The sequence below is a fragment of the Acipenser ruthenus genome, chromosome 7 (assembly GCF_902713425.1).
Source record: "Acipenser ruthenus chromosome 7, fAciRut3.2 maternal haplotype, whole genome shotgun sequence".
Taxonomy (NCBI): domain Eukaryota; kingdom Metazoa; phylum Chordata; class Actinopteri; order Acipenseriformes; family Acipenseridae; genus Acipenser; species Acipenser ruthenus.
The window spans coordinates 30,467,122-30,539,210 of record NC_081195.1 but is presented as its reverse complement, the minus strand read 5'-3'; the positions used below and the strand labels follow the sequence as shown (position 1 = coordinate 30,539,210).

The 72,089-nt window shown below is 43.6% G+C and overlaps 1 protein-coding gene and 2 long non-coding RNA genes across 3 annotated transcripts; all 3 read right to left on the bottom strand.

Moving 5' to 3' along the window:
- Positions 1-18,953: 18,953 nt before the first annotated feature.
- Positions 18,954-21,796, bottom strand: LOC131737636 (uncharacterized). The gene is made up of 4 exons (XR_009329282.1): positions 21,384-21,796; positions 20,946-20,999; positions 20,604-20,741; positions 18,954-20,034 (listed from the first exon to the last, which is right to left on the bottom strand). It is a non-coding gene; the product is annotated as an uncharacterized LOC131737636 (long non-coding RNA).
- A 2,165-nt stretch (positions 21,797-23,961) lies between these two features.
- LOC131737492 (uncharacterized) lies at positions 23,962-26,323 on the bottom strand. Its single transcript, XR_009329131.1, has 3 exons — positions 26,143-26,323; positions 25,502-25,638; positions 23,962-25,175 (listed from the first exon to the last, which is right to left on the bottom strand). It is a non-coding gene; the product is annotated as an uncharacterized LOC131737492 (long non-coding RNA).
- Positions 26,324-27,725: 1,402 nt separating this feature from the next.
- On the bottom strand, positions 27,726-68,407 carry LOC131737606 (leucine-rich repeat and calponin homology domain-containing protein 1-like). The gene is given in 5 exon segments (XM_059027853.1): positions 27,726-27,830; positions 36,067-36,102; positions 36,104-36,145; positions 36,335-36,458; positions 68,241-68,407. Coding segments are annotated over 5 exon segments (474 nt in total).
- Positions 68,408-72,089: the final 3,682 nt, after the last annotated feature.

Sequence of the window (72,089 nt, the reverse complement as noted above, 5' to 3'; positions counted from 1 at the left end):
CGCTGGATTTTAATTATAACAGACATCATGATGAACCCAATCCCCAATCTGCGAGAGAGCTGGTTGAGTGCTGACAAAATTTGATTTAGTTGTCTGGAGAAATTTGCATAATCGATCTAAACAATATACTTGGATTAAATTAAATAATGGTCAATTGTCTGGAGCACAGTTAGATAGATTTTACACCCAAAAGCACCACCTTAATAGAATTATTGGCAGCAGTATTCATCCCACTAAACAGCACTCCAAATCCTGTTGGCACTTTAACATTAAATTATTACAAGACACACAGTTTAAAGAAATATTCAAACTATTTGGAGTAAGTGGAGAAAAGAAAAGGGTTGCTATTCTAATTTGAGACAGCGGTGGGATGTGGGGAAAATTAAAATTAAAATATTCTGTCAGCAATTCACCCAGAACATCACTAGTGAGTTGAATGCAGTGGCCAGCCAGCTAGAGAATGACATTTTAGAGCTTGAGAGAGAGCTGGGCGGTCGGAGCATGGAGGGGGCTTATTGTATCTTAAAAGAGCAGCAGTGTGGAGTAGTGGTTAGGGCTCTAGACTCTTGACCGGAGGGTCATGGGTTCAATCCCCGGTGGGGACACTGCTGCTGTACCCTTGAGCAAGGTACTTTACCTAGATTGCTCCAGTAAAAACCCAACTGTATAAATGGGTAATTGTATGTAAAAATAATGTGATATCTTGTAAGTCGCCCTGGATAAGGGCGTCTGCTAAGAAATAAATTATTTAAAAGAGAGGAAACAGCACCTGGGCAGCCTGCTGGAGGAGAAGGTCAAGGGGTCCCTGGTAAGAGCAAGATTTGTGGAATTAAGAGACATGGACGCCCCCACGACCTTCTTCTTCAGCTTGGAGAAGAAAGAAGCTGAAAGAAAACAAATGCTTACACTGAGGCTGCCCGGGGGGAGAGAGGGCGCTTACACTGAGGCTGCCCGGGGGGAGAGAGGTCTCCAGCCCTGCGGAACTTCGTCAGGCCACGGTGACATTTTATTCAGATCCGTACCAGGCTGAGGGCTGCGACCAGCAGGAGACGGAGCGGCTGTTGGAAGGTCTCCCTCACCTGGGTGAGGAGGAAAGCCGCGGCCTGGACACCGTCATCACACTGGAGGAGCTCACAACCGCCGTCACACAGCTCTCCAATGGAACAGCACCTGGGCTGGATGGGCTGCCTGCTGAATTCTATAAACATTTCTGGAGTTGCATTGGAAATGATCTATACCAGGTGCTGAATGAATGTGTGGCGGAGGGAGAGCTGCCTCTGAGCTGCCGCAGGGCAGTACTGACTTTACTACCCAAAAAAGGAGACCTCTGTGAGCTGAAGAACTGGCGTCCTGTGTCGTTGCTGTGCTGCGATTATAAGGTCTTTTCGAAGCTCTGGCCAACCGTCTTAGGGAGTGTATGGGTACTGTGGTGCACAGTGACCGGACATACTGTGTACCAAAACGCTCAATTTTTGATAATTTGTTTTTAATCAGAGATCTTTTTAATGTATTTAAGCTTTTTAACTTAGATTTTGGGCTGATGTCGCTTGACCAGGAGAAGGCTTTTGACAGGGTAGACCATGGCTTTTTATTTCGCACCCTAGAGGCATTTGGTTTTGGTCCTGTTTTTATTTCTTATATTAAAATTTTATATTCTAATATTTTTAGCCTTGTCAAGATTAGTAATTGTCTGAGCCAGCCCTTCCCAGTGCAGAGAGGGATTAGACAGGGCTGCTCTCTGTGGGGGATGCTTTATGCCATCTCCATTGAACCGCTGCAACACTAGCTGAGGGAGCCTCTCGCTGGCCTGGCCATACCTGCCCTCCCCTCCACCCAGCCCATCCGTCTCTCAGCGTAGGCTGATGACCTGAATGTGTTTGTAACCAGTGATAAAGATGTGGCGGTGCTGGAGTCATGCATGAGGGGCTTTGAAAGAGCCTCCTTAGCGCGGGTGAATTGGGCCAAAAGTGGAGCGTTCCTGGCAGGGAGCTGGCTGAGAAAGTCTCCTCCTTCCCTGCCACAGATGCTGGAGTGGAACAGAACTGGACTAAAAGTGCTGGGGGTGTACTTAGGAACTGAGGCATTCATGCAGCGAAACTCGGAGGGGGTGCTGGAGAAGGTAGCAGGAAGGCTACAGAGCTGGCAGTTGCTGCTAAACCGCCTCTCCTTCAGGGGGAGGGTCTTTGTGATTAACAACTTGGTAGCGTCCATGCTGTGGCACAGATTAATGTGTCTGGACCCTCCCCCAGGGCTGCTGGAGCAGGTCCAGAAAAAACTAGTTAATTTTTTTTAGGATGGAAACCACGGGCTGAAACCAACAGTACTGTACCTGCCCCGAGATGAAGGAGGGCAGGGACTGATTGACATCCCCTCCCGAGTCACTGCGTTCAGATTGCAGGCAGCCCAGAGACTGCTGTACACCCCTGAGCTGAGCTGGAGAGGCATGGCTTAGACAGACAGCTGTTTTTAATGACCCAATAAAGTTATTAGAACTGAGCTGGAAAGCTTTTACAGTAACATGTTAAATGCCTGGGGGTTAATTAAGATTTTAAGGACAGATGAAAGCCTCTGTACATGTTTTATTTTTGAGGAGCCTTTGTTTTTTAATAGAATTTTTAACATTGATGCTTTTAATTCTAAACAGCTTTTTTTTAGTGTTTTTACAGGCCGGAGTCACCACCCTGGGTCACCTGGTAGATTGGACTGAGTGGTGATGGAAGAGTGGGGCCGAGTTAACTGCAGTGTTGGGCCTGCACTCGGTGCGCTTCATAGAGAGGGTGTTGGGAGAGATCCGAGCCTTCCTGAACCCAGCAGCATTGGAGTTCGTGGCGTGGTGCTTCTCAGAGAGGCAGGCCCCGGAGCGTGAGCCTGATTTTCCCTCAGTGCTGCTCTCCCCTGCGCTGCCGGAGGAGGAGGAGGGGGGAGCGACATGGGATGCTGTTATCCCTGGATGAAAAGACCAACCTGCAGAGAAGAGGCAGCTGTACAGCACTGTGGTTAAGACCTGGCATGATCTCAGACTTAACGACCTGAATGACACCAAGTGGAGGGCTCACCTGGCGATGGAGGAGTCTGTGCGGCCGTCCGGGAGGGTGCTGTACAAGCTGCCTCTGCCCAAGCGCTCCGGGGACCTGCAGTGGCGAGTGTTGCATGGTATTGTTGCCACGAACCGCTGGCTGAGCCGAGTTGACCCAGGTGTGGTGGAGCAGTGCCCCTTCTGCCCCGCCGTGGAAACTGTGTTTCACCTTTTTACAGACTGCCCACGACTCCGGCCTTTTTTTATTTTTCTAGAAGGCCTGCTGATGAACCTCGGGGTGCATTTTACTAAAGAGTTATTAATTTTAAGTATTAAGTATTCTTTTAAATATCGTCATCGGTGTGCCCTGATTAATTTTCTCCTGGGTCAAGCGAAGCTGGCGATTTTAAAATCCCGTAAAACAGACTATCTAGCACTGGTATAGATGATGCCCTGTGTGTCTTTAGAGTTCTGGTTGTAACCAGGGTAAAAGTTGATTTTTCTTATTACAGCATGATGAATGACATGGATAATTTTATGATGAGGTGGTGTATTGAGGATGGGGTGTGTGCAGTGGGTGAAGATGGCATGCTAATTTTTAATTTTTTTAAATGTTTGTGTGTTTTTAGTTTTTTTTGCTATTTTTAGAATGTTTCAGTTATTTATCTGTGGTTTATTCTTGTTCTATTATGACCAGTGCTGGAATTTACTAGTTTTATTTATGTTACTTTAATGACTTGTTGTTTTTCTTTTGTGTTGTTCAATAAATGGATTTAAATTCAATTCTCTCTCTCTCTATGAGCATTGTGGGAGGTGCAAGCAGGGTTTGTGAGCTGTGTGAGATTGGTAGTGGTGATCTTATCGCCATTTACTTCTATATTTATTTATTATATATTTATTAAACGTTTTTTAAAAAGTTTTGTTTGTAATCTTAGTACTTTTTAAATGTTTTAGCCTGTGTGTGCTCAAAGATGGGCTCCCACTCCGGTGGGTTGGGGGGGCTTACTAGGCGCCACGGTTTTGAAAAGATCAAATCCGCCTCACGGATGAACAAAGCTATAGTCATTTTCCATAACCAAGAAAATCTGGTTAACAAAATTGTGGAAGATGGATTTATGTTGAATGATTCTTTGGTAACTGTAACACCATTATCTACGCCTCTTACCAAAGTAATATTGTCAAATATTCCCCCTTTTATTAATAATTCATTGACTGAAAGAAAACTTTCCAGATACGGTAAAATAATGTCACCGATCAAAATGATTCCCCTTGGATGTAAAAATCCAGAGATTAAACATGTCATGTCTTTTAGGAGACAAGTATTTGTACTGCTTGATAACCCGGAAAAAAGTTTAAATGTAGCTTGGCGTTTTAATGTAGAGGGCAGGGATTATGTTGTTTTTGCCAGCACTGAGATTTTTAAATGTTTTTCTTGCGGAGAACAGGGGCACCTTAAACGGACCTGCCCCAAGCTACAAACTGAAGCAGGACAAGTAGTCGTAGTGGTGACAGGGAGGTGGCCGGGGTTGTTCAGAGAGCGGAGGTGGAGGAGCCGCCGAGACCTGAGCCGCAGCCCCGGAGGAAGAGAGCGGAGGAGCCGGGTACCAGCGCGGCTGCAGCCGAACTGGGGGCTGCAGCGCCAGCCGACGCAGACAAGGAGGGGGTGTACACTGCAGTCATAAAAAAAGAAAACTTAAAAAAAGAACATCTCCTGCTGCTGCCTACCTAGCGACAGGTGAGGACGAGTCTGTGTGGGGGCCCCTTATGGACTCTCACGACAGCGGCGTAGGGTCTCAACCCTCCGCTGTGGTGGAGCCGAGTGCCGGGTCTGAAGGACAAGAGAAACGCGTCTCTCATCCCGCGGATCTCGTGTCTGAGGACCCGGTGCTGGAAGGGAGCGGTGTTGGGGGGGATAGCCTCGGGGCTCAGGCAGGCCCTGTTGGCGTTCCCCCCAGTGATGAGACTCCTCAGCCTGCTGGGTCGGTAGTGGAGATGCCGGCGGCTGATGGTGATTCTGCGGGCGAGGAGGAGGACGGATCGACGGGATCGGACGAGGATGGATGGGAGGACGGGCTCTCTGACACCTCGCAGCTCTCTGACATCACAGCCAGCCAAAGGGGGAAACTGTATTCACTGAAAGATATCAGAGACTTTCTTGAAAGACTTTCTTGGGCAGCAGTGTGGAGTAGTGGTTAGGGCTCTGGACTCCTGACCGGAGGGTTGTCGGTTCAATCCCCAGTGGGGGACACTGCTGCTGTACCCTTGAGCAAGGTACTTTACCTAGATTGCCCCAGTAAAAACCCAACTGTATAAATGGGTAATTGTATGTAAAAATAATGTGATTTCTGTATAATGTGAAATAATGTATAATGTGATATCTTGTTACAATTGTAAGTCGCCCTGGATAAGGGCGTCTGCTAAGAAATAAATAATAATAATAATAACAAAAGGTAAGAGGCGAGTAGACATTAAATCCATCTTCCCAGACCAGAAACTGTTTTTGTGTTCTGCAGACTTAATATTAGGGAAATCGTCTATAAATGAGTTTGAACAGAAAAAGAGGTTCAGGCTTAAAATATATGTCAGCTTAGTTTGGAAAACGTTAGCCGCATCTAAACATTTTTTATGGCTAATTTTATTAAGAACATTTTTATTTTAACGTGTTTGTTATTTTTGAATAATCTATTTTTATCAATGGAGAAAATTATTTTAGGCTCTTTTAACGTGAACGAGTACAGGGATTTTAATAAAAAAAAACACAATTAATTGATTTTTTAAACAGCAAGCGTTCAAACGTGATTTTATTGCAGGAGACACACTCGGACAGCAGTAATCAGTCTCACTGGCAGTCTGAGTGGAGGGGAGACTGTATTTGAAGCCACAGTTCTAATTTTAGTGCTGGGGTTGCTGTTTTATTTTCTCCAGGATTTGGGGCAGATATTTTATCTATTGAGGAGATTATTCAAGGTCAACTTTTAAAAGTACAGATAAAACACGTGCGCCAAATGTTGGGGAGGAGAAGATTTTATTTTTTAAAAAGCTCAGTCAGGTACTCAGGGGTTGCAGTATGGATACTTTCCTCGTGGTGGGGAGAGATTTTAATTGTACTATGGATATCAATAAAGATTGAAACCACGGGGAACCCCATCCCCAATCTGTCAGGGAGCTGGCCACTCTATTAAAAACTTTTGACCTGGTGGACATTTGGAGGATTTTTCAACCCACAAGTAGACAATATACCTGGATCAAATGTAATCAAAATCAGCTGTCAGGGGCACGCCTGGATAGGTTCTATACTCCACAACAGCATATTAACAAATTCACTAGTAGTAGCATACAGTAGCTTTTCTGGTCATCACTTTGTTTCCGTCACTGTTTTACTACCAATCAAATCACATTCAAATTCATATTGGCACTTTAACAACAATCTGCTACAGGACAAAAACTTCACTGATTACTTTGAATTGTTTTGGAAAAATTGGCAAAATGAAAAAACAAATTATAGTAGTTTAAGACAGTGGTGGGATATAGGGAAAATTCAAATAAAACTTTTCTGTCAACAATACACACAAAATGTCACCAGGTCAGTGGATGCAGTGGTCAGTGAGCTGGAGAGAGAGATTGTTGAGTTTGCGAGCCAGCTGGCCAGCGAGAGCGATGAGGGGGCATATCGGGGCCTGCAGCAGAGGAGGCAGCTCCTGGGCAGCCTGTTAGAGAAGAAGGTGAAGGGCTTTCTGCTCAGAGCCCGCTTTACTGAACTCAAAGATATGGACGCCCCCACAGCCTTCTTCTTCGGCCTAGAGAGGAAGACAGCAGAGAGGAAGACAATGTGCTGTCTGAGGCTGCCCGGGGGGAGAGAGGTCTCCAGCCCTGCGGAGCTCAGGCATGCTGCAGTGAGCTTTTATTCTGATCTCTACAAGGCTGAGGGCTGCGACCCGGGAGAGATGGAGTGGCTTCTCCAGGGTCTCTCCAGCCTGGACAAGGAGGAGAGCAGCAGACTGGACACTCCACTGGCATTCCCAGAGCTCACTGCGGCCGTGGCGCAGCTCTCCAAAGGGAAGGCTCCCGGACTGGATGGACTGCCTGCTGAATTCTATCAGAAGTTCTGGAGCTCTGTTTGGTGAGGACCCGTACCAGGTCCTGTAGGAATGTGTTCGGGATGGGGAGCTGCCGCTGAGCTGCCGCAGGGCAGTGATAACACTGCTACCCAAGAAAGGAGACCTCTGTAACATCAAGAACTGACGCCCTGTCTCCTTGCTGTGCTCCGATTACAAGCTGCTTTCCAAGGCTCTTGCTAATCGCCTAAAGACCAACATAGGATCAGTGGTGCACACAGACCAGTCACATTGTGTGCCCGAGAGATCGATTTTTGATAATTTGTTTTTATTAAGAGATGTTTTTAATGTGTCCAAATTTTATGTTGATTTTGGTTTAATTTCGCTTGATCAGGAAAAAGCTTTTGATAGAGTTGACCATGAGTATCTGTTTCATGTTTTAAAAGCTTTTGGTTTTGGCACTGTTTTTACATCTTTTATAAGACTCCTTTATCACAATTTTTTTAGTGCTGTGAAAATTAATAACGGTCTGACTGTCCCCTGTGCAGAGAGGGATACGGCAGGGCTGCTCCCTCTCAGGGGTGCTCTATGCCCTCTCTATAGAGCCCCTGTTACATCAGCTGAGGGAGAAACTAGCTGGATTGGCAGCTGGGAGGATACACCCTCCCCCCCCCTCCATTACAGCCTTCAGTTTTAAGCTGGAATAAAACTGGGGTCAAACTTTTAGGTATTTATTTTGGGAATGAACAGTTCATGCAGCAGAACTGGGAGGGGCTGCTGGACAGGGTGAAGGGTAGGCTGCAGAGCTGGCAGTGGCTCCTCTCTCGGCTCTCCTTCAGGAGCAGGGTCCTCATCATTAATAATCTTGTCGCCTCCACGCTTTGGCATTAGCTGGTGTGCCTGGATCCTCCCCTGGTTTTTTAAATGAGATACAGAAATGCCTGGTGCAGTTTTTTTGGAACGGGCATCACTGGCTGCACCCCGCTGTTTAGTATCTCCCCCTTGAGGAGGGAGGACAGGGGCTCATTGATATCCCTAGCAGGATGGCAGCGTTTAGGCTGCAGGCTGCTCAGAGACTGTTGTACACCCCACAGCTGAGCTGGAGAGACCTGGCATTTTGTTTATTGCAAAAGACAGGGAGGCTGGATTTTGACAGACATTTGTTTTTAATATCTCTTGATTGTTTTAGTGATGCAGGGTTGGAGGATTTTTATAAGAATCTGTTAAATGCTTGGAGACTTTTAAAGATCACAAGGTCAGAAGAATCACAGAGCACACAGTGGGTTTTTGAAGAGCCCCTGTTTTTTAACCCCATTTTTAAATGCAAGGTTTTTAGCTCTGTTTTTTTATCCACTTTGTTTTTTAAAGCCGGTTTTTACTAAACTGGGGCATTTAATTGATTTTAACCTTTTTAGTTGGAAAGCCAGCAGGGTTTTAACCCCTGCACTGAATATTAGATCAGAGTGTTTCCTGGAGAAGGTGCTGAGTGATCTCCGGGCATCCCTCTGTCCAGCACTCTCCCAGTTTCTGAGCAGGTTTCTGGAGGAGCGCGTGGGCCCAGAGCAGGAACTCCTGTTCCCCGCAGTGCTGGTCTCCCCATCAGTGACAGAGAGGGGAGGGAGGAGAGTAGATAGTCGAGTTCATCGAGAAAGTGAGCGAGAGGTCCAGGGGGGCGGTGCAGTACAATTAGCAGGAGTTGACAGCGAGAGGTTAGTTGGACGGCATGAAATTCAAAGGTATTAACAAAGAATGCGGAGAGGTCGGAGGGGACAGAAAAGAGTAAGGAGGGAGAGAGAAGAAGGCCAGTCCCACTTCCCCATCTAGTGAGATGCGGGGTATGGGACAGGACGTAGAGAGAGGACAGGGTGGCAGGAGTTACAGTGCTTTCAGGGGACAGCCAGGTTTCAGTGAGAGCAAGGAAATCGAGAGAGGTGGGAGGCAAAGGCAGAGATGAAATCAGCTTTGTTAGCAGAAGAGTGACATTTCCAGAGTGCACCAGAGAGTGTGCGGGAGCAGAGGGATGAGGTTAGAGGGGTTGGGGGAGCAGAGGCAGAGAGAGGGCAGAGGACGAGGGTGAGAGGACAGAACAGGAATGTGAGAGACAGTCATAGCAGGACAGGCAAGCCAAATAGGCACAAAGGGAGTGGTGGGGTGGAGGGTACAGACCTGACTAGTAGATGGCATCTTCCAGAGCGCCGTTAGGTTCGGATCTATTCCAACAGTGTCTTGGCGCAGGCCTCCCCTCGCTGGACTCCCACAGCTAGACTCCCACAGCTAGACTCCCGGCTCTCTTGTTGAGGCCCTTCGGTTAGCTGGTGCTTCGTGCTGGCGTGGAAATAGCCTGCCTGATTAATATAACAGCTGGGTGGGAAAAGAACAGCTAAACTGTGTGGAAACCAATCAAATAGCAAATCAACTTCTATTCAATTTAACCACTCTCACTTGGTACTAATCACACACTACCTAACCTAATTCAAACACCACCTTACAATGTTACTGAATGTAGTTAATTTAAAATTACTTGAAGTAGGAACTTACCTATCTGCCTCAGACCCTGGTTACCTGTAGACTGACCACTAGTAGATTCACAGGTTCCACCTCACTTTGCAAGGGAACTGGCACAGCTGCGTACTGCTCTAGAGACAATACTTTCACACACTTCAATAGGATCACACCACTACAGGAGGCTGTGTGGAGACCAATCCAATTGCAAAACAACCTCTATTCAAGTTAATTAACCACACTCCCTGGTACTAATCACAAATTGCAAATCAACCTCTATTCAAATAACCACAATACCTGGTACTAATCACACACACACACTACCTCACTAAATTGAAACACCAACTTAATAATGATACTTAAATAGTTGTTAGTGTAAAATCCTTAAATTAATAATATGGAAATATTCACTAAAATTAATCTACAAATACAGTTGTATTAAGCCAATATTAAGTAAATTGCAATATGTTAATGTAACATTATTCAGCAGTTATTAACATTATTCGACTATGAAGCAAAATTCTAGTGTATATTTCCGTATTATTAAAGTTTTTTTCATTTTTTTTATTTATTTAGTTGCAGTGTAGATAGAGGGGCAGAAGAGAGCTGTGGGTCCTTCAAGATCTCCTTCTCCTCCGTCTGCTTGCGTTTTCCGGGCCCCTGCAAAAAAACGTCTGCCTGAAAATGAAGAGGACCACGGGGAAACTGTGGGCCCTTGACCGGGGGACTGAAGGGATTCCCCTGCTTCCTTCTTGGGCATCTTGGGTATCCGCCCGGTCCCTCCCACCAACCATTGCCTGTTCTACAGGGTTCCAAAACCGATTCCTGCAAAGAAGGCACCACCGGTTTCTGAGGCTTGAGGCCGCTTGGGTTCCGAGGCAGCTAGTCTGAGAGGCTGTTCGGGTTCTAGCACTGGGGCTGAGGCTTTGTTCGAGGCAGGGGGGGCTTGGGTTTAGGCAGCTCCTTGTACTCAGGAGCTGAGATCTCAGAAGTCGAAACCCAGGGAGAGGGAGGCAGGTTGCAGTGCAGGAGAGGGTTCGAGAGTGCTTGCCCTCAGGGTTGTAGACCTGAGGCATGCTGGCTGCTCATGCTGTAAGATCTGATCTAATAGAAGCATTCCAAATACTGAAAGGTATTGACAATGTCGACCCAGGGGACTTTTTCGACCTGAAAAAAGAAACAAGGACCAGGGGTCACAAGTGGAGATTAGATAAAGGGGCATTCAGAACAGAAAATAGGAAGCACTTTTTTACACAGAGAATTGTGAGGGTCTGGAACCAACTCCCCAGTAATGTTGTTGAAGCTGACACCCTGGGATCCTTCAAGAAGCTGCATGATGAGATTCTGGGATCAATAAGCTACTAACAACCAAACGAGCAAGATGGGCCGAATGGGCTCCTCTCGTTTGGAAACTTTCTTATGTTCTTAAGATGCATGTCCTCTGTGCCTCTGTACAGTCTGCCTCCAGGGACACCCCGCTTTGGCAAGACTGCTTTGTTTTTAAAGCTTCAACCTGCGGCTTCGCAAGGCTCTGTAAGCCGTCCCTTCAATTCCTCATTATACTCCAAGCCCGCGTCCTGCAATCCCTTTTCTCCCAGTGCCTGGAATTCCACGGACTGGATCTTCAAATTCCCGGGATAGGCGACACTTGGGAGCGTGCTCCGCGAGTGCAATGCCAAAAAGGTCCCGGATCACCGCGAGGAATGTTTCTGCTTTTGTTCTCCTGATTGATCTCCTCCTTCTCTTTCTTCTTTTGCTCCCCTCCCCTGCTTTCTTCGCTGTCCTCCCCGCATTCCCCCACCAGCACAAACCTCTCCTTGCCCCGCACCTGGGTCACCCAGTTCTGGAACTCTTGTTCATCCTGTATCTCCGTCCTGAGGCATTTCCATATCTGTGTGTATGTGTGTGTGTGTGGATTGAGATCTGGTGACTGGGCAGGCCACTGCAGTAAGCTGAATTCACTGTCATGTTCGTGGAACCATTCCTGGATAATCCTAGCCTTGTGGCATGGGGCATTATCCTGCTGAAAAAATCCATTAGCAGATGGGATGCACCTGATTGGCAATGATGTTCAGATATCCTGTGGCATTCAAACGTTGCTCCACTTTTATCAAGGGGCCCAATGTGTGCCATGAAAACACACCCCACACCATCACACCACCACCACCAGCCTGCAATGTTGACACGTGGCATGATGGATGCATGTACTCATGTGGTTTTCTCCATACCCTAGTCCTCCCATCAGCGTGAAACAGCAGGAACTGGGATTAATAAGACCAGGCAATGTTTTTCCAATCCTCCAGTGTCCAGTGTTTTCTTTCCTTAGCCCACTGCAACCGCAGTTTCTTGTGTTTTGCTGAAAGAAGTGGAACTGTTAGGTCGTCGGCTGCCATACCCCATTCGTGTCAAGGTAGGACGAGTTGTGCATTCTTTTATGGGTCTTTCGGCACCAATGTTGTACTGGATTGTCAGTTGACTAACTGTAGCCCGTCTATTGCTCTGCACAATTCGTGTCAGTCTCCTTTGGCCTCTTTCATCAAGAGCCGTTTTCGACCACTGGCCTGCCGTTGGCTGGATGTCTTTTGGGTGGTGGACCATCCTTGATACACACGGGAAACTGTTGAGAGAGAAAAAGCCAGCAGCGTTGCAGTTCTTGACACACTCAAACCGGCACGCTTGGCACCTACTACCATACCCCGTTCAAAGGCACTTACTGTAAATCTTTTGTCTTGCCCATTTACCCTCTGAATAGCACACTGTGGCAAAGTGCCTGGTAAGGGTAACAGGTGTAGCGGTGATGCGGTGCAGGAGTGACAGGCCCCTGCCATTTAGCACACAGTTTTGATTCTAATGAGGGAAGTAGCAGCATTACCTTGTCCCCTGGTCGAAAGGTTCGAATCCGTGCATTTTTGTTGTAATGCTGCTGCTGTCGGTGCTGAGCCGATCTGAGGTTGTCTCGGGCCAAACGACCGACCAAATCCAGGCGATCTCTTAGTAGGAGCACATACTTCACTACATTTTTAGACGAGCCTTTGTGCTCCTCCCACCCCTCTCTCAGCAGGTCGAGAATGCCGCGAGGCTGCCGGCCGTACAGGAGCTCAAAGGGGGAGAACCCCATGAACTCTGCGGCACTTCTCTCACCGCAAAAAGGAGGTAGGGAAGAAGCGATGCCCAATGTTTCTGCTCTTGTGTTACAAATCGCCTCAGCATCGACTTTAAGGTCTGATTAAAACAACCAGACCGTCCGATTGTGGATGATAAACGGACGTCCTGATGGGACGTATTTTCAATATTTTGTACACCTGCTGTAACGTATTGGACAAAAAATTGGTCCCGTGATCGGTCAAAATCTCCTTGGGGATCCCTACTCTAGCCATAATCTGCGCTAACTCGGTGGCTATTGCAGCGGCACTAGTGGACCTCAATGGAACTGCCTCCGGGTATCGCGTTGCATAATCCACCACCACTAATATATGCATATACCCGGAGTCAGAAGGTAGCAAAGGGCCCACTATGTCGATTGCAATGCGCTCGAAAGGAGTGGAAATAATCGGCAGTGGGACCAAAGGTGCGGGGCGCACTCGACCCGGCGCTACTCGCTGGCAGTCTGGGCATGTGGCTACATATCTCGACACATCAGTATGAAGACCTACCCAATAGAATCGAGCCAATATCCGTTCCCTCGTCTTCTCGGCTCCGAGGTGCCCCGCAAAAGGGATATCATGCGCCAGCCTCATGACCTCGGTCCGACAAGACGGGGGAACCAACAATTGTGTTACAGGCTGTCCTGTGCCCGTGGCTAGATTTACCCTATACAGTAATTGCCCCTTGATACTGAAATGTGGATATACTAGCGCCCCAGCGCCGTCAACATCCTTACCTTCAATGGACCGGACCTGCCCCCAAGCGTGCACCAGTGACGGGTCATTATGTTGGCCCCACACTAGGTCCGCGCTTGAGTACCACGGGTCCGGTACATTGAGAGGGGCTGGAATAACCTCTGCTCTAGTCGGTCCAGTAACCTCGCTCTCTCGGTCACACTGCGTTTCCACTCCCTTCGACTGGCGTTTGTTACCATTGCAGCACTCTCCCACCAGACCCCAGCCTTGTCTCAAAAACGCTCCCTCCATTTCGCAGTCCGTCTCTCCTTATTTGTTTTTCTAGGACGGAAAAGAGGGGAAAACATTTCAGTGTGAAAAGGAAACACATCACCAATCCGTTCCTTTTTTTTCTGCCACGTTTACGTGTGTGGCTGAGACTGCCATTATTTGCATCAATTCTTTGAATTTTGGCCAGTCTCGACCCAGAATAACTGGGTGTGGCAACCTTTCCGCCACCCCGACTACAAGGTGATGTTTTATCGGTCCTACCGATAAATATACTTTTAATGTGGGGTATGCCGCCGTGTCTCCATGGATACAGGAGATGGCCAACTGACCTTGTGGCCGCCACGACACACCGCCCAGGAGAGCTGTCCTAATCAAGGTCTGCTCACACCCTGTGTCCACTAATGCGTGGGTTTTCACATTCCCTAACAAAACATTAATCAAACAAGGCCCCTCCCGACCATTTTCCCCACGCTTGCCAGTTTCAGGTGCCCAATTGCACGCGGCCACGTCACACTCCATGGCAGCGGGGCATGATCTGGCCAGATGTCCCGGCTGGTGGCACCTAAAACAGATAGGAGGGACAGAGGGGGCATAGGTTAGAAATCTGTCCCGCTGCTGGTATGGCAACGGGGCAGGGGCAGCACCTCTACCCCAGCTGGGGGCCAACCTTGGTCTCCATGGGGGGGAGGCAAGGGGGCCCAATGGGGTCGGTGCTCTAGGAGGTCTGGGTCCCGGAAACGAGGGGGGTGGTGGTGGTGGTGGTGTTGGAGGAGAGGGAGGGAGAGGTCGGCTGCTCCGAAGGGCAGGGGCCGACAGGATCCCGACCCGGGCAGAAGTCAGGGAGTCTTCGAAATCTTCCGCCAACTTGACCGCCACCTCCAGAGTGTCAGGGTTGTGGTGCCGTATCCACGCCTGGGTCTCGGTGCCGACCACATGGCAGAACTGCTCTACCACAATGGCTTCCCCCATCTGCTGGGCGGTCTTCTTCCCGGGGGTCAGCCAATGCACCATGTGGTCGCACAACCGCTCTGCAACCACCCTGGGGCGTGTCCCCGGGGCTCTCTGGTACTCCCTAAACCGCGCCCGGTGAATCTCTGTAGTGATGTTTAGGCGGCGGAGGATAGCCTGCTTGACCAGGTCGTACTCGGTGGCGTGATGGTCACTCATCGCTTGGTAGGCTGCCTGAGCCTCCCCAATCAGGCAGGGTCCCAACTGGCTGGCCCAGAACTCCCGCGGCCAAGCCACCGCGGTAGCCAGCCGCTCGAACGCCACCAAATATGCCTCCGGGTCATCCTCCGCCGACATCTTCATTGCCCGTGCCTTCGGGGGCGACATCAGCGGTGTTGTGGTAGGGGTCGTCACTGCGGTAACGGCCAGCCCTACCCGTTCAATGAGCGCCATGTAGCGCTCCTCCCTCTTTCTCTCCTCTGCGTCGCGTCTGCTCTCCAGCGCCTGCAGCAGCTCCGCCAGTGCGTTGCGGTCCATAATCCCAGTGCCTGGTAAGGGTAACAGGTGTAGCGGTGATGCGGTGCAGGAGTGACAGGCAGACAACGGTATTCCAGTGAAAAAGTGCTTTATTCCTTTTCCAGGTCTGGTGACCGAAAAATAACTAAATCCCCGGCGATACACAACAATGTGTAACGCACGGGGATAACAATAAACAAGGCACAGTCCTGAACAAAAACAAACAGACGGACACCAGTCCTGGGTGAGTGCAGTCGTGATGGTGCTTTAGTGCAAACACAGATAGTGCGGGGTGCAGTGGTGCTCCGGATAGTGCTGACCCTTGGCGACAGCTCCGGAGTAGTGCTTTAACTGTCTGGTGGTGAAAAACACAGACAATTACACAGACACACACAACACAACACAACACATAATTCTTTCTCTTATTCTCTATTAACAATGAGAGCTCCTCTCTCGATCCTTCTCTCTCCAAACGTTTAACCCAAACGAAGGAAAAGAACAGCGTTACCCTGGCCCCTATATGTAATCCTGCATGATATCTAGGTAAACGGTTGCAGCTGCCTTATTACTTGCAGCTGCCCCTCGTTTACCTGTCAAATCAATACGGTCTTACAACAGAGTCTCGCTTCCTTCCAGGCTGACCCACTTCCCGGTCCCGGAAACGAACTGTCAGGCCAGCCCTTCCAGATACTTCTCCTCCCGTTCTTTAGCGCCCTCACAGGTCGGGAGGAAGATTTATCACCAGAACTCATTGTATTTCTGTCACACACACATACACAATCCATGTCTCAATGGTGTGAAGGTTTAGAAATCCTTCTTTAACCTGTCTCCCCTTCATCTACATCTACATTCATCTGATTGAAGTGGATTTAACAGGTTACATCTATAAGGATTCATAGTTTTCACCAGGATTCACCTTGTCAGTCTATTTCATGGAAAGAGCAGGTGTTCCTAATGTTTTGTACACTCAGTGTATATATATACAGACATGCTCAAATTTGTTGGTACCCTTACAGCTCATTGAAATAATGCTTCATTCCTCCTGAAAAGTGATGAAATTAAAAGCTATTTTATCATGTATACTTGCATGCCTTTGGTATGTCATAGAATAAAGCAAAGAAGCTGTGAAAAGAGATGAATTATTGCTTATTCTACAAATATATTCTAAAATGGCCTGGACACATTTGTTGGTACCCCTTAGAAAAGATAATAAATAATTGGATTATAGTGATATTTCAAACGAATTAGTTTCTTTAATTAGTATCACACACGTCTCCAATCTTGTAATCAGTCATTCAGCCTATTTAAATGGAGAAAAGTAGTCACTGTGCTGTTTGGTATCATTGTGTGCACCACACTGAACATGGACCAGAGAAAGCAAAGGAGAGAGTTGTCTGAGGAGATCAGAAAGAAAATAATAGACAAGCATGGTAAAGGTAAAGGCTACAAGACCATCTCCAAGCAGCTTGATGTTCCTGTGACAACATATTATTAAGAAGTTTAAGGTCCATGGAACTGTAGCCAACCTCCCTGGGTGCGGCCGCAAGAGGAAAATCGACCCCAGATTAAACAGAAGGATAGTGTGAATGGTAGAAAAAGAACCAAGGATAACTGCCAAAGAGATACAAGCTGAACTCCAAGGTGAAGGTACGTCAGTTTCTGATCACACCATCCGTCGCTTTTTGAGCGAAAGTGGGCTCCATGGAAGAAGACCCAGGAGGACTCCACTTTTGACAGAAAAACATAAAAAAGCCAGACTGGAATTTGCTAAAATGCATATTGACATCTTTGGACAGATGAGTCAAAACTGGAGCTTTTTGGCAAGTCACATCAGCTCTATGTTCACAGACGAAAAAATGAAGCTTTCAAAGAAAAGAACACCATACCTACAGTGAAACATGCAGGAGGCTCGGTTATGTTTTGGGGCTGCTTTGCTGCGCCTGGCACAGGGTGCCTTGAATCTGTGCAGGGCACAATGAAATCTCAAGACTATCAAGGCATTCTGGAGCGAAACGTACTGCCCAGTGTCAGAAAGCTCTGTCTCAGTCGCAGGTCATGGGTCCTCCAACAGGATAATGACACAAAACACACAGCTAAAAGCACCCAAGAATGGATAAGAACAAAACATTGGACTATTCTGAAGTGGCCTTCTATGACTTCTGATCTGAATCCTATCGAACATCTATGGAAAGAGCTGAAACTTGCAGTCTGGAGAAGGCACCCATCAAACCCGAGACAGCTGAAGCAGTTTGCTCAGGAAGAGTGGGCCAAACTACCTGTTAACAGGTGCAGAAGTCTCATTGAGAGCTACAGAAAACGTTTGATTGCAGTGATTTCCTCTAAAGGTTGTGCAACAAAATATTAGGTTAGCGGTCCCATCATTTTTGTCCATGCCGTTTTCATTTGTTTTCTTATTTACAATATTATGTTGAATAAAAAATCAAAAGCAAAGTCTGATTTCTATTAAATATATATATATATATATATATATATATATATATATATATATATATATATATATATATATATATAGTAAAACGAATCGCACCCACACGGGTTCGTTGCCCCTTTAAAACCACGACCCAAGACACAGGAATGGATTTTTTTTCCCGCGCTGACGCGCTATTTTTAATACAAACAAAACAAAATAAACACCTAGCTCTTTCTGAGCACTGACTAAACTTTCGGGAACACCCTGACACCCCACCAAACACAACACCACAAACAGACCATATCACACAGGTTTACACCGCTTACGTTTCCTCCTGACTGCTCGGAAGCAGAGCACCTCTTCTGCCTCCTTCTATTCAGCAGCCATGAGCAGACTAACTGCCTCCCTTAAATACCCTGCACCTGGTCCTAATTTGACAATATTTACCAGGTGCAGGGGATAATTAATAATAAAACAATTAAAAAATTAAATTCAACGATAAAGCAAAACAATTAAACAATAAACAAAAACAAATAAACTAAACAAATGTGCATTCCGCACATGTTTTTCTTCAGGGAGGCTTTAACCCCCTCCCTGCTGTCTCACATATCCCCCCCCCTTGTCTTTTCAAGACACCGGCCATTCGTCGGCCACCTCCTCCCCTAAAACACAACCACCCACCCTCGAGTCCATCAATGTCTCTTTTCGCCCTCTTCCATGGGCGGACTTGAGGGTGGGCCGGTCCATGTTCTGGCCCCGCCAGGTAGGGACCGCGCACCTGTGACGAGGGACCCCACCGGTTTGTCAGGGGCGACCGGCGCGACAACCGGGGCACTGGAGGTCTGCAGCCGGGGCCCGGTGCAGCGACGTCCAATCACCCAGGGGGAGCAAAGTAGTGACCAGGGGGAGCTCAAGCGCCGTCTGGGAGCAGCGCAGCGACGTCTTGGTGCTTGGGAGGAGCGGAGCATGGAACCAGGTGGAGAACTGTGACCGGTTCTGCAGACTCCTGGGCTCCAGGTCTAGCGAAGGGAGGTCCAAGCAAACCGTAAGGGTGTCCAGGAGCAAGGGGCGAGGGACCGCACACAGCGGCGGTGCCGGACTGGACCGCAGGGGTGGTGGTCGGGGCTGTGGTGCCGGCGGGCTCTTCACCTCTTCCCCCTCTTGCTCGGGCGGCGGCAGCTCCACCCCCTCTGGCTCTCGGGACTGCAGCTCCACCCCCTCTGGCTCTCGGGACGGCAGCTCCACCCCCTCTGGCTCTCGGGACGGCAGCTCCACCCCCTCTGGCTCTCGGGACGGCAGCTCCACCCCCTCTGGCTCTCGGGACGGCAGCTCCACCCCCTCTGGCTCTCGGGACGGCAGCTCCACCCCCTCTGGCTCTCGGGACGGCAGCTCCACCCCCTCTGGCTCTCGGGACTGCAGCTCCACCCCCTCTGGCTCTCGGGACGGCAGCTTGTAATAGAATATGTTACAGAAAAATAGAATTGGCTCGACATAATGTACTGGCATTTTGTACTCCTATAACCTTGCTCGCATAACCTTGTATGCTTTGCCTAAGATAAAGTTTGTTACAAGGAACCGCAAGATGCCTACACTGCAGCTGTGGCTGTGAAGATAACAGGATGAGCCAGACTTGTTTCTTTGTACGTACACCCAAACCACCCATCCTGTTATCTGTTTGCTTAGCTATATGCCAGGTATGCACAGTTATAAGTTGTTTTTCCTTATATGCTAATATCTGAATCATCATTGGCTAACCCTCTGCCTTGCTGACAGTTTTAAGGTATATAAGAAACTGATCTAACTCTGTATGTTGAAACACTGCTCGATGATTATCTAGCACCCTGTGTGTTGAGAGTGTTTTCAGTTTGCAAACTTAAGAAATAAAGGCCTGTGTGTTTGGAACTCGCAGTCTCTCTTCCTTTTATTTAGAATTCCACGACATGTCGCTTTCATATTATGTTACCAAACTGTGAATTATTGGAAAATATTTTTGTTAATTTAATGAAATGTTACCAGGTATATAGCAAACAGCTGGTGTCAGTCTCATAGCCTCTAACAGGATGGCACTTGCATAAAAATGTTTTTAAAGTTTATAACACAGTGTAAGATTTTTCAATGTTAAGAAAACTCAGTTGAGCTGTTGTTTAAACTTCCTTTTCATTTATTAATTTTTATAACCAAAAACCGATTGATCTCTCTAGTTATTGTATTGGATACTGGTGTAGGTCATGTACTGCACTCAAAAAGCACCCACCCAATTATCAATATCGGAACTCATTCCAGGCCAGTAATATCTGGAGGAAATTGCCTCTCTGGTTCTGTGTTGGCCACAGTGTGCCCCTATAGCACTTGCATGAAATTCCAGGAAGAGACTGTCTGCCTCTTCAGTGCCTTTGACCACCTTCACCTTCATTGATGGCTCTGTACCCTTCTTACATATATAATAGAGCTCTCCATCTAATAAACAATAGAAAATAATAAGGAAAAAAACATGTAGACTGGGTTGTAAACACATATTCAGCTATGGCAGTGATTTTCACCCGTAGTCCTGTAGTTAGCCGTGCCTGCTTTTTTCTAAGTGAGATTGGTTACTAGGGATGAATATCTCTGAGTTTTGTTAAACGAAACGTTTGGTGAACTACAAAGTTAATATACAGCTATCCAACAATATATTATTAGGCTAATACGATTACAGTAGCATCTGTTGCTGAAAATAAGTTACGTTGGCTAATTATGTTTTCGTTGTAGTGAAGATACCTTAGACATTATTATTATTATTATTATTATTATTATTATTATTATTATTATTATTATTATTATTATTTATTTCTTAGCAGACGCCCTTACCCATTAACGAATGGTCATCAACACGGTAAAGCAACAAAAATAATATTAGCCTATTATTTATTTGGCAAATAGCGCCACCACCACCTCTCCAGGTAAGTTAGCTATACATTTTGGGGTTTTGTGAAATTTAATTTAATTTGAATTTATAGCATTTGCAACCCATCCAAGCTTTGAATTACCTTGAACCACATATTGTCCTGCACGCCTCCGGATGATGAATTTTTCCCCCTTCCTGGCCTTCTCGGGGTATTTTCCCATTGTCTTGTACAGTAATATTTCCCTGTACATTGTTGGATCCATAATCTTCGTTAAGATGACTAGATCAAAAGAGTTAAAATAGGTTTTTAATACATTTGCTACACTCATCATTATACAATCGAATATGTTGCAATGCCCTGCTGTTCATTTGATAAATTAACATAATACACTCATCTTCTCTCAGTATTTCATATGGAAATCAAACGTTACAAATCGAATCATAATTGAAACATTGTACTTCTATTTTTTTTTTTTTTACTAACCCTGTTTCTATTGTCCTCGTCACGGGCGTGACTTCACGATTTAAGAAATAATTCCTGAATAAAACAAACAAAAAGAAACTTCTCACTTAAATATTAACAGACAAAAAAACAGTACCAAGTAATATTTTAAAAGAAAAATGTGTTCTTCAATGAGAAATAAACTAAAGTATTTATGTACAAGTTTCCAGAATCTTTTCTGCTACTGCACGCTCCTCACAACACTGTCAGCAGGAATTGCTTACAAATAAATAAGTAAATAAACATTTAGAAGATTGTACTGCATTTAACTGAATTATAAAATAACTGGCTTAATTTACACGTAGTAGATTACCTCTGTAGTAATAATAATAAATAAATATAAACGAGAGTGTTTCAATGTGTTTATTGTGCTCTGTGAAACATACTGGTACAATTTGTCACAAGACTTCATTTAATTACCGTTGCGTTTTGTTTTCTTCCTCTTTTTCTTATTCATTTTCTTAGCAGACGCCCTCACTCAGGGCGACTTACAGCTCTCACAAAATATACATATTTCACAATGCAGTAAGAGCAGATAAAATATACAATAACTTCAGAGCAACGTTTACTAAAATATGTCCATGTACACAGTTCGATAATCACAATATAGTAAGAGTACATACAATACTTCCGTCCTAATAAGAGTAAGTAACTAGCTCATTTATACACATTTGAACAAACACAATATATAGTTGTTGTTGTTGTGACTGTGTTTAAACAATTTGTTCTGGATGTAGAATCGCTGAAATCACAAGCTTGCACAAACATTTTCCGTCCAGAAGCAATAAACTCGCTCCCGTTTGCAGCAGACCGCACGTTCACGTTGCAGCAGGCGCTGCTCTACAGTCTAGTGGATTGCAATGACAGGTTACGCGCTTTGCGTCGTGAGCGAGGAATCACACGCGATCCGTTGGCAGATCGCAAGGTTTGTTGCAAGCGCATGCGCACATCCGCCGAGGACACATCAATCCTAGGGGGTGTCATGGCAAATTTCGCCCCCCTGCCAAATTTGTCCCCCCCTGAGTCATGTGACATATTAGCGTACGAGTCACGTGACGATTAAGTTTCGCGATGCGAAGAGAGGATAGGGTAAAACATCTCGGCATTTTACTTACTGAAAGTTACGTTTGCTTTTTTTATTGGCATTTTTTTTTATATTTATCAATGTTTTTTGTATCATAAATGGTTGTATTTAATTTGATTGCTTTTGTTTTACTTACTGAAAATTACGTTTGCGTGTTTTTTTTACATTTATTCGTATTATTATTAGATTTATTTTTAATATTTAACAATGTTTTTTTGTATCATAAATGGTTGTATTGCATTTGATTGCTCTTCACGCGATTACATAAGAACTTTTACAGTAAATATAAAAGACATTAAATATGGTTTAATTACATATATATGCTAATAAATAATAATAATAAAGTAGAACAGCTAAATGATCACAAATGTAACGCAAACGTTATATTAAAATTGTAACTTTTCAAATAAACAAAATGTTTATAACAAACAATAAGTTAGAAGTATAGTCTGGTAATAATTTCTACACATTTGTGGGTAGTCATGTTGATGTTTAGTCTTGCTATACTTATGGATCACAATCAGGGAGTTGTCATGATTACATACAGTTGCAGACAAAATTATTGACACCCTTAACTAAAGATCATTCAAGACGCTTTTTATTTTTTTATTTTTTTATTTGAATTGTTGTCAAATGTGGTTACCATTAAGGTCGCGTATAAGCCTTTTGTGTTTAGATGACTTTGTATAGTTATTTCATACACTGCAATACCAGATGTTTCTTTAAATTCTTGGCTGTTAATGGTGGATTTTTGCGAGCTGCTCGAACAATTCTTTATGCTATAGTCGTAATTTTCCTGGAACGTCCACTTCTTTCCATCGTTTCAGTTGAATTAGTCTTCAAATACTTCTTGATTATTGTGGATTTTTGTATTACGATTTTTTTTTATCCACAACGCTCTTTATCGATTCCCCTTCTGCTGTAGTAGTCACTGTAACAAGTGGTTTTCTCACATCTAGATCCAACTCCTTTGTTTTGACCATGCTGTGCTAAGTGCACAAACTATTTTGCTTCAGTTTCTGTGCATGTTTTACAGCTAATGGGTTTTTTTTTGGTTTTTTTTAAATAATATTGCTAAATTGATAAGTAGCGGTTTCTAATTGATTAATAGTGACTAACTCAATTAAGACTAACCTTAACTTACAGACTTTAATTTAAAATGTGCCAATAAGTTTGTGATCAACAAATATTGTTATTTACTCCAATAAGGCAGTATGATTAATATAGGTTATACAGTAGCTTCAGTGTATATTGTGAGAAATATTTAGGGAATGTTAAAAATTAAAGGAATTAACAGGTCAAAAGGTTTAATATTTAGCATTATTCATGCATGGTCTTGCACTAAATCTGCAAACAAATTTCTCTTAGTTTAACCATATAACTTGTCATAAAAAAATGAAGTAATACACCCTCATTGTATGTGTTGCCACTTCCTACAGTGTTTGTCAGATCATTGGCATCATCCTGGAATGGAGCCTATCATTTCTCAAAGCAGGTCTGCAGATTGGTTGTTGTTCCTTTGTTATGAGTAATACTGTATATGCATTTGTTAAATATGTATGAAGCCAAATTATATCATATGCTATAAAATAAGAATGTTTCTTCCATAACTTCGAACACTCAAAAGTACAAATTTGGAACTAGAAGCAATGTGATTGTTAACCACTACATATTGTCCCTGACTTTAGTGTCTATAATTCAGGCTCTTAACTAATGAAGCATAGAGGATGTCAGATTTGTGTAAATGCTAGAGTAGAAGTCAATCTAGATCTGAGTTGTCCAGTCTTAGTGCTGGGGAACCCTTAACAGAGCACTGCATGGCGAGCAGAAATCTGAACTCAGTCATTTTAGTGAGTTGTGTATCAGTTGTAGTAGTCAGAACCAGAAAGACATTCACAAAAAAGGCACAACATGTTGAAAAATGTAACAAACTTTATTTTCTGTATTCTTCACAATAAAACATGATCAGTACATGATCAGATTGCATATTTCCATTGTAAAGTGCTATCCAGGACTTAATGCGTAAGCAGTGGTGAAAAAAAAGCTATACTGTAGGTCAGCTTTGGTAAAAAGCCCACTCACCACGTCAAGGTCCTGACCTATGGAGTGGGGTGTTAGGAGCAGGTTTAACAGAACTTTAAAATGCCTTCTCACATAACCCACAAAAAAAGAAAGACTTTAAAGAGGCTGTCTGTCTAAAAATGACATTTCATACTGTTAACTTGTATAGTACGTAATTGTCTAATATCATTTAATAGGAATGGAAATCGAATTTGAAATTGAAGCATTACATGTACTGTCTGTAACATGCACATGTAAAATGTGAAGTTGTTTATTACTTCAGAATTACATTTACTGTACTTTTATATCATGTTACACCCACCTTATTTGGCACAAATTCACTTCAATACAGTGAATCAACCCCTCCCCCAGCTGGTTCACAATAACTACATTAAAACAAGGTGGGTGTTAGAACTGACATCCAGTTTACTTTGGATATCTCTGCCCTGGAAATACTCAAGTCAGGCAATAATTCAGTAGCTCAGAAACTAAGACTACCATACCAATTAAAAATGAAAGTGCAAAAGCATCTGCAATATTTCTCCAAATAAAAACGTCTCAATACAGAACCAAGGTCTCCTGAAAAAAAAAGTCTTCAAAATAAGTAGTTGTGTGCTCATGAAAAATAAACACTGAAGACAATGAGCCTTATTAACAATGCCCTACTGTACATATGTAAATAGTTATAAATTATGGTAAAGTTGTTTGACAGGCATTACCAAATTTTAGTGTTAGTATAATACTAAGCTGGAATGCTTAGTATAAAATGTTCAAAAAAACATATAGTAAAAAACAAAATAATAAATCTGTTTCACCTTTACTTACATGCTTACCCATGTGTGTAACTCTGCAAATGCAGCACATATACTCCTCCATACTTATGAGGTCATCTGGCTGTAGATCTTCACACTGGCCATGGAACCATTCGCCACACCTCCCGCATTCCACCATCAGCTCCAGTCCAATCCTGTATGGTCTCCTGCATGTGCAGTAGACCTCCACATCACAGAAATGTACCTCTGGGAGGGGAGTTCTCTCACAGCTCGGGAAAGGAGTAAGAGATCCAGCTACAAAACAAGAAAAAAGATATATATATATATATATATATATATATATATATATATATATATATATATATATATATATATATATACACATATATTCTTCTTTAATACAAATTCTGTTTTCTGGTACTCACATTTCTGCTATTAGTTATATATAGAGAGATGTTTTAATCTTTTAAACCTTTTCTTTCATATATATATATATATATATTACACACACACGTTTATCATTTATTTAAATGTCTATGTACATCTTCAAAAATACAGGACGGCTTCAATAACTTATAATGTATTAATATTAATTTTCGATATTTATTTATTTTTTTTACCTTTCAAAACGAATGTACTGGCTTTCTTTCTGATACCCCTCTTCTCTTCTTTGGTGGCTTTTTCAGGATACTCACCTGTGCTGAGGTAGCGATATACCGCTCTTAAGTGATCCATATCGATTTATAAATGTAGTTTTCTGAGGGGGAAAAAACACAGTATTACAAATTTGTACTGTAAAAAGAAAAATGATTTGATTACAATTGTATGACGGCACGAACGAACTCCAACTGTCAGTGTCAAGATCTGTGGAGCAAAAGCAGTGACGCGCATAGCAACAGAACGCTGACATGTCACATGACTCAGGGGGGGACAAATTTGGCAGGGGGGCAAAATTTGCCATGACAGGGGCACTGAATTCGTCGTAACATCGGCACGTTTTTGCCAGACCGTCGAGAATTAAACAGTTTGAAGTTGATGAACCGTATGAATATATATATATATATATATATATATATATATATATATATATATATATATATATATATATATATATATATATATATCCTTTTACGCCCCTCTTGCCCCGCCGGCGGAACACGGAACTGCACGTAAATATTATATTTCATAACTCATTTTTAATATTATTACAAAAGCAAAAGAGAAAAAAGCTGACTCGATATCAAAATCGTTGTTTTCCTACCGTCAAACAGCGAAGGAATTTTTCGAATCCGTCATTTCACCGCTGAGATATCCCATTCGCAATGTGTCTAGTACCCCCATGCATTCAAAACAAAAGCAATCGACTAGCTTGCGTTTTGCTGCTGCCTTTACTGTGTTTGTAACCCAATGCATCACAGAGTAATTGATGTGCAAACAAACACGCCCACCTCTTGAATGAGATAAGGGGAAAAAAAAAAAAAAAAAAAAAAAAAAACCTTTCAAAGGCAAATGCTTGTGGCAATGGCTAGCCTGTGAGGTGCCAGAAGATAACATCCCTTTTAGAACTTAGTATATCAATTGACATAAAGATTTACACAATGTTTATTTTTGGAGAGGTTTGGGGACCCTTGGGCTTAGCTTTGTAAAAACTCCTGTAGAATTTGATCCCTTTGTTCAAACAGTTCCAAATTTTTACCCAGTATATTAGACATGTTGGTGAAGCACTGGAAAAAAAATCTGGCTCTTTTCATATGCTACAAGTTGAAAAAATGACTATAGAACATAAAAAAATGAAAAGCGTTTGTTGTTTTTTTATGTATTTTTTCTGGATATCTCCTTCCAGTGTGGTACTGAGTAAGACTTTTATCACACCTGAGGTTTTAGTCTTGATGCCCAAGGGGTTACCTTGAATTCAAGCCCTGAACCATGCCTGTGCTGTCTATACTTTGGAAGATATTGTGATTTATTTAAGGGCACAGCCTCCCAGGCGGAAATTGTCTGTGAGGGGCTGGGGTTTTGAGAGGAGATATATATATATATATATATATATATATATATATATATATATATATATATATATATATATATATATATATATATATTGTTGCAAACAATAACTGCATACCATGGGCAATAAAAACGTTTTCCTGTTCCGGCAATTGAATAACAAATGCGTTCTGTAACAATATGTTTTAGGATGAGATGTCAACGAGTAAGAAATTTGCTATTTTTTATTAAAACTGCCCAAAACTTCTGAAAAACTTCTGAATGGCAAAATAGCACCACCTTGTGGACCGCAGTGGAACTTGTGTTTTTCTTCGTTTTAACGTTCTTCATATATTACCAAATGCAAGGATGGAGCTGATTCAGCAAACAGGAGGAGAACGCTTCTGAGAGAGAGAGAGAGAGAGAGAGAGAGAGAGAGAGAGAGAGAGAGAGAGAGAGAGAGAGAGAGAGAGAGAGAGAGAGAGAGAGAGAGAGAGAGAGAGAGAGAGAGAGAGAGAGAGAGAGAGAGAGAGAGAGAGAGCCTGCAGTAATGTGGTGAGCAAGATACTCAGGATTAGAGACCATGTGGTAAAAAAAACAAAAACAAAAAACAAACAAACAAACAAAAAAAAAAAACAACGTACTGACGGACAGACTGACCCAACTTAATGACGGATATAATTAACCCCGCCCCTCGACTCAAGGCTTAAAAGTGCCAGTAAAAAAGTGATACCTGCACTGGACCAAAAATATCAATATTACTGCAGAAATGTTCGATTCGGTACCACAGAACATCTTTGACTGGACTGTGTTTGGCAAGTTTGAGTCGGGCAGCGGTAGGCAGCCCTGTCCTAGGAGCTAGAGGGGTCCTTGCGCGGCTGTCTCTGTCAGTGCCTGAACCATCCGGGCCACTTTGGTTAACCCTTCGTTTTCCAGGATGTGCTGCGGGTGACAGATGAGGTCCTGGAGAGAGAGAGAGAGAGAGAGAGAGTGAGATGAGAGGAGAGAGGAATGTTAGGAGGCTGGACTACACAGCATGGGCAGCTCTCTGTTCATTAATGAGTAGATAATGCTGACCATGCAGCTCCTCCCCAAAGCTAATCTACAATGCTTTGGTTGCAGGCAAACACCACTGCTTACTCACCCAACCATTTTTGTTTATAGTGTTTGAGGACTGTACATTGACTCTTCTATAGTGTAGGGGATCAATGCTATATATATATATATATATATATATATATATATATATATATTCAAATTAGAATGAAACCCACAACCACCAACTTGTGACAAAACTAAATAAACTCAAACCACCAGGAAACAGACAGAAGACTTTAAATCTGGGATTCAAGCTGGCCTTTTGGTGCTGATGTCCTTATAGCGGTAGGTTAGTCAGTTAGTCAGTTTTAAAAACAGATCTTTTTTTTTTTTTTTTGATTATTCTTCAAGTAATCGAGCTCTTCAGCTCTGTCTGGCTGTCGGTGAAACACACAGCTGGATACCGAAGAGCGAGTGAGCAAGTCGAAACCGCCGATAGCTGGAGTTCGTTGATTATTGATCAAAGAAGATTAGTTCACAGATTGTAGATCCCACTAGAGTTTTCGTACACTGTGTTGTATGCGCTCCGTGCGCTGCCATTGCTGGTAGAGTCACGTGAGCTGTTCAGTGTGTCGATCTGTAAATAAACCCTCTTCACCTGCGGGGGGCGTATCAACTTCAACCTCAGTCTCGATCTCCTGCCTGTCACTCAGCAGCGAATGCACGCGCCCACACGGCAGACAACTACTCTGTCACAAGCATTTATACCCTGTATCTTTCTAAACCAGGTTTTTAGGGAGCTTCCTAATAAAAGCTTAATCTCAAAACAAGAATTGGGTGACTATAGTAACAGGATTCATTTATCTGACTTTTTACATATCCGCCCTTACCCTGGTCCCACCGCAGTACAGGACAGCAGCACCATAATAACATTTTTTTTTAAATCTCACTTTCTTGTCAGCCGTTTTATTAAAACAGACTGGCTATACCTCAGAATGCCAACAAGATTTTTTTTTATAATGCAATACTGACATCTTGTGGCCATAAACAGCGTTGTACCATCATTTGAAAGATGGATTTTTCATGTTCCTCTAGGAATGTGCTCATTTCAATATTAATAAAAGCAGACTTCATTGAGGGGAGCTCTGAACCCCAGGACTGGGTGCAGCAGCAGCAGCAGGGCTAGTGTGAGTTTGTAACCATGCTCAAACTCCTGGATCCTGATCATTTCAATATTACTAATAATAACATACTTCATTGAGGGGAGCTCTGAACCCCAGGACTGGGTGCAGCAGCAGCAGGGCTAGTGTGAGTTTGTAACCCTGCTCAAACTCCTGGCTCCTGATCATTTCAATATTACTAATAATAACAGACTTCATTGAGGGGAGCTTTGAACCCCAGGACTGAGTGCAGCAGCAGCAGCAGGGCTAGTGTGAGTTTGTAACCCTGCTCAAACTCCTGGCTCCTGATCATTTCAATATTACTAATAATAACAGACTTCATTGAGGGGAGCTCTGAAATCCAGGACTGGGTGCAGCAGCAGCAGCAGGGCTAGTGTGAGTTTGTAACCCTGCTCAAACTCCTGGCTCCTGATCATTTCAATATTACTAATAATAACAGACTTCATTGAGGGGAGCTTTGAACCCCAGCACTGAGTGCAGCAGCAGCAGCAGGGCTAGTGTGAGTTTGTAACCCTGCTCAAACTCCTGGCTCCTGATTATTTCAATATTACTAATAATAACAGACTTCATTGAGGGGAGATCTGAACCCCAGGACTGAGTGCAGCAGCAGCAGCAGGGCTAGTATGAGTTTGTAACCCTGCTCAAACTCCTGGCTCCTGATCATTTCAATATTAATAATAATAACAGACTTCATTGAGGGGAGCTCTGAACCCCAGGACTGAGTGCAGCAGCAGCAGCAGGGCTAGTGTGAATTTGTAACCTTGCTCAAACTCCTGGCTCCTGATCATTTCAATATTACTAATAATAACAGACTTCATTGAGGGGAGCTTTGAACCCCAGCACTGAGTGCAGCAGCAGCAGCAGGGCTAGTGTGAGTTTGTAACCCTGCTCAAACTCCTGGCTCCTGATCATTTCAGTATTACTAATAATAACAGACTTCATTGAGGGGAGCTCTGAACCCCAGGACTGGGTGCAGCAGCAGCAACAGGGCTAGTGTGAGTTTGTAACCCTGCTCAAACTCCTGGCTCCTGATCATTTCAATATTTCTAATAATAACAGACTTCATTGAGGGGAGCTCTGAACCCCAGGACTGAGTGCAGCAGGAGCAGCAGGGCTAGTGTGAGTTTGTAACCCTGCTCAAACTCCTGGCTCCTGATCATTTCAATATTACTAATAATAACAGACTTCATTGAGGGGAGCTCTGAACCCCAGGACTGGGTGCAGCAGCAGCAGCAGGGCTAGTGTGAATTTGTAACCTTGCTCAAACTCCTGGCTCCTGATCATTTCAATATTACTAATAATAACAGACTTCATTGAGGGGAGCTTTGAACCCCAGCACTGAGTGCAGCAGCAGCAGCAGGGCTAGTGTGAGTTTGTAACCCTGCTCAAACTCCTGGCTCCTGATCATTTCAATATTTCTAATAATAACAGACTTCATTGAGGGGAGCTCTGAACCCCAGGACTGGGTGCAGCAGCAGCAGCAGGGCTAGTGTGAGTTTGTAACCCTGCTCAAACTCCTGGCTCCTGATCATTTCAATATTACTAATAATAACAGACTTCATTGAGGGGAGCTTTGAACCCCAGGACTGAGTGCAGCAGGAGCAGCAGGGCTAGTGTGAGTTTGTAACCCTGCTCAAACTCCTGGCTCCTGATCATTTCAATATTTCTAATAATAACAGACTTCATTGAGGGGAGCTCTGAACCCCAGGACTGGGTGCAGCAGCAGCAGCAGGGCTAGTGTGAGTTTGTAACCCTGCTCAAACTCCTGGCTCCTGATCATTTCAATATTACTAATAATAACAGACTTCATTGAGGGGAGCTTTGAACCCCAGGACTGAGTGCAGCAGGAGCAGCAGGGCTAGTGTGAGTTTGTAACCCTGCTCAAACTCCTGGCTCCTGATCATTTCAATATTACTAATAATAACAGACTTCATTGAGGGGAGCTCTGAACCCCAGGACTGGGTGCAGCAGCAGCAGGGCTAGTGTGAATTTGTAACCCTGCTCAAACTCCTGGCTCCTGATCATTTCAATATTACTAATAATAACAGACTTCATTGAGGGGAGCTCTGAAATCCAGGACTGGGTGCAGCAGCAGCAGCAGGGCTAGTGTGAGTTTGTAACCCTGCTCAAACTCCTGGCTCCTGATCATTTCAATATTAATATTAATAACAGACTTCATTGAGGGGAGCTTTGAACCCCAGCACTGAGTGCAGCAGCAGCAGCAGGGCTAGTGTGAGTTTGTAACCCTGCTCAAACTCCTGGCTCCTGATCATTTCAATATTAATAATAATAACAGACTTCATTGAGGGGAGCTCTGAACCCCAGGACTGAGTGCAGCAGCAGCAGCAGGGCTAGTGTGAGTTTGTAACCCTGCTCAAACTCCTGGCTCCTGATCATTTCAATATTAATAATAATAACAGACTTCATTGAGGGGAGCTCTGAACCCCAGGACTGGGTGCAGCAGCAGCAGCAGGGCTAGTGTGAGTTTGTAACCCTGCTCAAACTCCTGGCTCCTGATCATTTCAATATTAATAATAATAACAGACTTCATTAAGGGGAGCTCTGAACCCCAGGACTGGTTGCAGCAGCAGCAGCAGGGCTAGTGTGAGTTTGTAACCCTGCTCAAACTCCTGGCTCCTGATCATTTCAATATTTCTAATAATAACAGACTTCATTGAGGGGAGCTCTGAACCCCAGGACTGAGTGCAGCAGGAGCAGCAGGGCTAGTGTGAGTTTGTAACCCTGCTCAAACTCCTGGCTCCTGATCATTTCAATATTACTAATAATAACAGACTTCATTGAGGGGAGCTCTGAACCCCAGGACTGGGTGCAGCAGCAGCAGCAGGGCTAGTGTGAATTTGTAACCTTGCTCAAACTCCTGGCTCCTGATCATTTCAATATTACTAATAATAACAGACTTCATTGAGGGGAGCTTTGAACCCCAGCACTGAGTGCAGCAGCAGCAGCAGGGCTAGTGTGAGTTTGTAACCCTGCTCAAACTCCTGGCTCCTGATCATTTCAATATTAATAATAATAACAGACTTCATTGAGGGGAGCTCTGAACCCCAGGACTGGGTGCAGCAGCAGCAGCAGGGCTAGTGTGAGTTTGTAACCCTGCTCAAACTCCTGGCTCCTGATCATTTTAATATTAATAATAATAACAGACTTAATTGAGGGGAGCTCTGAACCCCAGGACTGGGTGCAGCAGCAGTAGCCGGGCTAGTGTGAGTTTGTAACCCTGCTCAAACTCCTGGCTCCTGATCATTTAAATATTAATATTAATAACAGACTTCATTGAGGGGAGCTCTGAACCCCAGGACTGGGTGCAGCAGCAGCAGCAGGGCTAGTGTGAGTTTGTAACCCTGCTCAAACTCCTGGATCCTGATCATTTCAATATTAATAATAATAACAGACTTCATTGAGGGGAGCTTGAACCCCAGGACTGAGTGCAGCAGCAGCAGCAGCAGGGCTAGTGTGAGTTTGTAACCTTGCTCAAACTCCTGGCTCCTGATCATTTCAATATTACTAATAATAACATACTTCATTGAGGGGAGCTCTGAACCCCAGGACTGGGTGTAGCAGCAGCAGCAGGGCTAGTGTGAGTTTGTAACCCTGCTCAAACTCCTGGCTCCTGATCATTTCAATATTAATAATAATAACAGACTTCATTGAGGGGAGCTCTGAACCCCAGGACTGGGTGCAGCAGCAGCAGCAGGGCTAGTGTGAGTTTGTAACCCTGCTCAAACTCCTGGCTCCTGATCATTTCAATATTAATAATAATAACAGACTTCATTGAGGGGAGCTTTGAACCACAGGACTGGGTGCAGCAGCAGTAGCCGGGCTAGTGTGAGTTTGTAACCCTGCTCAAACTCCTGGCTCCTGATCATTTCAATATTAATAATAATAACAGACTTCATTAAGGGGAGCTCTGAACCCCAGGACTGGGTGCAGCAGCAGCAGCAGGGCTAGTGTGAGTTTGTAACCCTGCTCAAACTCCTGGATCCTGATCATTTCAATATTACTAATAATAACAGACTTCATTGAGGGGAGCTTTGAACCCCAGGACTGAGTGCAGCAGCAGCAGGGCTAGTGTGAGTTTGTAACCCTGCTCAAACTCCTGGCTCCTGATCATTTCAATATTACTAATAATAACATACTTCATTGAGGGGAGCTCTGAACCCCAGGACTGGGTGCAGCAGCAGCAGCAGGGCTAGTGTGAGTTTGTAACCCTGCTCAAACTCCTGGCTCCTGATCATTTCAATATTAATAATAATAACAGACTTCATTGAGGGGAGCTCTGAACCCCAGGACTGGGTGCAGCAGCAGCAGCAGGGCTAGTGTGAGTTTGTAACCCTGCTCAAACTCTTGGCTCCTGATCATTTTAATATTAATAATAATAACAGACTTCATTGAGGGGAGCTCTGAACCACAGGACTGGGTGCAGCAGCAGTAGCCGGGCTAGTGTGAGTTTGTAACCCTGCTCAAACTCCTGGCTCCTGATCATTTAAATATTAATATTAATAACAGACTTCATTGAGGGGAGCTCTGAACCCCAGGACTGGGTGCAGCAGCAGCAGCAGGGCCAGTGTGAGTTTGTAACCCTGCTCAAACTCCTGGATCCTGATCATTTCAATATTAATAATAATAACAGACTTCATTGAGGGGAGCTTTGAACCCCAGGACTGAGTGCAGCAGCAGCAGGGCTAGTGTGAGTTTGTAACCCTGCTCAAACTCCTGGCTCCTGATCATTTCAATATTACTAATAATAACATACTTCATTGAGGGGAGCTCTGAACCCCAGGACTGGGTGCAGCAGCAGCAGCAGGGCTAGTGTGAGTTTGTAACCCTGCTCAAACTCCTGGCTCCTGATCATTTCAATATTAATAATAATAACAGACTTCATTGAGGGGAGCTTTGAACCCCAAGACTGAGTGCAGCAGCAGCAGCAGGGCTAGTGTGAGTTTGTAACCCTGCTCAAACTCCTGGCTCCTGATCATTTCAATATTACTAATAATAACAGACTTCATTGAGGGGAGCTCTGAACCCCAGGACTGAGTGCAGCAGCAGCAGGGCTAGTGTGAGTTTGTAACCCTGCTCAAACTCAGAGGAATAAAACAAGAGAAAAACAAAAAAGAGAGAAAAAGAGAGACAAAAAACACAGAGGCGTTAACGATAAGCAAAGCACGATTAATCACATGGATGTTAATTTCCATCAGGATTAAACACGTTTTTAAACGTTTACATTTTAACGTTACAGGGATGGAAAGAAGGACAACCCATTGCATAGCAGCTTGATCCATCCCTGGTTTTACTGCGAGTCTAAATCAGACACACCTGAGCTTGTTACCTAGACACACTGGGGCTCATCAAGCTCGTAGTAAAACCTGGAATGGGTGAAACTGCTGTGTAACAGGAGTCTTAGAAAATCCATTCCTTTTTATACATCACTGCAACATGTATTTGTGTGTAAGTGTACAGCATTTCATAAAGAAATACTGTCTGTGAAATTCACTTGCACTGTACACCATCGTATGGCAACACCAAGATGGACGCCTACGTTTGGGCTGCAAGTTTCTGACAACCCTTAAATGCCTGAGCAAAATTCAAAATTTCTAAACATGGGTCGAAGATTTAAACTTTAGACTATTAACACCTCTGATTCAACACACACGCACACACACTCTCTCTCTCTCTCTCACACACACACACAGCATTTTGATTGGTGGCATTTATATATCAATTCTTACTTCCAGCTCTGTACTAGACTGTACTTTAGCTAGAACTAAAAAGGGCGCTTCAAAAAACCGAGAGTACTGTGAGATTACAGTCCTCCGAAAACAAATACTGTAAAACCTACGTCTGTGACCAAAAGTTTCGCACCCCCCTCTAGAATGAACACATTTTGCTTCATAAAGTCGAATGAAACCTGCTGAATAATGTTACGTTAACATATTGAAATTACACACCGCTTTGTAGTTTTCCACGTATACTTAACGAAAAAGAAATAGAAAAATGTGGCATTTTTCAAATCGAACATGAAATACTACTGTACTGCTGTTATGTTAGGCTATTTTTGTGATATCATCGATTCTTCAGTTACACAATGTTAAATAAAAGATCTAAATGATGTTCATGTAGTTTTAATTTTTTATTTATTTTTTTTAATGTCTCAATCCTAAAATTCTAGGTGATGCAAAACTTTTGGCCAGAGCTGTAGTTTTAGGTGCTTCGATGGCCATTAAGCTAACTGTAAATGGCTTGCTGACTGTGCAGTGTGTTGTGTATACTGCTCAGTACATACAGAATATCATAATCTGGTTCTGTGCGATACAAATAGAGACCTTTTCACCTTTCTGGAAGCCGTGACCTGGAGTGGGTGAACATCACTGTGTCTCTTACACTGCACCCCTAATACTATATATATTTAATTGTACAAAGTTCACTAAGAATAATCCAACAGCACAGCTGATCTTAATGGCTCGTCATTGCCATCGGACGCTAACTATTTGTTACACAGAGATTTCAGACGGCTGCATCACATTCATATCGGGGTCTGCTACATGTTACAGCATCTTTGTCCTTTGGATATTTATAGTGGTTCATTTTGAGGTCCTTGACAATTAAAAAAAAAAAAAAGAAATAGGAGGCAGTGGATATGAAGAGCTTTTTAGTGTTTACATTTGTCACACAGACACATATATACATATACATCCCCATTCTGACTGCGTGACTCCCCCCTGCACACCACACGGCCGTGCCTTTACCAGGGGAGACCCTCGGTGAACTGTTTATGTAAACCATTGGTACGAAAAGTTGCACTGCCATGGTTCTGAAAAAATAGGTCAGCATTAAAAAAAAAAGTATAGCATAGCTGGAAAACTTAATATGGTGCAATTATAGATATTGAATGACAAGCTTATTGCTTCGGCCCCCTGTGAATGAAGAGACCAGGACAGGAGGGAAGTGGATGACCAGCTCACCTCAGACACTCCCAGGTTTCTGCAGGCGTCGATGAAAATTCTGCACATTCCGTCTGCTTTTGGCAGCGCTGATCTTCGGCTGAAGGACAAACAAACAAACGAATTAATTCCAGTACAGACACAGTGGTGTCGTGGAGCCGGCACGCAGCTCCTCTGGTTTTCTCTAGGCAGCTCGGACATCCTCGCTCTGCCACCTGACTGACACACTGACCCGTAAAGTAAAGGCATTCTGACAAGAGGGAGAAAGACACTGTGTGGAAACACTCACCATGGCGGGGGAGGGCACGTGGATGATGGCCACACTCCGTGGCCTCACGTGGTTGGCCAGCTGGCAGAGGGTGGCTCTGTTTGAGAGAGCCTCGCCCTGATCTTCGTGCAACGAGCGCCGTAACCTTGACACGAGGGGCTGAGAGAGAGAGAGAAAGAAAGAGAGAGAGAAGAAAGAAAGAAAGAAAGGGAGAGGGAGCGAGAGAGCGAGAGAGAGAAGGAAAGAAAGAAAAACATTAGAGAGAGTGAGACAGACAGAAAAAGAGAGAGAGAAGAAAAAACTTAATAAAAGACATCGAGACACAGGGGTATTCCGTTACTGAACCACTGCAAAGCTACACAGAGCTGACATATGCATCGCCATCAATTTGTAGATCTCACATTTTCAAATATGTGATTATTTAAGGCAATACACAGAAGTAGGCTATTTAAATTGTATTTGGATGCACACACAATTCTAAATAGTATGCTGTCATATAGTCTTTGAAAATAATGCATATAAGAGGCTAACATTGTTCTAAATTCTAGATCACTCTTTGTTTGAGTTTGTGTGCGTGTGTGTGTGTGTGCGTGTGTGTGCGTGTGTGTGAGCGTGTGGTGCCCTATTCTTCATTTTGCAATATAAAATAAAGTCTACAGCATGTATTGGTTTTTGTATATTTTAATGCCACTATCATTTAATGTGCATTTTTTTAAAGCAATATAAAGTGATAATAGTGTAACGATTGGCTATCAGGGGTTCCTGGCAAATACACAATTCACCATATTTAATTGTGACCAAACCGCTACTAGGACATAACATGTGCACGATTTATGAGTAACACCACTCGAATCCTATGCCAAGGAATTATAAACAGGACAGAGGAGAGAAGAAGCTGGAACAGAACCCAGAGAGACAGTACAAATTGAGCAGTTATTGTGCTCTGCAGGTAATAGACCTTTTGGAGAGTTGGCTCAAATACAGAACAAATTATTTCATAATAAATCACATGATGATTTCCATTACACGAGAGTAGATGTTAAAACATCATGCTGATTTGAACTCGGCTCTCACCAAGATAAGCACCAACTAAGATGTAGCTTTACAGTAAACTAATGTGATCCATCTGTGTCTCCATCCATTTACGTTTCCTTCCATATGATGATGTAGATATCCTTCTGTCTGGTGTTGATGGCTGAAGTGTAATGCTGGCTCCAGGGATCAGCTTATTTTGCCTCCCTGGCGCATCAGCACACACAAAGGTTGCGATGCCGGCCTCCGGGGATCAACCACAGTGCGGTCTCCCCAGCGGATCAGCATGACAACCGTCTGGATTGAGCTAAGTAGGGTACATCTCTGGGGTCTTCAAGTGGGCACCTTCTATCCTCAGTGTTTCGTCGACTAGCCCACGACACCTCAAGAGGGCTCGACGGTGATTCTGGCGTCCCAGCATCACCCCCCTCCGTCCCCCACTCAACTCAGCCCAGCTTACTTACCTGTACATCAGCGTTTCTTTCTTTCTATTGTGAGATCCCCAGCCAGAATCTTTCCGTCTCAACCACAGCCAGTTGCTGCTCTGGGTTGTAGAGTGTGCCACAAATCCTCGACAACCCACCTCCACTGGGTAAACCCGAACTCTCCATCCTCACTGTTCCACTTCAGTGGCTAGTTGAGCATACCGCAGTTTCTTCCTCTCATACGCCTCATCTACAGCGTCCTCCCATGGCACTGTTAACTCTACCAGATGAACAAGGCGTGCTGATCCAGACCACAAGAGAAGAAGATGTTTGAATTTTGATGATTTTATATGTTTATGGTAATTTTATGCCATTAATCAATGTGGTTGCCAAACCACAGAACCAATCAGCTTCATATTAACAACAGTTAATCATGGACTATCCCTCAACATGTATAGCAATTTTCAGAACTCTGCAGTAAGCGGTTTCCGACACATAATTCTGCAAAATCCAATATGGCTGCCGAACCATGTGACTTGTGCAGATTTGCTGAATATCACCGACTATCATCCATAGGCATCTACCGGTGTACCGAATCTCGTGAGTTTTTGAGCATGTTTTGGCAGAAAACAAAATAGAATAAATAATAATAATAATAATAATAATAATAATAATAATAATAATAATAATAATAATAATAATAATAATAACTAGAGTTGCGAGCAACTTTACGGCTTCCAAGCAGTTATCGTGAAATTTAAGCGCATTGGTTATTATAAATGAAGCGCTATCACAACTGTGATAACTGTGTCAAATTTGGCACACATATTGGAATTATTGGATAGTAGAAAATTTAAATTCTGCAAAAACCAATATGGCTGCCGAACCATGTGACTTGTGCAGATTTGCTGAATATCACCGACTATCATCCATAGGCATATACCGGTGTACCGAATTTTGAGAGTTTTTGAGCATGTTTTGGCAGAAAACAAAATAAAATAAATAATAATAATAATAATAATAATAATAATAATAATAATAATAATAATAATAATAATAAGTGCAGTCATATAGACTTTGAAAATAATGCATATAAGAGGCTAACATTGTTCTAAATTGTAGATCGCTCTTTGTTTGAGTTTGTGTGCGTGTGCGTGTGTGTGTGTGAGCGTGTGTGAGCGTGTGGTGCCTATTCTTAATTTTGCAATAGAAAATAAAGTCACAGAGGAGAGGAGAGAAGAAGCTGGAACAGAACCCAGAGAGACAGTAGAAATGGAGCATTTATTGTGCTCTGCAGGTAATAAACCTTTTGGAGAGTTCTCAAATACAGAACAAATTATTTCATAATAAATCACATCCAAAGTTATATGATAGCACTCAATAGTTAACCATCTGGCCCAACAAACATTATATCTGGCTGAATCAAAAACATCATATTGCACACTTGATAAACTCATTATAGTTTGCACATAAATACTAATTATTGCACATCAACAGTAGCCCAGTTATATTGCACACCTTGGTTAATCATGTATATTTTGATCAGTGAAAAAAAAACTCCACACGTCTTTTAAATACACTGGCTGCTTCATTGCCACCGATTGAGGATTTGCGATTGTGGTTTTTATCAGTTTATTCTTAATTATAACTACAAATGTAGTTATGAAATAGAATTTAAAAAAAATAACAGACGCCATATCAGTAATTAGTTTTGTCAGTACAGTATACCCATTCACTTGAATTCCGTATGTAGATACTACTGAATCAGAGCCGATTAATCTGTAAATGCAGCCCTATAAATAAACCTTAATATAATTAAAATAAACGGTAGAACGTAAGAACATAAGAAAGTTTACAAATGAGGAGGCCATTCAGCCCATCTTGCTCGTTTGGTTGTTAGTAGCTTATTGATCCCAGAATCTCATCAAGCAGCTTCTTGAAGGATCCCAGGGTGTCAGCATCAACAACATTACTGGGGAGTTATTTCCAGACCCTCACAATTCTCTGTGTAAAAAAGTGCCTCCTATTTTCTGTTCTGAATGACCCTTTATCTAATCTACATTTGTGACCACTGGGCCTTGTTTCTTTTTCAGGTCAAAGAAGTCCCCTGGGTCGACATTGTCTATACCTTTTAGGATTTTGAATGTCTGAATCAGATCGCCGCATAGTGGTCTTTGATCAAGAATGAATTGATTGAATTCTTTTAGCCTGTCTGCATAAGACATGCCTTTTAAACCCGGGATAATTCTGGTTGCTGCTCTTTGCACTCTATCTAGAGCAGCAATATCCTTTTTGTAACGAGGTGACCAGAACTGAACACAATATTCAAGGTGAGGTCTAACTAATGCATTGTAAAGTTTTAACATTACTTCCCTTGATTTAAATTCAACACTTCTCACAATATATCCGAGCATCTTGTTGGCCTTTTTTATAGCTTCCCCACATTGTCTAGATGAAGACATTTCTGAGTCAACATAAACTCCTAGGTCTTTTTCATAGTTCCCTTCTTCTATTTCAGTATCTCCCATATAAAATGTATAGTGCAATACTTTACACTTTTCTCTATTAAATGTCATTAGCCATGTGTCTGCCCAGTTCTGAATGCTGCCTAGATCATTTTGAATTACCTTTGCTGCTGCAGCAGTGTTTGCCACTCCTCTTATTTTTGTGTTGTCTGCAAACTTAACGAGTTTGCTTACTATACCAGAATCTAAATCATTAATGTAGATTAGGAATAGCAGAGGACCTAATACTGATCCCTGTGTTACACCACTGGTTACCTCGCTCCATTTTGAGGTTTCTCCTCTAATCAGAACTTTCTGTTTCATGCATGTTAACCACTCCCTAAGCCATGTGCATGCATTTCCTTGAATCCCTACTGCGTTCAGTTTGAGAATTAATCTTTTATGGGGGACTTTGTCAAAAGCTTTCTGGAAATCTTAATAAACCATGATGTATGCTTTGCAATTATCCATTTTCAATGTTGCATCCTCAAAAAAGTAAGTTAGTTAGACATGATCTCCCTTTCCTAAAACCATGCTAACTTCTGCCTCTGTTATGCTAAAGTTATTTAAAATTGGATAGGAACAGGTCGACATGTTGGGGCATGTTGGTGTCCTCCTTTGTAAAAACCTGTCAAAAGTAATCATTTAATATATTTGCTATTTTTTTTTTCTTCATCTATGATTTTGCCATTTGTGTCTCTTAGACATTTAACCTACTCTTTGAATGTTCTCTTGCTGTTATAATATTGGAAAAATATTTTGGAATTGGTTTTAGCCCCCTTAGCAATATTGATTTCTATCTCTCTCTTGGCCTTTCTAACTTCCTGTTTGACTTGTGTTTGCAGTTCCAAGTACTCTTTCTGTGTACATTGTTTTTGGTCACTTTTAAACTCTCTGTAAAGTGCCTTTTTTCACTGAATTTTTTCTTTAATTGATCTATTAAACCATTTTGGCCATTTTGTTTTAGATTTAGATTTGTCTACTTTCGGGATGTAATTGTTTTGCGCCTCTAGTACTATATTTTTAAAAAACAGCCATCCTTTTTCTGTGGATGTGTTCTCTATTTTACTCCAATCTACTTCTGTTAGTCTCTGTTTCATACCTTCATAGTTTGCTTTTCTAAAATTGTAAACCTTAGCTTTAGTCATTACTTTTGGGGTTTTAAAAAATATTTCAAATGAGACCATGTTGTGGTCTGTGTTTGCCTCTGTTTTTGTTATTCTGTCTTCATTATTTGAAAAGACTAAGTCAAGGCATGCTTCCCCTCTAGTCGGTGCCTTCACAAATTGCGTTAGGAAGCAGTCATTTGTCATTTCCACCATTTCAATTTCGTCTGTCGTGCCCCCCATCGGCTTTTCCCATTTTATACGGGGAAGTTGAAATCCCCCATTAGTATGGCTTCTCCTTTGCTGCACGCATTTCTAATGTCATTGTATAACAGATTATTTTGTTCAGCGTCTGAATTTGGCAGTCTATAGCATGCTCCTATTATTATGCCCTTTGAATTTGTGTCCATTATTCTGACCCATATTGATTCTGCATTGTTTTCTTTGTCCTGATTTAACACCTGGGCTTCAAGAGTATTTCTTATGTATAGCGCTACCCCTCCGCCTCTTCTGTCCTGCCTGTCTTTCCAATATAGTGTGTACCCACTAATATTATATTCGTCTCCATCACTCTCAGACAAGTTTCTGTAACACCTATCACATCGTAGTTACTTGTTAGTGCAGTAGCTTCAAGTTCTAACATTTTGTTTCTGAGACTTCTAGCATTAAGATAAATACATTTAATGGTTGTCTTACCTGAGTTGTTGCCCTTGTTTTGATGTGGTCTCCCTTCTGTTTTTTTTTATTTTCTCTCCCCTTCCTTTCTAGTTTAAATGCTTCTGGACCTCCTCAAGGATCCTTTCTCCAAGTAGATTTGTTCCCTTTCTGTTTAAGTGCAGTCTGTCCCACCTATATAGATAGTCCTTGTTGTAGAATGTGATGCAATGTACAAGAAAGGTGAAGCCTTCCAGTGTGGACCACGATTTCAGCCATGCATTTTGATTTTGTATTTCCAGCTGTCCATATGGTCCTTTGCAAGGCGCCGGCAGTATCCCAGAAAATACCACAGTTTTGGTCTTGTCTTTTAATTTCCTTCCTAGCTCTCTGAATTTGTTTTGCAGGGCTCTTGGCCTGTCTCTTCCAATGTTGTTTGTACCGATGTGGACGACTACTACCGGGTCGTCTCCTGTTTGTTCTAGGAGCCTGTCCATATTCTCAGTGATGTGCTTGACTGAGGCTCCTGGAAGGCAGCACACTGTTGTAGTAAGGGGGTCCAAACTGCGAACTGAACTTGCTGTGTTTCTCAATATGGAGTCCCCAACAATCATGACCTCCCTCCTTTTTCCTGCCTGGCCAGCACTGTTTATAGGGTCCTGGATGTTGTTCCTTTCATTCTCTTGATATTGGTTTTGGTCATCTAAATGTTGAAGTGGCTCAAATTTGTTGGATGTCTGGATTTCTGGTGGTTCTGTTTGACAAAGTTTCTTTTTTCCCTGCTTCTGCCTATCTGAACCCAGCTGTTTCGACTCTCTTCCATCTCCCTGGTGGCATAAAAAGGGGATGGTTTCTGTGGCCTTGGGCCAGCACTACTCGAAACAACAACACTGTTATTTGTTATCACCCACCTTGAGCACTACTGCACGCACCCGGACCGGTGATTTGTGTTAGTAGCATTGTGGGAGCGGATAATGTGTTATTATTTGTTTTGTTTACAAATCATTATTATTTTCCTGCCAAGCTTTACACCAGGGGTGTATTGCCGGAGGATTATTGTTTAGTCGCCAGACCAGGATTTGTGTAAAAATAAAAAATAACAATAAAAAGAACATTTCCAAATTGGATTACAGTTTTCACGTGTGATTGTTTCTGCACTGCATCACCTCTGCATCCGGTCTGAATCAGCAGCCACTTTGCCACAGTTCCACTTTGTTCTTTACCTACTGGTGGTACCAAAATATCGTTTCCAATCGGCTGGACTTAAAGCCTTTAGCTATGCTGCCCGTTTTTGGGATTCTCTTCCAATTATGATTAGAAATGCTAAAACTCTGGAATCTTTTAAAGTCAAATTGAAAAAGTTTATTTTTGTATGTGCCTTTTATTTTTTAAAATTTGGAATCGCCAATTATTTTACCCCCATTTTCTACCCAATTTGGAATTGCCAAATCTTTTTCACCACTGCAACTCCCGCAGTGACTTGGGAGAGGCGAAGACAAGCGTCCTCTGAAACGTGCACTGTCAGACCGTCTGCTTTCCTTCACACTGCAAGCCGGCAGTGAATCCAACCAGACCCATTTGTACATGCCTTATGAGACTGTAACAGGATCTGTATTTTATATGTATATGTGTTTGCTATTCTACATCTGGGTGATACTGTACTGTGGCTCGTTGGGTAATGCTGATGGCTAATATGGTTCCTGAACCACTAAAGTGTGAGGATCACTGCTTTAAACATATCTCTCAACCTCCAAGCCACTACTGCCTGTACCATCTGGCTGGGGCAGCAACACATTTACAATAGGTCACATCCTCTTTGAAACCTACTGGTAACAACAACACTCTTAAGCACTCAGAATGTTAATGATAGTGTTCAGTGGCTGATCTAAACAAGTTGAGAGCTGTGTACTTTCCCTTATTCAAGTTTACTATGGTGAATTTATCATAGTATTTTCACACTTTTCCCATGGTGAATTTATCATAGTGTTTTCACACTTTTCCCATGGTGAATTTATCATAGTGTTTTCACACTTTTTCCCATGGTGAATTTATCATAGTGTTTTCACACTTTTTCCCATGGTGAATTTATCATTGTGTTTTCACACTTTTCCCATGGTGAATTTATCAGTGTGTTTTCACACTTTTCCCATGGTGAATTTATCAGTGTTTTCACACTTTTTCCCATGGTTTTACTTTACTTTGACCATGGTTACCTACCGTTTTAACATGCTTTCACTGTGTTACTGTACCATGATATATATCATAATAGATGTTTCTAAGAAATGTTTACTACAGTACACCATGGTTAACCATGGTCCAGTATAGTGAAGCACAATGAAAGCATGTTAAAATAGTAGGAAACCATGGTCAAAGTAAAAACATGGTAAAGTGTGAAAACACTGATAAATGCACCATGGTAAAAGTATGAAAACACTGATAAATTCAACATGGTAAAAATGTGAAAACACTGATAAATTCAACATGGTAAAATTGAATAAGGGTTCTCTTGCACTCTCTTGCTTCACTCTCTGGCCTGACTCAGCAGAGTCCTTGAGAAACAACTTGATAAGAGGGAGATACCAGATATCTGTATTTATATTCTGAAAGATTTTATATGATTTATTTGTTATGTTGGGATTCCTGGTGCTTTTTTGTTTCCTTACAGTACATAATACAGTATAATCAGATAAAGACACTATATAATATGCAGCTATGGGAAATACTGTCAGGTGTGGCTAGTAGAATCCAAACAGAAGGGCAACAGTAAAGTTCACTGTTTATTTCATGAACTCTTTGACAGTAGCACAGTTAGTTACAGCAGCCAGGTTAAATTCAGAAAAACAGTTGAAATAATGACTGTTGCCATCATTTATATGTTAGGATAGTCTAGGTATACAGTTGAGCAGGGAGGTAGGGTGTCACTTCCAGTATCGTCAATACAGCAGCACGACCCATGTTGTACAAAAACACACAAGTCACTTGGGTAGGGCAGCAGATCCTTCCTATAACTGCACGGATTGATAGAGATAATAAAGATAAAACATGATTGATAGAGATAATAAAGATAAAACATGCTCTGACAGTTCAGTTGTGCTTTTCCTGTTCCACTTGGCTTTCTACTCTGCTCCAGTTCCCCAGCTTGACTAACTCCTGGCCTGACGTGGATCACTTTATATACCACACTGCCACTCAAATCAGTCATGCACCAATCCTGAATGGATGGATAGAAAATACACTTTCAATATATTTCTAATAAATATATTAAAATATATGTTCAAGTTATATAAAATATATATTTCATTGTACATATGGACTGGAGAGGAGGGATAGAGTGGAGAATTACTGACCCGAGGGAAGACTATTGTTACCAACAGGGAGGAGGTAACAATAGTCTTCTCCAGGGGTGCATTTCATTTTCCACTGCATCCCGAGTCTGCAGTACATATTTACCAGGAGTGTGTTTCCATGGGTATCGTATTTTGTTTACATTACGGTCGAGCGGAACTTGTTTGAATTTCAGGAAGTCTGAAAACAGTGACGGTAACATTTTAGTTTTAGTGTTTGGAGCAAATTCTGTATTTTTTTTGTAATTCATTTTTTGTTAAGTTACAGAAATGCTGTTTCTCACTGTGAGTTGGGTCTGTTTATAAAGGGGCAACAAACCGCGGAGGTGCGATTCTTTTACATATATATATATATATATATATATATATATATATATATATATATATATATATATATATATATATATATATATATATATAGTGGGCGTGTGGGTGCACACAGACAAAGCAGACAGTAGTTTCCAGTCCAAGTTTGTTTATTAAACTTCACAAAAGTAAAAAAAATAAACTTGCTAACTTACTTCACAAAAGAAAATACCATCCTGGTTGCGAGATGAGATGTAAAGAAAATAAACAGTTCAAACAGGATTTGTATAACAAAAAAAAACACAACAACAATGTAAACTAACTGGACAGTTAACCACGTCCAGTTGAATTAATTGGTTCCTGGGTTTTACCAGGTTGTTTGTTGGCTTCAGCTTGTCTCCAGCCTGTGAAAACCAGCGGCGCCTCTTTCCCCGTTGCTGTATTCCCTTCCAACAGCGCCAACCCAGGAAAGAAGGTTTCAGTCGCAAAGGCAGTTTTAGCTTCTCTTTCGTATTCCCGGTCAGTCTTGGTTGTAGATAAGCTCACGCTGCCCACTGGTTGGAAGCCAACCTTGACTGGCTGTGAAGGCTTTCTTTTAAAGGTGCTGGATCATCTGGTAATTGAACGGTTACAGGCTACAGGTGCGGGCCAATTAAGGCTAATGAGAATTAACCATGGTACAACCTTGATCACCTAGCTAACCACACCTGTAGCCTGTTTACCCTTTAACTCCTTGGCATCATGGCAGGCAAGTATGCTGACCACAGGTCTAGCATTGTGTTATCTGCAACACCTGTGCGCTTGTTCCTAGCCTGCCATGAACGCCTCCTGCTGGTAAACCTGTGAGCTGGATCACAATATATATATATATATATATATATATATATATATATATATATATATATATATATATATATACAGTGCCTTGCGAAAGTATTCGGCCCCCTTGAACTTTGCGACCTTTTGCCACATTTCAGGCTTCAAACATAAAGATATGAAACTGTAATTTTTTGTGAAGAATCAGCAACAAGTGGGACACAATCATGAAGTGGAACGAAATTTATTGGATATTTCAAACTTTTTTAACAAATAAAAAACTGAAAAATTGGGCGTGCAAAATTATTCAGCCCCCTTAAGTTAATACTTTGTAGCGCCACCTTTTGCTGCGATTACAGGTGTAAGTCGCTTGGGGTATGTCTCTATCAGTTTTGCACATCGAGAGACTGAAATTTTTGCCCATTCCTCCTTGCAAAACAGCTCGAGCTCAGTGAGGTTGGATGGAGAGCATTTGTGAACAGCAGTTTTCAGTTCTTTCCACAGATTCTCGATTGGATTCAGGTCTGGACTTTGACTTGGCCATTCTAACACCTGGATATGTTTATTTGTGAACCATTCCATTGTAGATTTTGCTTTATGTTTTGGATCATTGTCTTGTTGGAAGACAAATCTCCGTCCCAGTCTCAGGTCTTTTGCAGACTCCATCAGGTTTTCTTCCAGAATGGTCCTGTATTTGGCTCCATCCATCTTCCCATCAATTTTAACCATCTTCCCTGTCCCTGCTGAAGAAAAGCAGGCCCAAACCATGATGCTGCCACCACCATGTTTGACAGTGGGGATGGTGTGTTCAGGGTGATGAGCTGTGTTGCTTTTACGCCAAACATAACGTTTTGCATTGTTGCCAAAAAGTTCGATTTTGGTTTTATCTGACCAGAGCACCTTCTTCCACATGTTTGGTGTGTCTCCCAGGTGGCTTGTGGCAAACTGTAAACAACACTTTTTATGGATATCTTTAAGAAATGGCTTTCTTCTTGCCACTCTTCCATAAAGGCCAGATTTGTGCAGTATACGACTGATTGTTGTCCTATGGACAGAGTCTCCCACCTCAGCTGTAGATCTCTGCAGTTCATCCAGAGTGATCATGGGCCTCTTGGCTGCATCTCTGATCAGTCTTCTCCTTGTATGAGCTGAAAGTTTAGAGGGACGGCCAGGTCTTGGTAGATTTGCAGTGGTCTGATACTCCTTCCATTTCAATATTATCGCTTGCACAGTGCTCCTTGGGATGTTTAAAGCTTGGGAAATCTTTTTGTATCCAAATCCGGCTTTAAAATTCTCCTCAACAGTATCTCGGACCTGCCTGGTGTGTTCCTTGTTCTTCATGATGCTCTCTGCGCTTTAAACGGACCTCTGAGACTATCACAGTGCAGGTGCATTTATACGGAGACTTGATTACACACAGGTGGATTCTATTTATCATCATTAGTCATTTAGGTCAACATTGGATCATTCAGAGATCCTCACTGAACTTCTGGAGAGAGTTTGCTGCACTGAAAGTAAAGGGGCTGAATAATTTTGCACGCCCAATTTTTCAGGTTTTTATTTGTTAAAAAAGTTTGAAATATCCAATAAATTTCGTTCCACTTCATGATTGTGTCCCACTTGTTGTTGATTCTTCACAAAAAATTACAGTTTCATATCTTTATGTTTGAAGCCTGAAATGTGGCAAAAGGTCGCAAAGTTCAAGGGGGCCGATACTTTCGCAAGGCACTGTATATATGTATATACACACACTAATGTATATATATGTAAAAGACCGTATCAATGCATCAAGTACAGAAACATTGGTCTCTCTACTCAAAGCATTTTAAGAAGTCACAGCACACATGCTTAATATGTATAGTTGTTGTGTGTGAGGAAATCGTACTTCATCACTTGCATTTTATGTCAACATTTACAGCTTTAAAAAAAAATGATGCTAATACAAAATGTGCAAACAATGAGTATAGAGGCCATTGAATATCCCTCACTGTACCAATATACATCAGTGTTTTCTAAATTTCACATTAGCTACAGATCAGTATTATTATTTATTTCTTAGCAGACGCCCTTATCCAGGGTGACTAACAATTGTTACAAGATATCACATTATTTTTACATACAATAAAAACAATTTTATTTTTTTACACATTATTTTCATCCAATCTCAATGTAGATACACTGATGTATATTAATTGTAGGTTGTTTATCATGTTGTAATTTGCTCTTTGTATTTCAGTTACATATAACAGCAGTGAAAGGAGGAGTGTTGCCTGAGGTGAAACGGTGTACCCAATGCTGCAGATTGTACCACTGTTCATTTTGCCAGCCAAGCAAATATAAACCAAATAAATGCCTCAATTTAAAAAAAGCACTTGGATGTCCATCTAAAGGGTGCAGTGCAGTGTGATGGTTTGTTATTTAATGGGTTTTACATCTAACATTGTTGAAGGGTGTTTAATATATTTAGTGAATGATATGCATTTCAAGTAAAATATTGTGCATAAAGTCATTAATACTTATTGTTTACATATGTTTATTTAAATGTTAATAGAGAATGCTCAGGAATACTAACTTGCAAATACAGTAGGCTCCATAATTATTCATACCCTTTATTCAGTGTAAATGAAATGGGGGAATTAAATTAAAACTTGACCCACCAGCTAATCACAAAGTCCGAATTTAATGGTGGTTGTATTTATTAGAAGAAGAAAGTGCCCACTTATGATAAATCAAACTGCTATTAAGTACATATTTCTAATTTGGTTTTAGTGGATGGGTCTAAATGTTGATTTAATCCCCCCAAAGTTGGTTTTAAAATATCAACAAAAAGCAAGTTTACATTCATTATTTCTTGCTATATCATAAAAACATATCTGTCAAAAACAACTGCATTTTAATTTTTAATATCCAAACTGCATTATATATTTAGTAATAAAGTTCTTTGTTTGCAGTTTTGATCTCCTTGTTTGTTTTCATAGTACTTTTGACAGGAAAGCAGGACTTCAATCAAAACAGATAAATAAGTGCTTTAAAAAAAAAACACGTGAATGAATGACTGTTACATCTACTTTGTCAGGGGTGCAGAACTCTGGGGCAAGAAGGTTTCCATTTTTTGATCCCCCTGAGGCCTTCATTACCTGATTTGAATTAATTTGCTTAATTGGACAAGTTTACCCTTTTATTTGCTCTTAAGCAGTTGGAGATTTACAGACAGCTACAAAAACCTGCTGGACTGACTGCGACTTTAGAGGAGCAGAATTGTGCACCACTAAATGTATATATTTACTTGATGTGGGATTTTGACAATTTATGTGTGGGAAAATGAAACACGTTCAGTCCAAATGTTTATTAATCAGAGAACATGTGGATGTCAATAAATGCATTATTACAAATATTAACCATCCATCCATCATCAATAACCACTTCATCCAATACAGGGTCATGGTGAGCTGGAGCTTAACCCGGCAGACACGGTGCAAGGCAGGACTACACCCAGGATGGGACACCAGTCCATCACTGGCCAGCTCTCACACTCACACAAACATGCACACAGAGGGCAATTTAGAGTGACCAATCAACCTGACCAGTATGTTTTTGGATGAGGGGAGGAAACTGGTGTGCCTGGTGAAAACCAACACGAACACGGGGAGAACATGCAAACTCCCCTGAAACGGGAATCAAACCTGGGACCCTGGAGCTGTGAGGCAGCAGCGCTAACCACCACACCACCACACCACAAACTATAACCTATGAATCATAAGAGCAAAGATTGTAATCAAGTTCTTCATTAAAACCTCCAGTGGTTACAGAACTCCTTGTTATTATTATTATTATTATTATTTCTTTCTTAGCAGATGCCCTTAGCCAGGGTGACTTACAATTGTTACAAGATATCACATTATTTTTACATACAATTCCCCATTTATACAGTTGGGTTTTTACTGAAGCAATCTAGGTAAAGTACCTTGCTCAAGGGTACAGCAGCAGTGTCCCCCACCTGGGATTGAACCCACAACCCTCCGGTCAGGAGTCCAGAGCACTAACCACTACTCTACACTGCTACCCTATGTGTATGTTGTGTATGTAATCAAAAAATCTTCCAATTTTAATAGGAACAGATAAATTCCACTCCCTCTCTACTAATTCATTTCTATACCAACAAACATCACAGATGTGTTCAATGATTATAATCTTTAATACAAGGCTGTAGTTGGATTTTTATTAGCATCACAGCTTGTTATTTAGGGTTTGGGGTTAGGGTTGGATTGTCTTCAATTCCACTTTTAGCCACCAACTGTACCTATAGGCAACCACTTTCACTTCAATACAACTGCACCTTGCTAAAAGAGACCCATTTAATCACCACCTCTATGTGACTACATGATAAATTGCTGTATTTTGTGTGTGTGTGTGTGTTTCACATATGGACATAAATTGCTATAGGTAATTTTTTAGCTGATGCTTTATTCAAAGTGACTTGTATTTGTGCCTATTTATAGAGCTGGGTATTTTACTGGAGCAATCTGTGAAGTACCTGCTTGCTCAAGGGTACAGCAGCAGTGCCCCACCTGGGTTTGAACCCTCAACCCCCCGGTAAAGAGTCCAGAGCCCTAAACACAAATCCACATGCTGGTTTATCTATGTGAACATGTTCAGGGGTGAATGTACCCTACATCTAATTCACTTTGTGCATGCTGCAAATTAACATCCATCCATCCATCCATTATCATTAACCGCGTACTCCTTTACAGGGTCGCAGTGAGCCGGAGCCTAACCCGGCATACACAGGGCGCAAGGCGAGGACTACACCCTGGACGCCAGTCCGTCGCAGAGCACCACACACTCACACAGAGGGCAATTTAGAGTGACCAATCAACCTGGACAGCATGTCTTTAGACTGTGAGAGGAAACCGGAGTACCCGGAGAAAACCCACACGAACACGGGTAGAACATGCAAACTCCACACAGACTGCAAATTAACAGTTATAGAATGAATATATATATATATATATATATATATATATATATATATATATATATATATATATTGCACAGTGGTTTACGCAAGCCTGTATTTTTATTTTACATTTACATTGAAATTCTAATTTCAGTTTGTATTTCATTTAGGACATGTAAATACATTATTATTATTTATTTCTTAGCAGACGCCCTTATCCAGGGCGACTTACAATCGTAAGCAAATACATTTCAAGTGTTACAATACAAGTAATACATGGCACAGGGATATTTAGCTGTGACATACAAACTCCATTGGCATATGTGACACACAAATCCATGTTGGGCCAGGTTACATGCACTTGTAGAAGGGATGATCCTTGTGGGATACTCACTGACAAAAAGCAGGTCAACATGATATGACCAAAGGGATTTAAACAAAAGGATAACCATTCAACTTTAATAAATCAATTGGCATATGAGCTTAAAGGACAGAACCAAAACTGGGATGCAAATAATATGAGTGACTACCTGAACTTCAGCTTCCTATATTTTATTGCGTATACTTAGGCTAACCTATACAGACATGTAAGCATGTCAATTTTACATTGTAAATAAGATGAGAATGACACACATAATTCTTACTTTAATACGATTAAGTAAATGTAGATTGTGTGAAGCTATAACCCTATAAAAATGTACCACGGCTCTATAGTGTAGCTATACTATTATTATTATGGTTGTACTGCATTATTGTAACACAGGGAATTGTACATTGATTGTGTAGGATACATATATTATACAATACAATTGTACTTTCAGAGATACCATCGTACCTTGTTCCAAAATCCAGTGGTACATTTTTATAGGGTTCCGTTCTTACAGTATTGTTGCAATAGAAACAAACGGATAATTGAACAGTTTCCAAAGAAGCGGAGGGCAGTATATTAATCAGAGAGTATCAAGCAATATTTTTAAATTACGCTGACATCAAGACCATTCCCAACAATGCTTGCAGATTGTATTTTTTTTACATACATTACATACCGCAAATAGCTAACGATTACTACTTTTGTATATATTATATGGAAACGTAAGCGCATTAATTAATACTGTCTTTATAAATGTAATGATGATTAAATGGTTTATTTAGAACACAATGTTGATGTATTCATTATTTGAAAAACATAAATAAAATGGGCATATTACATGTTACGACATTGACAATACAGAGAAAAGTAGATTCCTTAAACAAGAAAAAACGACTTCACATGGGTGGGGTCAGTGCATCAATGTGAGGACTTGGAAATTGAGTCCCTGTAGAGGTGGAGTTAGAGGCAGAGTTATAAGTGTGTCAGGCTTGAAAAAAATATTCAGTGAAAAAAGGCATGTGACGGGGGACGGCCCCGTCTTTATGAACGTGGTTGGGACTGGCAGGGAGGGGGTTAAAATTCCTCCCTGCCAGGAAAACATGTGAGAATGTGGCTGGAGCCCTAATTGAATAATCCGCAATTATTGATTAATTGGGCTCCAGCCACAGGGGATAAAAGCCAGGGGAGAGGCCCTGGCTGGAGAGGAGAGTTCTAGAAGGAGAAGCAAGAGTGTTTTTTGTGTGTGCTGTTTGTGTAAGTTTGGTAATCCAGTGAAGGCAACGCCCAGCCTGCTTTTTGCTTTGTGTTTATCTTATGTTTAAAACCTTTTTGTTTGGCCCTTGTGCCTATTTATTTTGTATTTTTGTTTATTAAAAAGCTTTATTTTTTAACTTTATAGTGTCTCTGAGTCTCAAACCTCGGTCAATCCTGTCACAGTTGGTGTCAGAAACGGGATAGCGCCACCTGGAGGCTTAGAGCAGTATTTATTTATTTTTTTCCTTTTTTGGGAGTTTTTTTGGAAACTTTATTTAAATGGGGAAGAAGAGCAGACAGCGGCAAAGGCAGGAGATGCAGCAGCCGAAGAAATGTAAGCTGCTGCAACAACAGCCACCCCAGCTGGAGGACCCAGCCAGCCTTTTTCCCTGGTGCTCTTGGTGCGGGAAGGTGGATCATCGGTGGAGGTCCTGTCCAGATGGGCCACCAGCTGACTGGTGTGGGCACTGTGAGGTGGATGGCCACAACTGGGCAGGATGCCCCCACAATCGGGACCAGGAGCAGCTGCAAACCCCGTCCTCGGCAGCCACCCCACCACTTCCAACATCACCGCCTTCACCACCATCCCAGGAAATATGGGACTGGTTGATGCACCCTGAGGCGGACCTCTTCCATGACCTCCCCATAGTTATCAACACGCTGTGGCGTCGAGATGGGGGGAGGTGGGAAAAGTGGAATGAACAGCATCACCCGGCATCCTTCGCAGAGCTGGCCCTGATGGTCGTTAATTACCTGGCGGTAGATATGGGAGATGCCCCAGTCATTCCAATAAAGAAGGTGGAGCTGTCGTCCCAAGAGCCAGAGAGGGGTGAGTTGTCGTCCCGAGAGCCAGAGAGGGGTGAGCCGTCGTCCCGAGAGCCAGAGAGGGGTGAGTCGTCGTCCCGAGAGCCAGAGAGGGGTGAGTTGTTATCCCGAGAGCCAGAGAGGGGTGAGCTGTCGTCCCGAGAGCCAGAGAGGGGTGAGCCGTCGTCCCGAGAGCCAGAAGGGGAGGAGCCGCCGTCCCGAGAGCCAGAAGGGGAGGAGCCGCCGTCCCGAGAGCCAGAAGGGGAGGAGCCGCCGTCCTGAGAGCCAGAAGGGGAGGAGCCGCCGTCCTGAGAGCCAGAAGGGGAGGAGCCGCCATCCCGAGAGCCAGAGGGGGGGGAGCCGCCATCCCGAGAGCCAGAGAGGGGTGAGCTGTCGTCCCGAGAGCCAGAGAGGGGTGAGCTGTCGTCCCGAGAGCCAGAAGGGGAGGAGCCGCCGTCCCGAGAGCCAGAAGGAGAGGAGCCATCGTCCCGAGAGCCAGAGAGGGATGAGCCGTCGTCCCGAGAGCCAGAAGGGGAGGTGCCGCCGTCCCGAGAGCCAGAAGGGGAGGTGCCGCCGTCCCGAGAGCCAGAAGGGGAGGAGCCGCCGTCCCGAGAGCCAGAAGGGGAGGAGCCGCAGTCCCGAGAGCCAGAAGGGGAGGAGCCGCAGTCCCGAGAGCCAGAAGGGGAGGAGCCGCCGTCCCGAGAGCCAGAAGGGGAGGAGCCGCCGGCCAGGCCGCCGTTCCCGTCTCCGCCACCAGAGGGAGCCGGGCTGCCGTTCCCGTCTTTGCCTCCCGAGGGTCCGCTGCTGCTGCCGTCGCCTCCCGAGGGTCCGCTGCTGCTGCCGTCGCCTCCCGAGGGTCCGCTGCTGCTGCCGTCGCCTCCCGAGGGTCCGCTGCTGCTGCCGTCACCTCCCGAGGGTCCGCTGCTGCTGCCGTCGCCTCCCGAGGGTCCGCTGCTGCTGCCGTCGCCTCCCGAGGGTCCGCTGCCCCTGCCGTCGCCTCCCGAGGGTCAGCTGCTGCTGCCGTCGCTTGGGGTCTTCGGGGATCCTGCTTCGCCTGGGGTTGTTAGGGATCTTGCTTTGCCTGGGGTCGCTACACTGTGGCCGGAGCCCCACGGAGGGGAGTTGCCAGCCATGAAGAGGGGGAGGGAGGTCAGGAGACCAGCTCCCCCAGCGGCACTTTCGCGGCAAGATAGTGTGTGGCCGGAGCCCCGGAAGAGGGAGCTGCCGGCCACGAAGAATTGGGTGGTGCCGGACGTCCCACCATGGCCACCCCCATGGACACTGTGCATCCCCCTCTTCCGGGACTGAGACTGAGGGGGGAGGTGGCCATTTAGGCCATGTTGTGCTTGGCACAAGGGGGGGGATATGTGACGGGGGATGGCCCCGTCTTTATGAACGTGGTTGGGACTGGCAGGGAGGGGGTTAAAATTCCTCCCTGTCAGGAAAACATGTGAGAATGTGGCTGGAGCCCTAATTGAATTATTGATTAATTGGGCTCAAGCCACAGGGGATAAAAGCCAGGGGAGAGACCCTGGCTGGAGAGGAGAGTTCTAGAAGGAGAAGCAAGAGTGTTTTTGTGTGTGCTGTTTGTGTAAGTTTGGTAATCCAGTGAAGGCAACGCCCAGCCTGGAAATCTTTATTTTTGTAAGTTTTGCTTTTTGCTTTGTGTTTATTTTATGTTTAAAACCTTTTTGTTTGGCCCTTGTGCCTATTTATTTTGTATTTTTGTTTATTAAAAAGCTTTATTTTTGAACTTTATACTGTCTCTGAGTCTCAAACCTCGGTCAATCCTGTCACAAGGCACTTTACAGAGCGTTTAAAAAGGGACCAAAAACAAAGTACACGGAAAGAGTACTTGGAACTGCAAAGTCAAAAAGGAAGTTAGAAAGGCCAAGAGAGAGATAGAAATCAATATTGCTAAGGGGGCTAAAACCAATTCCAAAATGTTTTTCCAATATTATAACAGCAAGAGAACATTCAAAGAGGAGGTTAAATGTCTAAGAGACACAAATGGCAAAATCAGATTAAGAAAAAAAATAGCAAATATATTAAATGATTACTTTTCACAGGTTTTTACAAAGGAGGACTCGGAGAACATGCCCCACATGTCGACCTGTTCCTATCCAATTTTAAATAACTTTAGCATAACAGAGGCAGAAGTGTTAAAGGGACTAGGAGCTCTTAAAATAAACAAATCCCCTGGGCCGGATAAGATCCTCCCAATAGTACTCAAAGAAATGAAAGAAGTTATTTACAAGCCGCTAACCAAGATCATGCAACAGTCTCTTGACACAGGGGTTGTACCGACAGACTGAAAAATTGCAAACGTAATACCGATCCACAAAAAGGGAGACAAAACCAAACCAGGTAACTACAGACCAATAAGCCTGACTTCTATTATATGTAAACTTATGAAATCTATAATAAGATCTAAAATGGAAAATTACCTATATGGTAACAATATCCTGGGAGACAGTCAGCATGGTTTTAGGAAAGGGAGATTGTGTCTAACTAACCTGCTTGACTTTTTTGAGGATGTAACATTGACAATGGATAATTGCAAATCATACAACATGGTTTATTTAGATTTCCAGAAAGCTTTTGACAAAGTCCTGCATAAAAGATTAATTCTCAAACTGAACGCAGTAGGGATTCAAGGAAATGCATGCACATGGATTAGGGAGTGGTTAACAGGTAGAAAACAGAAAGTACTGATTAGAGGAGAAAACTCAAAATGGAGTGAGGTAACCAGTGGTGTACCACAGGGATCAGTATTAGGTCCTCTGCTATTCCTAATCTACATTAATGATTTAGATTCTGGTATAGTAAGCAAACTTGTCAAATTTGCAGACGACACATAGTGGCAAACACTGTTGCAGCAGCAAAGGTCATTCAAAATGATCTAGACAGCATTCAGAACTGGGCAGACACATGGCAAATGACATTTAATAGAGAAAAGTGTAAGGTAAAGTATTGCATGCAGGCAATAAAAATGTGCATTATAAATATCATATGAGAGATACTGAAATTGAAGAAGGGAACTATGAAAAAGACCTAGGAGTTTATGTTGACTCAGAAATGTCTTCATCTAGACAATATTGGGAAGCTATAAAAAAAGGCCAACAAGATGCTCGGATATATTGTGAGAAGTGTTGAGTTTAATCAAGGGAAGTAAAGTTAAAACTTTACAATGCATTAGTAAGACCTCATCTAGAATATTGTGTTCAGTTCTGGTCACCTCGTTACAAAAACGATATTGCTACTCTAGAAAGAGTGCAAAGAAGAGCAACCAGAATTATCCCGGGTTTAAAAGGCAATTTCAACCTTGGGGACTTTTTTGACCTGAAAAAAGAAACAAGGACCAGGGGTCACAAATGGAGATTAGATAAAGGGGCATTCAGAACAGAAAATAGGAGGCACTTTTTTACACAGAGAATTGTGAGGGTCTGAAACCAACTCTCCAGTAATGTTGTTGAAGTTGACACCCTGGGATCCTTCAAGAAGCTTCTTGATGAGATTCTGGGACCAATAAGCTACAAACAACCAAACGAGCAAAATGGGCCAAATGGCCTCATTTCATTTGTAAACTTTCTTATGTTCTAGTGTAAGACAGACAAACAGTTACAACAAACACTAACAAACACAAGACACAACTAATGGTTTTCAGCAAATAACACAGGCTCCTTGTAGGTTGTATCTAACCATTTCCAAGGAACAGATCACTTATACTAGGACCCCTTATATACCCTCCACCATGACCCCTGGGTTAACGAGCACATCCGCTCCTCCAATCCATGGATGCCACGCTGTTTTTCTTCCGGGTCATTGAGTTTGGGTACCGTAGCTCCGCTGTTCTCTTTACACAGCACCCTCACAGGTCGGGAGGGAGATCTAACACCAAGAATCATTCAGTCTTTGTCACAAGGATATATAGAGGGTTGTGACAGAAATGTAATGAGTTCTGGTTGTAAATCTCCTTCCCGACCTGTAAGGGCGCTAAGTAGCGAAAGGGAAAGGCTTTGGACGGGTTGGCCTGACAGTTCAGTCAGCCTGGAAGAAGGCAAGACTCCATTGCAGGAACATATTGACCCGGAAGGTAAACGAGGTAGCAGCTGCAGGCCATAGAGTCAGCTGCAATTGTTTACCAAGGGGTCATACATGATCGCATAAAGGGGCCAGAGAACTGTAAATCTTTTCCTTCGCTTGGGTTTCAGAGAGATGAGGAACTGGAAGGACCGGGAGATTTCCCACAGTAAAAAGAAAAGAGTTTGTGAGTGTTTTGTTTGTTTTGTCTGTTTAGTAACTGTCTGTGTTTTTGTTATATAGCGCTAGACGGCTAAACACAAATCCGGAGCTGTCGCCAAGGGCCAGCACAAAACCAGATCAACACTGCACTAGTCACGATTAACATTGTTATCAGCACTTGTTTCACTGCTATAGCACGTAATATATTGTACTTCACCACAAGCGCTGAGAGCACTCACTTTGGACCTGTGATCGTGTGTGTGTCTAATTGTGTCTGTTTAGTACTGTGCTTATTGTTTACAGGACAGCAACCCTTTTCATTTCTGTGCAATACATTTTTGTGTATTGCCAGCTCATTATTATTCCCTGGCTGGTCATCAGACCATTGGATTTACAATCATTAAAACAACCATTTCACCTGTACTTTGTTGTCTGTTTGTTCTTGGGATTACTGCATCCGCACTGCATCTTCTATACACCTGCTACTAATGGCCACTTTGTCACAAGGATATATGTATGTTAATTATGATTTGGAAATGAGTATGTATTGTAGCTTTTATAGGTAGCTAACATTCATATAATGTCAATTTACGGATTAATAAACCTTACTGGAGTTTGGGAAATCATGTAGAACCCACGTTATTGAAATAATGCACACACTCACGTCTTTTGGTGAAATTAAAGACAGATTTATTAAAGTGAATAAAAGAAAACGTGTAGTCTCTAGGTTCCAGAAAGGAAAAATCTATGTAATTATATATTGCAACAACACAATCGGTTATATATATATTTCAACAACAAAATCAGTTTGGTGACTGAGATCAGGTTATACAACACATACTGTATACACAATAATCCCTGTTTCAACGTATTGCTGTGTTTACTAATCAGGTTAATGATGTGATCACTAATTTGATTAGTATTATCAATCTATTTATCAATGTGTGTTAATAACAGAATCTCATTTTAATCAGTCTCATTTATTTATCAGAACGAAGGCAGACAACACTATTACGTCTGGCTATTTCTTAAGGAAATTGTTAATAGTATGTTTATAGAATTTGTCGTTCTAGTAAATACTAAGCGTCTAATGGTGTTTGCCTTCACTCACACAGTAATTGGTTTACAATTACATGCATACACACACACAACAATAATACATTTCACGCACTCCAAACACTACATTAACACTGCACTACTCTTCCTTAAGCATGGCTCCCAGAATTTACTTTTACAATGGTTACAAAGTTTATCTCAAGCTCATAAATGAATGCATATTCTTTCACAGCTCATTTCTATTCAGTTGGTCAGACCGGGTCATCAGCTGGACACTTTGAAAAAAAAGTTCTTACTAGTATTTCTTAGATGTTCAGGTCTTGCAAGCGGTCTTCCCTCAGCAAGGTCAAAGTTTGTAAATATGATCTTGTGTGTCAAAGACTACGAAAGGTATTCCGCAATGTTCACAGATTAAAGATGGTGAGCTCTTTGTTGTATTTCACAAGAATTTAATTCTTGGTTCAGAGGGGAAGCACAGGTTTGAACTTCGCGCCAAAATAAATAGGAAGTCCGCCCACAATCTCGATTGGTCTGCTGGAAATCACAGGCGTGACTGAGACCCCACGTGTAACGTGTTCCCATCATATGGAAGGAAACGCAAATGGATGGAGACACAGATGGATTACATTAGTTTACTGTAAAGCTACGTCTTAGTTGATGCTTATCTTGGCGAGAGCCGAGTTCAAATCAGCATGAAGTTTTAACATCTACTCTCGTGTAATGGAAATCATGTTAAGTGGAGTCGACCCTGCTTGGGTGTGACAACTGTTATCACACCCAGGCCAGCTCAGGATATCCACAGATTACTATCTACAGAGCACTTAGCATCAAGCTTGAATTTAAATCAAGGGAAATAATGTTAAAACTTTACAATGCATTAGTAAGACCTCACCTAGAATATTGTGTTCAGTTCTGGTCACCTTGTTACAAAAAGGATATTGCTGCTCTAGAAAGAGTGCACAGAAGAACAACCAGAATTATCCCGGGTTTAAAAGGCATGTCGTATCTAGACAGGCTAAAAGAATTGAATTTTCATGCTAGAATGTACTGTTGTGGCAAAGGAATGTCCCTCTCTGTTTCCTTTGTCCAGCTTTTATTGAAGAAATTAAATTAATATATAGGTTTTCCCTACAATATTGATTAAATATAGATATAGATAAAGACTATAGAGAGTAATAAGAGCATATAAATCAGGTGTTCAAGATTTCTTTACACAGGCTAGAAAATAAAACTAAAATAACAAAGACAAAACAACAAACTAAAATAAAGTACTCGATGGGGAAAAGCAATGACACAGTTTTCTCTTTATGCTTCTTTGGTTGTCAGTTGATTTCTCCAGTCCCTTTTCTCTCCTGCTGCTCACCCTTCTCTTCTGACTGAGCAAAACTACTGTGGGGAGAGAGAGAGCTTTTATGAGCACAGTGCACCTGTGGCTCATCAGGCTGACCATATCAGCCACAGGTTTGCCGAATGACTTCCCCCTTCTTCTGTAGGCCTGGTGGCTGCAAACACAAACACATTGGGTGCGTTCTTGTATTGCACCAATTTCTGCAGTTCTGCACAGATCTGCGTAGTTCACATCATAGATTCCGATGGGCATAACTGCACATCTGTGCAAAATTGCAGAAATCTGCGCTCACTCATATATGCTCTTGTGCAGCGCTCGCACATATATATGAGAGGTGAAAGTGACAAAAAGTAAATAATATAATGAAAACAAATAAACAAAACAAACTCATCAAATAAACAAAAAACACTTCCCTCAGATTGAAATTCAATTTATGCTTGTTCAATTTATGCATAATTACTTTAGTTAAGCTGTGTAGTTTATTTAAACACATTTTTATTAAACTGTGCAAGCACAAAGTGTCAATCAATCTCCCCAGTCTCGCCCATTTCCGTCAAGGAAATCGAGGCTTGCTTTTGCTGTCTGCTGACATGTTCAGCCAATAAGAGGCTTTCAAACTGATACAATAGGGACATTTTATCTCTTGTCACAAGTCTAAGGCCTAAGTATAGTCTAAGTATAGAAAATGGCTATTATTCCCCACAAACTTTGCTTTTGTGACCAGGACAGTGATATTTTGAAATTTACCTATTTTCCAGAACATTCCAGATAGATTCAGTGCTGAGTAAACTTGGAGTAACTTCTAGAACTTTCTAGAACTTTCCAGTAATATAAATAGCAGTATAAATACAGGGGCCTTAAGCCCACCAGTTCAGTTTAGTTCCAGCTGCCTAAGTGGATACATATCTGCATTTTTCTGAGATGGCATCAAGGTCATAGGAGACTTCAAAATGGTGGCATTCCTGATGGGTCTCCAAGGCGGTTTTACCAAGTTTCCCTGCTATCTTTGCCTTTGGGACAGCAGGGACACCAAGGCGCACTACCACAGGCGGGACTGGCCACAGCGGACCGAGTTCTCTGTGGGGAGGAACAACGTCAAGTGGGAGCCACTGGTGGACCCCCGGAAGGTGCTGATGCCACCACTGCACCTCAAATTGGGCCTTATGAAACAATTTGTCAGAGCTCTAGATAAGGAGTCGGAAGCCTTCAAGTACCTTCAAGACTTCTTCCCTAAGCTGTCTGAGGCAAAGGTCAAAGCCGGTGTCTTCGTCGGACCACAGATAAAGAAGATCCTGGAGTGCAATGAATTCCCCAAGAAGCTCGCTAGTAAGGAGAAAGTGGCTTGGAACAGCTTTGTCGCAGTGGTTCGGGGCTTCCTGGGCAATCACAAGGCCGAAAACTATGTGGAGCTGGTTGAGACTCTGGTGAAGAACTACAGCACAATGGGCTGTAGGATGTCCCTCAAAGTCCATATCCTTGATGTTCATCTTGATAAATTCAAGGAGAACATGGGAGCGTACTTGGAGGAGCAAGGCGAGCGCTTCCACCAGGATATACTGGACTTTGAACGCCGCTACCAAGGACAGTATAACGAGAACATGATGGGAGACTACATTTGGGGGCTGATTCGTGAAAGTGATTTACAGTATAATCGTAAATCTCGAAAAACTACTCACTTCTAAATCTTTTGTAGTCATTTTTGTATTACTTTAGTATAAATACATGTTAATTTGGATTCATATGTTGTTTTTTTCTGACTTTATGTGAACGAAAAGACACAAATTCGCCCGTTTTCTCATTGGAAATAGGTACATTTCAAAATATCACTGTCCTGGTCACAAAAGCAAAGTTTGTGGGGAATAATAGCCATTTTCTATACTTTTGAGGCATAAGCAATTAGGAAATAACACTTACTACCCAGGAACTAAAATTGTGTTACATAGTGTTATTATTGTAATGTAAATGGCCTTGTGTCAGTAACTTCCACAGTGCATCCAAGTATTTATTTATTTATTTTTAAATTTGGAATCACTAATTATTTTACCCCATTTTCTCCCGAATTTAGAAATTCCCAATTATTTTACGATCCTGTCTCACTGCTGCGACCCCCCCAGTAACTCAGGAGACGCGAAGACAAGCGCACGCATCCTCCGAAATGTGTGCTGTCAGGCTGCCCACTTTCTTCCACTCTGCAAGCCGACAGGGAAGCCAACCTGACTTGTCGTGTCGGAGGAAATACAGTTCCGGCTACAACACAGGCAACTCACAGGGGCCCGACCACCACAGGAGTCACTGGTGCACACTGGTGAGACAAGGATTACCCAGTCGACTTAAACCCTCCCACCTGTGCGGCACTCGGCCAATTGTGCACCACCTCCTGCGAACTCCCGGCCATAGTCGGAACTCCCAGCTATAGTCAGGCTATAGGACACATCCTGCACTCGCGCGAGTGCCTTCACTGGATGTGCCACTCAGGAGAATTATTTTGAATTCATTTAATTTATTCGGTTTACACGCTTGTCCTTCTTTCTGTTTCATTTATTGTCTTCTTGATAGTTTCCCTCACTGTTTCCAATGCTATTAACTTCATATACTCACTGCAACTTGTTTTTTTGTCTCTGTGTGTGTGTGCCTGTGTGACAGGATTGAAAGGAATCCCTGTCGTAATTTGCCCTCCCGACCACCGGCAGCGCTGTGTAGGGTTGACCGTGATTGGCTCAGGAGGCTGAACTCTGACCGGACAGGAAGTTCCGGGTCAGGCGGCCATCTGGGCCCAAGGTGGAACCATGCGGCCGTCAGGTCCCATCATTGCAATCAGCTGTGCTGTTCTCGTCGATTGGCTGACGTGAGGCAGCGTGCTGATTGCAGGGGTGGGGCTGGCAGTATTTAAGAAGTATGGTTTTGCCATTCAGCTCCCTGTCCTGAACTGAAAACACACGCTGTGCTTTGTTGTTTTGTTTTTATCAAACTGCTGTAATTCACAGAAACTTAAAACTTTGGGAAACTTTGGTGGATTACCGCAGTGAGGAAAACCCAGGACAAGCCAGTAATCCATGGAAGGGAGCCAAGAGGCGGTGAGAGGAAACCCACTGCAGTAGCACGGAGAAACCCAGTGTTTCCTTTGTTGCTGTTTTTGTAACCGCAACGTTTTTGTTTACTCTTTTTATTTGAAACCTGGGTTTACCATTGCTGGTATTCCAGGTGGTTTTCTTGTTTCTATTTTGCAATACTGGACTGTTCTATTTTCATTGTTTGTTAAAATAAAATCCTGCCCCGATACCATTGATGGTACAGGGCTCCAAGGACTAAACGTCATTTCCGGCTCCTGTGTGCTGTCATTTCTGGTCCTTCCCTCAAGCTCCACCCACTACCCTCTCACAGCCAGGTTTAGACAAAGTTTGGTGTGAGGTTGTGATCAGGTGCAGTGGTGCAGTAAATAAATCCAGTCCACACAATCCTTTTCTCCCAAAACAGTCTGTGGACTTTAATAATAATAAAAATAATAACAACGAACACAAAATAAGTCCACCCCTTTACCAGCGATGGTATTGGGGGGTACACGGCAGCTTTTCTAAAAATAAACAAAAACGGGACTTTGTCCGTCCCCGCGTTCTCTGTGCGTGCAGTGCTCTCGCTCCAGAGAAGCGTGGTGCCGTGAGTGGTGCTGTGCTGTGCTGTGCTGTGCAGTGCAAGGACGTGCTCTTTATAAATCGCCGGTCCGCGGCTCACTCCTCCTCTGCAACATAAAACACACGTAATCCAAAATCATAAAAACAATACAGGCTCCGGCCGTTTGCATTTCATTCTCAGCGCAAGGGGAGGTTTTGACATAGCTGCTTCCCCTTTGTACCCAGCAAACTCCTCCCTGCAGCCCACGCGTCGCCATGATTTCTCCAATAGAGGGCTGCCCCGCAGCTGACTGCAATGGAATCGTCCTGAGTACTTGCAGCTACGCGCCCCTCCTAATATGGTCACCTTCCGGTTTCCACCTACCACCGAGGTGGCAGATCTAGGAGGCAGCTTACCTTCCCCCTTACACAGCGCCCTTTCTAATCGGGAGGGAGATTTGCAGCATCGATCCTTTCTCTCTCCATCACATATCTCACCCCTCAGAGTGATGCCGAAGGAACACTCGGCCAACACTACATTCCCCAATGGTCCCCCCTCCCTTGAAAAAAAATCTGCATTTTGATGCTCCTTACCCGCACGATGTTTCACTGTATAGTGGAAGGGTTGCAGCGCCAGATACCACCGAGTTATCCGAGCGTTATTGTCCTTCATCGTGTGTAACCACCTTAAAGGAGCATGATCAGTGACAAGCGAGAAAGAACGCCCCAACAAGTAATAGCGAAGAGCATGAGTAGCCCATTTGATGGCTAAACACTCCTTCTCAATGACGGAGTAGTTAATTTCCCTAGGAGCCATTTTTTTGCTCAAATAAATGATAGGGTGTTCCACTCCGTCAACTTGTTGGGACAGGACCGCCCCCAGACCAATGTGGGAGGCATCAGTCTGAAGGATGAACTCTTTGCTGAAATCTGGTGAAATCAGAGCGGGAGCTTGACAGAGTCGCTTCTTAATCATATCAAATGCTTCCTGACACTGCCCTGTCCATTTAACTAATTTTGGAGCAGCCTTTCGGGTGAGATCGACCAGGGGGTTGACTATGGTGGCATACTCGGGGATAAAACGGCGATAATAGCCGGCTAACCCCAGTAGTGATCTCACCTGTGACTTGGTTCTCGGGATCGCCGTCTCCACCAGCGCCTGGACTTTGGAGGCAATAGGCTTTACCCGGCCATTACCCATAATATAGCCAAGATACTGGGTCTCCTGTTTGCCAAATGCACACTTGCCCAGCTTGGCTGTTAGCCCAGCCCCCCTTAGAGACTGTAGGACGGCTGAAAGCCTAATAATATGCTCCTTCCAGGTGGAGCTAAAAATCACTACATCATCAATGTATGCGGCTGCGTACTGATGATGAGGAGCTAAGACCTGGTCCATCAGTCTCTGAAAGGTGGCGGGAGCTCCATGCAACCCGAAGGGCATGGTCTGGAAATGGAACAAGCCATCTGGGCTAGAGAAAGCAGTTTTCTCTTTTGAGCTCTGAGTGAGTGGAATCTGCCAGTACCCCTTCGTCAGATCCAAAGTCGAAATTAACCGCGCCTTACCCAGTCGGTCGAGGAGCTCGTCCACTCGGGGCATTGGATACGCACCAAACTTAGAGATGGCATTGACCTTCCGGAAATCCACACAGAACCGAGTGGAGCCGTCCTTTTTGCCCACCATCACGATAGGACTGCACCACTCACTCCGGGAAGGCTCAATGACTCCAAGCCTGAGCATATCCTCCACCTCCTCGTGAACGGGACCCCTGCGACTCTCCGGGATCCGGTACGGTCTCTCTCGGACCCTGACACCTGGCGGAGTAATAATAGCATGAGAAATAACATTAGTCCTGCCGGGCAAATCAGAAAAAACATCACTAAACCTTTCCACCAACTGGAAGAGCTCACGTTTCTGATCCGGAAGTAACTGTTCTCCCATCGGAATGTTAGTTGCAGCTAATGGATTGACAGTGGGACCAAAATCCTCTTCTAAACTGTCACCAGCTATAAACAGGGCCTCCCTTTCATTCCAGGGTTTTAGCAAGTTAATGTGATAAATTTCTGTCTTATTTCGGCGATTGGGTTGTCTAATTTCATAATTCACATTACCAATTCCCCGTATCACCTCATATGGCCCCTGCCATTTAGCATACAACTTAGACTCTGATGAAGGAAGTAGCAGCAGTACTTTATCACCTGGCCGAAAAGTCCGAATTCTTGCTTGTTTGTTGTACTGCTGCTCTTGGCGATGCTGAGCTAGTTTTAGGTTTTCTTGTGCCAAACGACCAACCAATTCCAGGCGGTCTCTTAACAGGATTACGTATTTGACTATGTTTTTGGAAGTTTTTGTTTGCTCCTCCCACCCTTCTTTCACAAGATCCAGAATGCCCCGTGGTTGCCTCCCATACAGCAGCTCAAAGGGAGAGAACCCGGTCGAACTCTGAGGCACCTCTCTCACTGCAAACATCAGGTAGGGGAGGAGTTTAGCCCAATGTTTCTGCTCTTGGGTGACAAACCGCTTCAGCATCTGTTTTAAAGTCTGATTAAAACGTTCCACCAAACCGTCCGTCTGCGGGTGATAAACAGAGGTTCGAATGGACTTAATTTGCAACAATTTATACAATTCTTTCAAACACTGTGACATGAAGTTCGTTCCGTGATCAGTGAGGATTTCTTTTGGAATCCCTACTCTCGTTATAATCTGTACTAACTCTCGAGCAACTGCTGCGGCACTAGTAGATCTCAATGGTACTGCCTCTGGATATCTGGTCGCGTAGTCCACCACTACCAAAATGTGCGTGTATCCAGAGTCAGACTGGCTCAAGGGACCCACTATGTCCATAGCAATGCGTTCAAAGGGAACTGAGATCAGGGGCAGTGGGACCAGCGGGGCCGGGCGAACCCGCCCCGGCGCTACTTGCTGGCATTCCGGACACCCCGCTACATATCGCGTCACCTCACTATAGACTCCCATCCAATAAAATCGAGCCAATATTCGTTCCCGAGTCTTATCGCTACCTAAATGGCCTGAACATGGGACATCGTGAGCCAACCGCATGATCTCGAGTTGAAAAGACTGAGGAACGAGTAATTGTGTTACAATCTGGCTTGTGCTCGTGGCTTGGGATACCCTATACAGCAAATGCCCGACAATAATGTGGTGAGGATATGTAAGCGGCCGGTTATCCTCTACATCCTTCCCCTCGATAGACCGAACCTGCCCCCAGATGTGTGCCAGCGAAGGCTCATTCTTTTGTTCCAACGCTAGGTCCACATCTCGGTCCCAGAACTTCGGGATATCGAGCGGAGCTACAGTAGCTTCAGCACTGGGGGCCCCAGTAACCTGCCCCCGCAGGTCACACTGAGTCCCAATCCCCTTTCCCTTACATTTAACAGACTCTGAAGTTTCCCCCACCAAACCCCAGCCTTGTCTTATTGACATTCCTTCCCATTTTTCGACCCTTCGCTCTTTTTTTGTTTTTTCGGGCGAAATCGGGAATAGAACAAATCAGCTTGCAGCGGGAATATTTTCCCAATAGTTTCCCCCGCTGCTCCCATGGTCTTACCGGAGACTGGCGTTACCGTTTTATTAATCATTGTTTCAAAATATGGCCAGTCTCGACCTAAAATAACTGGATATGGCAACTTTGCAGCCACTGCCACGATTACGAGGTGGGTATGACATCCAATCGTCACATCTAATTTAGTGAGGGGGTAGTCCTTGTTATCCCCGTGAATACAGGAAATGACCACGACCCCGCGTGACCACCAAGGTACCCCCGCCAACAGAGCTTCTTCAATTAAAGTCTGCCCACATCCTGAGTCCACTAACGCGTGGGTACTCACATCACCAACCCGTACATCAACAATGCAAGGCCCCTCCCAATCATTACCCCTGGACTTACCTGGTGCTGTTGGTAGGTAATGGGAGGCCGCACCACATTCCATCGCCGCCGGACAATTCCGCGCAAGGTGGCCGACCTCATGGCACCGGTAACACGTGGGGTGAAAGGGCGCCCACGGAGCTTGTATGTCCCGCTGCCGGTTCGGCAGTGGGGAGGGGTTCTCTGCTCTCACCCCGCTGGGGGTCGACCTCACCCTCCATTGGGGTGGAGGAAGGCCGCCCGTGGGGTGCCGATGAGAAGTAGCCCCGTGGGGGGAGGGGGTGAAGTGCTGTGGGGGTCCTGCCCTCGGAGTCGGTCCTGTCCGGGGTCGGTTGGAGGGAGGAGCGGGGGTAACGACCACGGGAGCTGATGCCAAGGCATCCTCATACCCCTCAGCCAATCGGACTGCTGCCTCTAGCGTGGTGGGTCGATGCCTGGTGACCCAGTTCTGGGTGTCCGGCCCCAGCACCTTCACAAACTGCTCTATGGCAATCAGCTCGGTGATCTTTTCTGCATCGTTGGTGCCGGGGCAGAGCCACCGGGTCACATGATCCACTAGTTGCTGGGCCACCACGCGGGGTCGCAGTCCTGGGGGGCGCTGGTACTCCCGGAACCGGCGGCGGTGTGTCTCCTCTGTGATGTCCAGCCGCTGGAGAATGGCCTGCTTCACCTGGTCGTACACCAGGGCTTGCTCATGTGTCAAGGCTTGGTAGGCTGCCTGGGCCTCTCCGATCAAATTGGGGCCCAACTGGGTAGCCCACCACTCCCGAGGCCACTGAGCTGCTGTTGCCTGCCTTTCAAAGGCAACTAAGTAAGCCTCAGGGTCATCCTCCAGCGACATCTTCACTACCCTTACCCTTGGTAGGGGTACTGCTGGTTGAACCACCGGTTCCCTCCCCCGATTGGCCTCCAGGAACAAGCCATGCATCCTTTCCATCATGGCCGTCAATGATTCCTGATGCCTCCGCTCCTGCGCCTCCAACAGCGCTGCCAATGCGGTTGGGTCCATTTATAATCCCTCTTCTTGACACCAAGTGTGATCAGGTGCAGTGGTGCAGTAAATAAATCCAGTCCACACAATCCTTTTCTCCCAAAACAGTCTGTGGACTTTAATAATAATAAGAATAATAACAACGAACACAAAATAAGTCCACCCCTTTACCAGCGATGGTATTGGGGGGTACACGGCAGCTTTTCTAAAAATAAACAAAAACGGGACTTTGTCCGTCCCCGCGTTCTCTGTGCGCGCAGTGCTCTCGCTCCAGAGAAGCGTGGTGCCGTGAGTGGTGCTGTGCTGTGCTGTGCTGTGCAGTGCAAGGACGTGCTCTTTATAAATCGCCGGTCCGCGGCTCACTCCTCCTCTGCAACACAAAACACACGTAATCCAAAATCATAAAAACAATACAGGCTCCGGCCGATTGCATTTCATTCTCAGCGCAAGGGGAGGTTTTGACATAGCTGCTTCCCCTTTGTACCCAGCAAACTCCTCCCTGCAGCCCACGCGTCGCCATGATTTCTCCAATAGAGGGCTGCCCCGCAGCTGACTGCAATGGAATCGTCCTGAGTACTTGCAGCTACGCGCCCCTCCTAATATGGTCACCTTCCGGTTTCCACCTACCACCGAGGTGGCAGATCTAGGAGGCAGCTTACCTTCCCCCTTACACAGCGCCCTTTCTAATCGGGAGGGAGATTTGCAGCATCGATCCTTTCTCTCTCCATCACAGAGGTCTAACAGTTTACTGAGTGCAACAGGTTTGAATTGTTTGCAGAATTGCTCCATTATATATATTAATACGGCCACGCCTATAAAATCCAGGCAGTGTCGAAGAGGTCCCAGGAGAGCACTAACACATGTTTGCAGAATCACCTGTGAGCACAACATTTGCACCCACGATCGATTTGTGAGCTGAAAATTTGGCACAAATGTGCTTCTATTTGCAAGGTTTGTGTCCCTTGCAGAATAGAGCCCACAGTGTAGACAGGGTTAAATATATGTCACCGGTGCTTATTTATTTAATTCTGCCAGGGCACTGTATACACACACAGGGGTTGAGGGAACAATCAGTCATTATACTTAAATGACACATAAATGATCAATTGACTTTCAGGTTATTATATTAACAATAGAAATAGAGAGTCAATTATACGATCTTTGATAAAACGTACTGTCTAATTAACTGTACTGTCTAATTAACTGTACTGTAATTACCCGTACTGTCTAATGAACCATACTGTCTAATTAACTGTACTGTCTAGTGAACCGTACTGTCTAATTAACAACTGTACTGTCCAATTAACTGTACTGTCTAATTAACTGTACTGTTTAATTAACCGAACTCACCCGTGATCACATGATGAATTGCATGTTGTGTATTCAGCATGCGTCAAAGACCACAGGAAAGAATCCAGACAGCATGTGCACTATAATCAACAAGGCACACACACGGGAATAACAAAACCCCTCCCTACACAACAACAGAAGTTTTATTTGAAAACACTGCACTGGTGCCCAGTTTTATTATTTTGATGTTTTTCTTTTAGCCTCCAGAGGGTGCTGTTGTCCATGGCCTGAGTACCGGCAATGGTACACAGGACCACAGTAATACCAATACTGGTAAATAGTTAAAGGCTGGCGCACTCACAGGTAATAATGAAAACAAAAGGTGAAATGAAAAGGGAAAATAAAACACAGTAATAAAACTACAAAATAAAGGTGCTGCTTATGCAGTGCCCCCACTGCCGCTAAGCCGGTCAGCTCGGGATCTCCGTTCTACGCTGTTGTGCACTATACACTGGGGTGGCCAAGGTTCCTCTATTTCTACACACGTCCCCTCGGGTATGTAACAATATGTTTTAATAAATGGTTTATTTATTGCTGGCTGTCTTCTTCAGCCATGCTTGCCTGTTTTGGTCGCTCGCTCCAACCACTGGCCTTCTCAGCCATCGTCTCTGTGTGTTTCCAATCACGGCCACCCGAATGCATAACCCAGCGCAGTACTTATGGACCGAGCAATCCCCCAAGGCCTGCTTCTCAGCCACTCAGAGAGCGGGAAAGCCAACACATTCTCTTCCCTGCCTCTCCGTGTCACTGCCATGACTGACAGGCAGAGCTAAGAGGCTGCTGCCCCCTTACCCCTTCCCCTTCAAAGAAGAGTACGCGGTGACCTGATTCAAGCATTCAAAATCCTAAAAGGTATTGACAATGTCGACCCAGGGTGCTTTTTTGACCTGAAAAAATAAACAAGGACCAGGGGTCACAAATGGAGATTAGATAAAGGGGCATTCAGAACAGAAAATAGGAGGCACTTTTTTACACAGAGAATTGTGAGGGTCTGAAACCAACTCCCCAGTAATGGGATCCTTCAAGAAGCTGCTTGATGAGATTCTGGGATCAATAAGCTACTAACAACCAAACGAACAACATGGGCCGAATGGCTTCCTCTAGTTTGTAAACTTTCTTCTTATGTTCTTATGTTCCTGCAGTACCACGCATGCATCAGATGGTCAGCACAGATCTCCCTCGTTACATATCCTCCTCCTCAGAATGGCACCACTGGTCCATTAGAAAATCTTACAACCCCACACCTTCCTGAGAGAAAAATCTGTGTTTTGATGCAGCTTTCCTGCTCGGTGGACAACCCTGAAGGCATAGAGCTGCAGGACCAGGTACCACCACGTGACTCTGGCATTTTTATCCTTCATCCGGTGAAGCCATGCTAAGGGGGCATGATCCGTAATCAGGGCGAAGTGTCGCCCCAGGTGACTCGGCTGCCCATTTTACTGCGAGACAATCCTTCTCAATCGTGCTATAATTTTTCTCATGGGGAAGGAGCTTCCTGCTGATATACAGGACCTGGTGATCACTTCCCCGGACCTCCTGAGACAACACTGCCCCGAGACCTGTCTCTGACCATCTGTCTGCAGGGTGAATCTCCTACTAAAATCAGGACTGCATAGCACTGGCTTGCTACACAGCCTTCGCTTCAAAGCGAGAAAGGCTCTCTGGTATGGCTCCGTCCACTGAACCGTATTTAGGGCAGCCTTTCTGGGTGAGGTCTGTCAA